Here is a 72,089-nt window from a genome sequence, read left to right as displayed (position 1 = left end):
CAGCTCCACATTTTTGGTACATGCGACATGCATTGCAACTTCATGTATCATATAATAGAAAACATGGTGGGTACGTTCAATTTCAATAACTATGGATGAATGTGTTCTAGATTAATTGCTTGGTATAGCACAAACTATGAGCTGAATGTGTTTGGACTTCATTGTCTAAGACTTGGGATAGGATGTATTTAGGTTGCGGAAAAGCATTGCTATAAAGTTGGGCATGTGGTGTTGTTCAACAGATATGAGAAGGGAGAGGAGAAGAATTGGAGATGAGGAAAGAGGGCATATTTAAAGAGCAGACAAAAACTGACTAACTATTTTGAGTTCCCAACCCTTGTGCCTTTTAGCACACTTTGTGTTAGTGCTATGCACAATACGATATGTGTTGTTGAGATGGGTTCTCCGCACCTTCCCTTAAGATCAACATCATGAAGTAGGACTTTCCTCAAGATGATGATTTGAAGAATGGAATAATAACTGAACATTACATTCCATCATACTCCTTTAATGGGAATGTCCTTCTTGCAAGTAAAATTGAGAGCTTGTTGGTGTTTCTTGGAAATCTCTTTCCCACGTGGTTGCAACATTCTATTACAATGTTCAATGTGATGTCATGAAGTAACACTCTTTCTCTGACGAAGTGCTCTGCGCTTTGTCCTAGGGTGATATACTGGATTTTTGGCCAATGCTTAAGCTGATTGATTATCAAAGTATGTTTTTGTTGACATTGTCTCATCAAAGTATTCTATTTCTACCAACATTCTTCTAAGACTAATTATCTACTAGATTCCATTGTGGAGGATGGCATATTTATGTGAAGATCTAATTAGGGAGGGACATGTATTCATTCTATATCATGTTGTATGCATATGATTTGACTCTCAAAACAAAACATGCATGCAATCTATATCGTATTTAAGTGGTCCATGCAACATACACAAGTCATGACCACCTATCTTTACCTTCACACAACCCATTCAAAATGTCAAGAGAAAATCCACATCATGATGATAGAGCTAAAAGAATAGGCAAGAGAACACTTACACAAGAGGAGGCTCAAGAAGAAGAGAAGCGTGTTGGTGAATCTATGCATGCTTTGATCACATGCAAAGGATTGACGCTACATGTCTTTGGCACTTGCAAGACATTATCCAATGAACCTCACAGTGGGTAGATCCTACAAGTGCTTATTAGAAGGATGTCAAAAGTTTGGTGTCATAGGATAACGTATTTTCCATCCAGCTAGTAGATGCAAATGAGAAACTTGAACTTGAGGGAATCCAAAGAAGGTGAAGACAGCGGGCATTCAATTCTCATCCCGTTAAGCATTCCAAGAGATGATCACTACTTATGAGCACCCAGGCCAAGCTCAAGCACATGACATATACATTGATGTATATGGAAAATGGCCCTACCATGGGCATGTGCCTTTGTACTTTGCAAATATGAAATATGTTATATATGCATGTTGTGAAAGGACACCTAGTAGACTCTCCTCATAGAGAGAGAAATATACAAAGCCTCAAACAGATGTTGCAATAACACAAGAGATGATCAAAGCTCATTTTGAGGAGATTCAGCACTTGAAAGGTAATGCAATACATGAAGTTGCACAAAAACATTGTCATAGCTCTACAATCATGGTTACAAAGCTTAATTGAATTGAACATGTGCTTAAGGAAAGAGTGCATGGAGCATAGATAGGGTCAGGCTCAAGATTGGATACCTCACCCATGGATCAAGCTCATCCATGGATCAAGATCACCACACACATAGGCTGGCCAACAAATTAGCAGGCGGTACCTTATCTACCACATGATCATTTTGCCATGTAACACAGTCCATGTCACCTACCACAATCAGTTTAGCCACGGTACAGGCACATAGTGCACTTTGCATGTGCACACATATCATCATTCTATTTCACAAGCACACATTGCATGTGCATGTGATCACCTATTTTACCCCTCTTCTTGATCAAGCCATAACCCTTTATCCAGAAATATTTAGAGGCAACTGATATAGATAGTATTTTCATAGGCACTTTGAGTGCATTTTTTGCATCATGTCTATTACTACTGACCTCAATCTAAAGGCATATCCTAAGACAACTCTAATCATTGTACGTAGAAGTATTGGACGAAGAAAATACTTGTTCTATAAGGTAAGTGGGAGTATGTAGATGGGTCTAGACCTATACTATTTGGCATCCTCGTAGCAGATTCTACCATTGCCCATAGGTAGAATGGGACGAGAAAGACCCAAGTACGTATGTCACACTCGATCAAGTAGAAAGATAAGTAGATATATCACTCGATCAAGAAGAATGTTTAAGATGTCATGCTTGGACAAGTCAACAAGGTCAATACATCAAACGTAGCATGGGATATGTTTTTAACTCTTTACAAGTCCAAGAGCACTTTTAGAATTTTGACACTAAAAAACCAATCAACCAAATTTTTGGCAATAGTAATGAATCATCTCATGCCTATACTTAGGATCAAAGACTATAACAATCAACTTGCAGTAGTAGGAGAGACTATGAAGCCCATAGAGATGGTTCAAGTCATCCTCAAAGGACTTGGCAAAGATATAAGAATCTAATCTAGAGAATTGCCATTCAAAGGCAGGCTCCATCACTTGAAGAGATACAACCATTATTACTTGGTGATGAAGGAACTCAGGACTCGTGCCATATAAGCAACAAAAGGTCAATCAATGATGAAGCAGTCATAGCCACAAATAGAGGCAGGGAAGAATATCCCACAAAAGTGAACATTAAGATCAAAATCAACATTAACAATAGCATCGATACCCAACTAAAATCATTCCAATAGAGGAAATTTTCAAGGAAGAGAAAATGCATCCACCAATATGTCAAACATACAATGCAACTACTATCACAAGTTTGGACATTACAAAAGAGATTATCACAAGAAGCAATATATACAAGGAGGTCCATCCAGTAGCAATACAAAATTTTTCCTCAAAGAGTAAATCATCATGATGGACATCAAAGTCACAATTATTAATGCCAATGGACCTAGCACAATGTATCTTATGGCTTGTGGTTGATCGTATGCAAAATACTGATTGTGGTTCTAAGGACAAATGCAGTTGTCAAGTTGACGATCCATGGTACATTAATAGTGGTGCATCATCTCACATGACAAGACATCAATAGTGGTTTACAAAGATGAAACCATAAAAGGCATAGTCCATATGAATAATGATATAAAAAGGATTTGTGAAAGATGTTCTTTATGTTCCAAAACTCAGTAAGAACCTTTTGTGATGGAACATAACTATAGATTCATCTTTTGATGGAGATGAATGTACAATCAAAGATAAAGTAGGAGGATGTCAGCTGGCTGGAAAATATTCAAAGAAGGGCACTTATTCAAGATGTTAGCTTCAGTACTAGACTTGCATGCCATGTCATCTCAATACCAACCAATGCCACTTTCCACAATATGGCACAAGAGATATGGTCATGACAACTACAAACTCGCATGCTCAGACAGTTTGGAAGGGAGTCATGGGGATCTTAGCGAGGGCTGCACCCGAGCTAGGACCGGTCACCTGGGGAGCCATTTGTGGTGCAGCACCGAGATGGGACATCACTTGGCTTATGAGTTCTCTAGGCAGGATCCAGTCTTCTTCATCACGCAGGCCACCTGGGCATACATGGACAGCTTCCCTTAGCATCTGATAGAGACAGATGTAGGAGCGATGACTCGGCACCCAGTTTGGGAGATCATAGGGACATTTGGAGCACGATCATTCACACGTTCAAGGGTCAGTGGAATCAGATTCAGGGGGAGTCCCGGGCAGGGAAGGAGAAGAGATGGCGCTTCCTTCGCAACTGGGACCACCGAGAGTTGTTCTTCTAGCACTCTGCTCAGAGTCTTCAGTGGCATTACTCCCCCCCACCGTGGCTGTTTGTCCACTCTCCGATGATTATGCCCTGAGAGGCTTGTAATTAGTATTTTGGCTCCTCGGCTGTATCCTTTTTGTGATTGCAGCCCGCTAGCCTTTAGGCCCTCTTGTACTCTTGTTTTCAAGTAATATAACTAGCACTACTTTTTGCGCAAAAAAAAAACCAAATGTTTCGTGCAATTGAGAAATCAAAACATGGCAATTGGAATTCCTAAACTTCAATTTCTTGGAAAAAATTGCAAAGCATGTTTTCGTAAACAATTAAGAGACAGCTATGGGAGAAGCATCTCTTGATAGGAGGTACTCTTGACTTAATACATACAAATGTATGGGGTTCTACACAAACCCACAACATTAATGGGGTACTATTCACTTGATACATATAGATGTATGGGGTTATGCACAAACCTACAGCATTAATGGTTTACTATACTACTTGACTTTCATCAATGACAGGAAATATTGTTGGGTCTATCTTCTAAAGGAAAATTTTGAATTCTTTTCTAGATTTCAAGAGCTCAAAGTCAAGGGAGAGAAGTAGGGAGGTAAAAAGATTGAAGTCCTCAATTCAAATAGAGGAGGTGAATACATGTCTTTAGTATTCATGAACTTTTGCAAAAGTAATGGCATTTGGAGACAAATCAAATGTGCAGATACTCCTTGATAGAATGTAGTGGATCAGAAAGGAAGAACATAACTTAAACAAAGATTGCTAGAACCATGCTAAGTGAGAAGCATCTTCCAAATCAATATTGAGCAGAAGCAATCCACATTGGTACTGAGTAGATTGATTCAAGGTATGACATCTTATGAGGCATTCACTAGATATAAGCATGCATTGGGCATCTTTGCATATTAGGATGCATAAAATATGCCCACATACATGATGATCATCATAGGACATTGGATCATGGTTGGATACAGTGAAGAGAGTTAAGCATACAAGTTATATAATCCCATCGACCTAAAGATTATAACCTCTAGAAATGTGATAGATGAAGAATTGGAATATAAAACATCAACTATGCAAGAAATAGTCACATTGACAGTAGTACTCAATCACATATAGAGAAGGTTAATGAAGAAGAGCAAGATTCGCAAAAAGATCCCACAGAAGAGAAACAACTCACATGGTCTACAAGAGAAAGTAGACCACGATCCAGGTTGACATATGCTGAAAAAGGTGAAGCAATTCAAGTCCAAAGCACCCATTATCTTCTTATGGCTACCATCATGGCTACCATGAATGAAGAAATGAATATTTTGTATGAAAACAACACTAGGGATTTATGTGATTTTCCACCAGGAAAGAAGGCAATCACAAAACCTAGGTTCACAATGTCAAATACAATCTAGATGGCAGCATTAAAAGATACAAAACCAAACTAGTTTCCAAAGATTTTGCATAGCAATATGCTCAAGATTGCACTCAGCCTCTTCACCTTAGCCACCCGTCACCCGCTCTACCTCCCCTCCGCTTAGCCTCTCCGCCTCAGCCCCCCCTCACCTGCTTAGCCTTTCCACCTCTCTCTCTCTCTCTCTCTCTCTCTCTCTCTCTCTCTCTCTCTCTTTCTCTCTCTCTCTCTCTCTCTCTCTCTCTCTCTCTCTTCTCTCTCTCTCTCTCTCTCTCTCTCTTTCTCTCTTTGCTATGAGCTGTTTTTTTCATTCGCAGACTGATGTTGTCTTCCACTATGGAATGATAAGAACTTCTTGAATGTGAGCCTATGGATGGTATGCTGGCCTTTGTTAGGAGCTTGCACGTTTTATGCTCTAGTAGTAGAGGTGGATTCCCTAATATTTTTTACATCACTAGCCACACTCAATAGATGGAATGTGTACTAGCTCGATGTCAAGTATGTTTTTCTTAACGAATACCTCCACAAGGAAGTCTACATGCAAAAACTATCAAGGTATGTTGAGAGCAAGGAAACGATAATCAAATATGCATCTCACCAACACTCTCTACACCTTAAAGAAAACATCCAAAAGTTGGTATGATAGACTTAACATGTTTTGGGTTACATCATGTCAAATGCAAATCATGTACTCTACTACAACATTCAAGGGGAAGTCATTACCATTGTACTTTTGTATGTAGATGATCTGAGTGTGATAGGAAGCAATGAAAGATTCATCAACAAGAGGAAGACATTACCATTGCAGTTTTCAATGTAAATGATCTAATTACGATAGGAAGCAATGAAAACTTCATCAACAAGCTGAAACATGACTTACCTTCACAGTTCAATATGAAATATCTTGGACATACGCATTATTGTATATTGAGAATACTAAGGCCACAGCTTCATGAGCTAGTAAAAATACATGGATGGTCTTCTAAAGAGGTTTTCACATGGCAGATTATGAGATTGCAGCCACTTCCATCGAGCAGAACCAAAGATCCCAAGAAACCTTAAATCAATGATACATACTATTTGTGACAACTCATCATATCTCTAATATATTTGACTATGATGAGGGCAGATATTTGTTATGCAGTAAGTTCATTCGCACAATTTAAATCCAAAATAGTCTTGCTGGAATGTAGCAAAGAGAGTAATAGGGTACATAATAGGCACAAGACAAATTAGAAAAGAATATAACTCATGCAATGTTGCATGGATAGCATGAGAGTTACTCTACAGTAGCAGATCATGAGACCAAGAGATCCACAGAAGGAAAAATGCATAGCCAATTATTTCTTTGTCTCTCCTTTGTCTCCAATTGAATCATAATCATAGTGCACTCACAAAAGGTGCATGTGAGGCTATATGGCTTATTAAGAAAGCAAATGCTCAGTAAGCATTAATGGCCTTTTATTATTCAAATATGACACCTTGTACCTCACTTGTATTCAAGGATTTTGGAATTTCTAGGAGAAAATGCCTTTTCTAGTAACACATCAACATATTTTGTAACACAATTAGCCCTTGGAAGGAAAGATGAATAGAATCATGTCTCTTGTTTGGTGATATAAGAACGGGAGTGGGGAGTTTGACGTTGTTTCCTATTGTGTAGAAACTACAGGTACTAATGCCATTTTGGGCAATAGAAAGAAAGTATAAAAAGGATCTTTGCCGTATGTTATTAGATATTGTAGTGTCAACATGCACTTAATTGTAATGGGGCAGCTAATCAGAGAACCACAAAACACCTGGGACACATGCCAAACTCTACTAGCCCATTTTGATGCTAGAAAGAAAAATGGATCTTTTTTAATTCTTGTCATCACTTCCAGCTTGTAGATGGTCACTTCTAAACTGATCCGTTGGCAACCTAATGAGGTAGGTTAAGTACTCCACTTTCATTGACATCCTTCTTCACATGTTGGTCTTCTTTACAATTTCCAAGGCTGCTTGTTTTCACAAGTTTCATTTTGCACTTTCACACGAGGGTAAAAAATTCAACCACATTATGTTTTCAACAATCCTTTTACAAAAAAAAGGATAAGTAACTTCATTCCTCAATACAAAGATCTTTTGTAAAGACAAAATGTTGCATTCAATGCCATATTTAAGGGTGACATCAATCAAAATGTTGCATTCAATGCCATATTTAAGGGTGACATCAATCAAAATTATATGTGTCCATCAAAATCTTTGTTTTATATATTCCAAGACAATCTAATCACTGAGTATGGATACAAGCAAAAAATTAATCTAAGGAGCTTAAAGCTAATGAGTTCCAAAACAATATATGTTAAGGCATGCTATAGTGGATAGTAGTCTAGCAAAAGGTAAGGCACCTCTAACATAGTACCTATAAATACCAAAATTTTACTAATTGATAAAAATCATTTTTCATCTCCAGAAGTCCACTTTAAAACCTTGCTCTCAGACTTTAGTACTCACAAGAGATGGATTAGTCGTGGTGAAGGACAAGGTGGGCCCATATTAAGTGGGACAAAAACATCCTCATGATCATAGTTGTAACTTTCATGGTTTCTCATTGGACACGATATCATTGTGTACTTGCAAAACTAAGCAAGGAGGAGTATATATTATCCTAAATGCCAATGCAAACTAGAAAGAAGTTTAAAAGACTTCCAAATAAAGAAAAATGTTGTTACTCTCACTCACACCTATCGCCCTGTCTACTAGGCATGTTTGGTATTAAAAAGCTGGCACAAGCAAGCAAATATTGGAAAGCACAATGTTGTAGTTGTGGATGAACAAAAAAAGCTACAAGAGTTTTGTAGAACACACCTACAAAGTGTTAAAAGTATGTAAGGCAAGGAGGAGACATACAATGCAACATTTGGTGCAAAAAATAGAGAAAAGGAGACATACACAAAAAAAACACCTCTTGAAGAAGGGTGCAACCCCAAGGGAGCAACCAAGTGAACCTCATGACCACATTATATGCATTACAATTTTCTACCTTGAAAAAAGGGTTGATCTAGGCAAGCACATCCTAGATGAACACCTTGACATGGATTTGGTGGTACTTGCATTGAGATATTTTGATTTTTACTAAGGGTATAAAGGGAAATTATAAGTGCTAATAGGTGCATATGAGTATGAGATTAAACAAGAAAGGAACTATAAGGGCCGAGAATTCAACAAGTCTCAACCAAGAAAACCTGAGGGCATTGAAGGTCAAATGGTTGCATTGAAAAAGCAAACAAAGCCACCATACCCCTAAACAAACCCCCCTCCCCCCCCCAAAAAAAAAGGAAATGATACATGCTAATAGGTGCATAAGAGTACACGATAAACAAGAAAGGGAACAAGATGTCTCCACCAAGAAAAACTATAGGGCATCTAGGATCCCCCCTCTTCTCGGACTATCCTCTCTCTCTCTCTCTCTCTCTCTCTCTCTCTCTCTCTCTCTCTCTCTCTCTTCACATAAAAAAGGCCTATGAGATCAAAAGTTGAGATAGGTGCATAAGAATAAAACAAGAAAGGGAACTATAAGAAAAAGTAAACAAGATTTCTCTGAGATGTCTCCACTAAGAGAAACCTTAGGGCATCTAAGGTCAAATGGCTGAATTGACAAATCAAATCAAATACCACACCCAAAAAAAAGAAATGATAAGTGCTAATAATGGGTGCATAAAAGTACGCAATTAAACAATAAAGGGAACAAGACATCTCCACCTCTCTCTCTCTCTCTCTCTCTCTCTCTCTCTCTCTCAACCTCTCCATGCTGATTTCCTTTCTAGACAGTGACTTCCTCCATAGAGTATGGGCCCTTACCTTGAAGATTATCGAGACTAGCATTAGAGTCATCCATATGGTTAGCAAAGTGGGGCGCTGATGTATGGTATGCACACATATCCACATGGTTTGCTAGTCATAGTATCCATATAGACCAGCTTCCCCCCTTCTAGTATAGCATGGATGCACCACTTGAGCCGATCCCCCAAGATGATATTAACCATATCATTCAGTTAAACCTCCTCCAATTACATACATCTCCCTGGGGGGGGGACCAGGAGCTCCTACCAAGGTCCAATTCGATAATGACCACTTCTTGAGAGTATAAGAGGAGGGACTCATCATCAGACCCCAGTAGCTTGAGGACCTCGCATGCTTTAGGATTGCCATTGGATACATGCAGGTCTCATCACATCACCTTGAGATTGAGGTAGGCAAGGATGCACGAGGGATGCAGGTATACCGCTAAAGCAACGGATCTGTAGGTTATTCACACTGGGGGAGGTTGAGATAGAGTAGCATTTCTTATGTGTCTACATAGCCTACTTCTAGATCCAAGGGCGATACCATTGTCTCTTTCAACAGGGATACGGCTTTCATCCACTCTCATGAGATTGATCCATTTCCAAGACCAGGCCTACATTAGGCTCTATCAGATTGAGATGCAATGACATAGAGATATGCTACTATGATAGATGAGACATTAGTAGATAGGTCCAACAGTACAAGCTGTGGAGGTAGACCAAGCATAATGACATGTCACAGACTTAGACTTACTTTGGAAGAACTTGGGTGGACAGTTTCCCCTAATGACATCCACAAGATTCAACTTTGTAATCTAGCCTTTTCTACCTTCTTCACTCCAATCAGCAAGGTTGCCACTATAGGGTTAGTCTGATTAAGATCTAGATCCTTCTTAACTTATACTTGCAATTAGCCCCAAATGGCCTTCCTTGACCGAAGAGATTGCGAGAAGCCACCAAACCTGCAGTTGGAGATAAAGGTGCACTCAGCACCCGGCGTGCATCAATCGAGACCCATACCTGCAGCTTTGGCGATGTGAAAATGACTGTGTAGGTGGACTCTAATGCCGATTGACCCCTCCCAGAGCTTCTTGCAAACTATGGGTCCCATGCTCAAGATCACTATTGTGGCACCGTAGTCGCTTCATCGGTGTCAAGGGATCAGGAGGTCCTCTCGAGCGTGTGCGCATGCATGTCTATTGGGAAGCCAACAACCACAAAATATGCTACCATGACCACCGGATGAGGCTCTTCAACTAGAATTTCCACACTCGCTCAATCGTAAGCAAGATGCTAGGGGTCAGAACGCATCTGATGGAGTTCATCTTGAAATCCTCGAATGTGTCTCCTCACCACAGCAATCTCCTCCCGAATGTCCTCCGGAGTAAGCACAATTACGTGCAAATCTCCATGGGAAGTGCAACCGCAAAGACGACAAGGAGAAGATGACATGAGCGCTCAATTGCCCAATCGTGAATTCCTTGCGTGATGGTAAGAATGCACATCATGATCGCCAATGTGTCACGTCATAAATGCACACAGACACTATGAAAAGTAATAGACAATCGATATGCGCAACATCCACGAGACAGAATAAAAATTTGCGAGAGATAGAACACTGAAGAACATTATATTCCAGAGCAATAGCTTGCACAACATCTGCGTACCCAATGATCTTAGAATGCTAGTAATAGCATGTGTACAGAACCATCTGATAGTTAGAGAAATAGCCATTGAAGACTACAACCACTTGGAGATCTGAACCGCCATCTACCCTTGCAGCTAACCTACCCTCGCACACCCCTCTAGGTCACTGTTGCTAACCCACATGATTATGCAATAACAAATGCCCTTGAGAAGAACATCTAGAGTGTCTAGACCACCTAAGAGATTTGTTCCAGGGGTAGATAATGTGATGCTTACTAATTGTAAGAGCATTCTTGCTACAGAGAGGCTATGATGCATGAGGATCAACACAAGTGGGGGTATGCTATGCAATCAGAGATGAGTTCACTCATAAAGAATAAGACTTGGGACTTGGTTTCTTTGCCACATGGAAAGAAATCATTGTTGTAAATGGGTCTACAAGATGAAGGTCACACGTGATGATGTGCCTAAGTACAAGGCCCATTTGGTTGCTAAAGGGTTTAAACAAGAGAAGAGTGTGGACTTTGATGAGATATTCTCTCCAGTTGTGAAGATGACCACACTTAGATGTGTACTTAGAGTTGTGGCAATAGAGGATGTGGAGCTTATGCAGATGGATGTCAAGACAGCTTTCTTGCATGGGGATTTGCATGAGGAAATTTACATGGTATAGTCGGAAGGCTTTGAAGAAAAGGGAAAAGAGCATTTGGTTTTCAAGCTTAAAAAGAGTCTCTATGGCCTTAAGAAAGCACCTAGAGAATGGTATCACAAGTTTGATGCCCGAATCTCCCACTCCTCGTATCGCCCCGCAACCGGTCAATGATACGGTCATTATTTAAACTACTCTTTTTGCCTTTCTTCATCATTTCTTTCTCTGCTATCGCTTTTCTCCATCAAGCTCAACATGCATGCCTCCTCCCCATCAATGGCTAGGGCCGGCGTAAACCGCAAATCTTAGTCGTCCGATCAAAAAATTTGTAGAATGGTAATATACCCCACGAGAGTTTACCGGCAAAATTACGAGCCATTCCAACCAAACCAAAATGAATTTTAAATAATGCCAATAAAGGCAAAACCTGTGAAGATTTATTCCATAAACTTTCATATACAAAAAAACCGAACGAACCGATAAAAACAACATTTCAAGACTACATTGCCGCAAACATATGCTGATAGGCTATACTGTCGCAAACATTACATTACCAAAAAATGTTCAAAATTTCCGAAGATATATGCCATTAGGCAATAGTACAAGGCACCAGACTAAACAAAATTTCCAACATTAGCAGAATCTCCCTGAACACAAAAGGCATCCCATCAAACCAGCACCTCAACTCTTGCCGATGAATTGCACGCATCATTTCTTAAAAAGGACACCCCGTAAAACCACCATGGGAGCATCCCCACCGCGATACTTCAACCCCAATGCACCAGAAGCAGCGGCTACACATGACTAAGCTCCTCAAGTATCTCTTCATCGTCATCCCCACCATACAAAGATCCATAATCAACGAGAGGGTCTTCAACACCAAAAGCAACACATTTTTGTGGCGATACACCACCATCAACTCCAGTGCCACTCATAGCACCACCATCACCAACCTTAATATCAACACCAGAAGAACCAATCATCCCATCACCACAACAAGCAACCGTAATGCCATGTGTATCACCGACATGTGCCACCAACCCTACCACCAATTGTTGCATATGACGATGTGTACCACATGCGTATCACCTCGTGTAAAGACTCCCTTAGTTTGCCACATGTACCGCCTTGCCTAGGCCGCTGACGACCAAGAATCAGGCCCGATACCCACTTCTCGATCAAAAAACCGAGATAATCGACTCCCACCAGCCTATGGCCGATCATCGTGTGTTCTAGTTTTCCTCCCATGAATTGGCTCTCGGCGTTGATTTCCTATGCCGTTGGAAGCCTAAGGGAGGTGGTACACGTGGTAGTCTAGGGGAGGCTTTACATGGTAATACGTGTGTGGTACATGTCAGTGTACGCATCACAATTGGGAGTAGCGGTTGGTGGCACACATCGGTGATACACGTGGCATTACGATTTGCTTGTTGTGGTGGTATTTATTGGTACACGTGTCTTTTTCTTGTAGGTTCATTTGGTTGTGTGTGGTTGTTATGCCATGTGTGACTGTGTTTTGATTGGTTGCATGGCTTTTGGGCGGATTTTTGTTTTGGAACATTGGATGTTGTGGATCGGACGGTGTGTGTGTGCTCTGTTTCAGTGTAGTTGAGTTTGCATGTCTTCTCTTTGGTCGATGTGCATGGGGACTGTTGCACTTGGGTTGTTTTAGCTCTGGTCTTTCTTCTACTGAGGTGTTTTGGTGCTAAGTAGGAGGATTCTGCGTCGATGCTCCTAGAGGAGGTGGTGGTTTTGAAATTTTTAGTTGGTGGAAATGGTGAGCTTTGTTTGGAATCATTTTTGTGTTCTGTATTTAAGGCGGTACTCTTGCACTGTTGTTTGGGTGGTTTTGATGGAGGATATTGATGGGCCTTCGTTTAGCTTGGATGTGTCTCAAGGTATTTGTGATGACGATTCAGTAGTATGCCTTGGTGTTTTTGGTTCGACTGTGATGTCATATGTTTCTATTTGGGGTTGTGGGTTAGAGAGTGGTGCGACTGTGTCGAGTTTTAGTACTCTGAGGATTTTTGGATCTGTGAGTGAAGTTTGTCCTGGCAGTGTTCCTTTTCTTCATTTGGATGTTGAGAAAGAGGGGGTGGTTAGGGGGTGTGGAAGTAACAGGAGCATCGATAAGGATGAATGGGTGTGGAGAAAGATACAAGGATATGGTTTGAAGGTCAAGATTGAGAATCTAGAGTACCGGTTGCTGAATGAGATGTTGTCGAAGTTCTTATTGCAGGTTGTAAACTTGATGGTTCGCAATATCCTTCAAAAAGTTTAATGGGCATGTTTCGTTGTTTTGGGAGGATTTTGCATCGGGAGCATGATATACGTATTGCCATGTCTAGTAGTGTTGAAGTGCCGATTGATATTGTGAAGAGTCTATTGTTCAAGGCAAGCCAATGTGCTTTGGTCACGATGATGAATCATTCTATGAAAAATGCTTCTGCTAATGATTGTGATAAGTAGTGTGTTATTGGTCTTGGGCAGGAAAGGAAGATTTTAGATGATATTGGCTTTATAATGTATCATCCTTAAGGGATCCAACTTTGCTTTGCGTAATACTACTTGAGCCATTTTTGCATCCGTGGTGGCAAGGAGTTACATAATGTGCTTCGTGGTTATTTGTTGCAAAGAGCTCAGTCAGTTTGTGAAGTATGTTGTTGTTTGCTTTGTTTTTTGGTTTTGTTTTTTGTTGTTTTTATTGATCTTGTTCTCACAAGTATAATGAGCGACTAAGCAAGAACTATAACATTTTACTGACCTGGTACTAGGAGACCAATTTTCATGCTCTTGTTCTGGTTCACGAGGTGGACATTGTTAGAACATATGAACAATTGGTTCGGCATATGCCTACCATTGATGATGGTTGTGCGAACTCGAAGTACCTATTTTTGCAATGCATAGAGAATTTTCATTTGTCATAGGTATTTTGGTTTTCTTTATATTTTTATTATTGTTGTTTCTGTGATTGTTTCTTAGACAGTACTTGTTTTTGTTGTGTAGGTGTGGTTCAACACCAATCCTATGAGTGAGAAGATGCTAAGTAAGCTTGTTAAGTCGATGCTTACTATTATTGGTGATTTGTCGCCTAGTGAGAGGACTAATTAGTCTGTTCAAGCATCCACAGTTACACACTTGAGCCTTTGTTAGGTTCCTGAGGAGGTTGGGCAGCTCATGAGTGGTCATCGTCGATCTTCATCATACAGGAAGTATGATAAGAGTAATAGAATAAGAGTGGCCACTGCACAATCTTTGCTGGCAAATCCTTATGATGAGCATGGAAACTTGAGGAATTACTCTAATGTGCTGACTGAGAGCATGAAGATATTCAGCGAAAAGGTTGATGGTGTTACTGCTTGTGGCAATGTTGGTAGTGGTCATGATGCTTTATCTTCGGGTAATTGTGTTATTGTGTTTTCTAAATTTCTTTGTCGTTTGGGCTTTTTTTGCATGTTTATGTTTTGTTTGTTTTTGTAGGATTGAGTGTTGGTTGTGGTGCAACCGGTGGTTCTGTTGTATCTACTGTTGCAGTTTCTTTTGGAGCAGGTTGTGGTTTGGTTGTGAATGATTATTGTGGTGTTGATAAGGTTGGAGGTTTTGTTCGTGATCATATCGACAATGTGCTAGGTTCTATTTATTTGATTTTAGAGTTGTTTTTTCATTGTTGTTGGTTTCTAATTTTTTGGTTGATTGGTGTGCAATTGTTGATCTTTCTAGTGGTTGTAGTGGTGGAGTTGAGGAATTTTTCAAAGGTTTTTGGTGGGGGAGTTGCTACTCTTGACATTTTTCTGCTAGTTCTTATGGGATGATTGGTTCTTCTAGTGTTGACATTAAGGTTGGTGATGGTGGTTCTATCAAATGCGAGGATGCAATGAAGGTTCAGAGTTGTGGTGCTAGAGTTGATGGTGGTGTATCGCCATAGAAATGTGTTGCTTCTGGTGTTGAAGACCTCTCATTGACTATGGATCTTTGTATGGTGGGGATGATGATGCATAGAGACTTGAGGAGCTGAGTCATGTGTTGCCCGTTGCTTGTGGTGTGTTGGGGTTGGAGTATCGTGGTGGGGATGCTCCTGCGATAGTTTTACGGGGTGCTATTTTTAAGAACTGCAGCGTGCAGTTCATCAGCAAGAGTTGATGTGAAGGTTTGACGGGATGCCTTCTATGTTCGGGGAGGTTCTGCCAATGTCAAAATTTTTGTTTAGCCTAGTGGCTTGTAATATTGCCAGTTGGCATATATCTCCGGCAATTTTGAAAAATTTTCGGCAATGTAATGTTTGTGGCAGTATAGCCTATCGGCATAGTCGGCATATGTTTGCGGCAATGTAAACTTGAAATGTTGTTTTTACCGGTTCGTCCGATTTTTTTGTATATGAAAGTTTATGGAATAAATCTTGACAGGTTTTGCCTTTGTTGGCATTATTTTGTAATTTTTATTTGTTGTGTGAATTTGATGTATCAAAGTCTTATTGGTTTGAAGGTTTATTTAAAATTCATTTTGGTTTGGTTGGAATGGTTCATAATTTTGTCAATAAACTCCTGTCGGGTATATTACCATTCTGTAAATTTTTTGATCAGACGGCTAGGATCTAGTTTTTGTCAACCCTAGCCGTTGATGGGCAGGAGGCATGCATGTTGAGCTTGATGGAGAAAAGTGATAGCAAAGAAGGTAATGATGAAGAAAGGCGAAGAGAGTGGAGGTTAAAAAATGACCAGGGAGATGATCGGTCGGGGGGCAATACGACATGTGAGTGGGAGTGGGAGAGTCGGGTAGGCTTGGGGGTCAGGTTTTTTGTAGGGGGTAGTTGATGTTGAGATATAGTGCCATGTGCACATAGATTAAAGGCTAAGGTATGGCATAGGAATGTATTAAAGTAGCCATCCTAGATGTTGCTGTGTGCCACGACCTTGTTCTGTGTCACAACCTCATGGGCTAAACACTGATGCTCATTGCAATGAGCCACACATGAACCTTTTGTGTGGCTGCTCCACTAACACACCTAGCTACCACAACCCTCCAATGCTCTCCACCATGTGCCACCGGCCAAATCGATCGCCACAACTGAAACTCCATCAGAAACGATGACCTTATCCTTTACTCTCTCTAAGGTTATAACTATTTGACACATGGGAAACTTGACCATGCTTAAGTATGTACTTTGGTTAAGCCACTCTCAAACTATGACCTTGGGTTAGGACTATCGTTAGACTAAGGGTTATCATGATTGAGTTTATTGCTTGGTTGGGTTACCAGACTGCCATGTGGCATAGTGCCACCTAAGCACACAATCCCTTTCTAAACACAGTCCTTCATGTTGCATATAAATTTCCGTGCCAAATCATCAAAGGCCACCTCTTCTTCACATAAAACTTCGACAAGCCATAACTTGCAATCCAAGAAGAATTCACACATGGTCTAAAAAGGAAAAGTGAGTTTTTAAGCTCTACGCACTGTCAAGTTAGAATCATTGTTAGTAATTAGACACTACCAAGTTTTAAAGTTTCTTCACATTGTAAGACCTTTGCAATGGCAAACACACCCTAAGTATTGAGTTCACTGGGGAAGGATTCCACATGTGGTCTACACAAATGAGGTATCTCTTGATGCATCAGAAGCTTTGGAGACTATAAAAGAAGACATACCCATTGCACAAAATAAAGTCTGGAAGGAAAAAGATGAAGCAACACTATCACTCATTGGCTTGCACTTGGGTCCAAACATAATTCGTCATATAGACTCTAAGGATCATGCCAAAGATGCATGGGATGAGTTGAACACAATGTTTGGTGCAAAAGCCAAAAACCAAGAAATTCATCTTAAGATTGTGAAGAAATGGAAGCACAAGATGCCAATAATTTCTTTAAAATATGCATTGGTGTGCTTCTAGCATATGTGTGTGATACAATGGTTATGATGCTTTTCATAGGCCTTAATTGGTGTGCTTTTGGAATATGTGTGTGTGCCTGATAGATATGATACATAGGACTTAACGAGAGCAATATCCTTGTTCTTGCAAAGATTGATGTGGATTGGACACTATTTTCCTGGTTGCGCATGCATATTTTTACATTTATTACCATGCATCGTACTAGCTTTAAAAATATGCATCGGTGTCTTCTTAGCATTTGTATGTGTGTCCAATTTGTATGACACCCTGCACAATCCTTAATGACAGTAAGATCCTTGTTCTCAAAAAGATCGATATGGATTAGGAATCATTTGCATGGCCAGACATGCCTATGCCCACAATTGTTACCATACATCAGGCATGAGAGTAAAAAATATGCATCGATGTTCTTCAAGAATATGTGGGTGTTCTATGGGTATGATACTTTTCATAGGCCTTAATGAGAGCAAGACTCTTGCTCTTGAAAAGTTGGATGTTAATCAAATATCATTTGCATCGTTGGGCATCTAGATTCGCACAATTCTCATTGTGCTTGAGTATTAAAGGTGTGAATTGGTGTGCTTCTAACATATGTGTGTGTGTCTGATGGGTATGATAATTTTCATAGCCTTAATGAAAGTAAGATCTTTGTGCTTGAAAATATGCATAGTTGGGCATGCGTATTTTCACAATTCTTACCATGCATCAATATGCTTCTAGCATATATGTGTACTCGATGAGTATGATACTTTATACAAGCCTTAAATACAGTAATACCCTTGCGCTTGCAAAATTTATGTGGACTTGGTTTTTATTTGCATGGTTAGGCATGCGTATTTCCACAAATGTTTATGATGCATCATGCATGAGTGCTAAAAAAAATACATCAGTGTGCTTCTAGCATAAGTATGGGTCCGATGGATATGATAATATTCATATGCATTAATAAAAGTAATATCCTTGTTCTTTCAAAGCTTAATGTGGATTAGATACTCCAGTATTCTTACCATGCATCATGCATGAGTTTTTAAAATATGCATGAATGTGCTTCTAGCATGTGTTGTGTGTCAATGGATATGCTATTTCACACATGCATCAATTAGAGTACGTCCCTTGTGATTTCAAAGTTTCATGTGGATTGGTATCATTTGCATTTCAAGCAAACATATTTCCATAATTCTTACCATGCATTGTGCATGAGTACTAAAAGTATGTATTAGAGTGCTCATATCATGTTCATCATATGTGTATGTCTGATGGGTATGAGAACTTTCATATGACTTAATGAGAGTACTATCATTGTGCATGCAAATTTTGACGTGGATTGGATATCATTTTCATGGTTGGGCATGCGTTTGTCTATAACTTGTAGCCACCAACGTCATGCATGAGTGTCAACAATATGCATCAGTGTGCTTTGTGTGTGGCCAAAAGGTCTGATAATTTATGTAGGACTTAAGATACTTGTGCTTGCAAAGTCTAATGTGGATCATATATCATTTGCATTGTTGGGCATGTGTACTTCAAATTTCTTACCATGCATCATGCATGAGTATTTAAAACATGCATCATCATGCTTCTAGCATATGTGTGTGTGTGTGTGTGTGTGTGTGTCTGTGTGTGTGTGTGTGTGTGTGTGTCTGTGTGTGTGTGTGTGTGTGTTTGTGTGTGTGTGTGTGATGGGTATAATACTTTGCACAAGGTGTAGCAAGAGTAAAATACTTGTTATTTCAAATTTTCATGAGAATTAGATGTCATTTGCATGGTTGGCCATGCATATTTTCACATTTCTTACCATTCACTATGCATGAGTGCTAAAAATATGCATTAGTTTGCTTCTAGCATATGTGTGTGTGTCTAATGCGTATAAGACTTTTCAAAGGCCTTAATGAGAGTAACCTCACTTTTCTTTCAAAATTTTATGTGAATTAGGTATCATTTGCATGGTCGGGCATTCACACTTCTACAATTCTTACCATGCATTGTGCATAAGTGTTAAAAATATGCATCCCTGTGCTTCTAGCATGTGTGTGTGTGTGTGCGCGCATGCGCATGTGTGTGATGGGTATGCTACTTTGTGTAAGACTTAATGATACTAAGATACATATGCTTACAAAGTTTTATGTCTACCACATATCAATTTCATGGTTGGGCATGCATATCCCACAATTCTTACCATGCATCATACATGAGTTGTAAAAACTTGCATCAATGTGCTTCTAATGTAGGTGTGTGTGTCCAATGGGTATGGTAAATTTTACAGCCCTCAATGAGAGTAATATCCTTGTAATTGCAAAGTTTGATGTGGATTGGGTATCATTTACATGGTCAGGCATGCAAATTTACACATTTTTTATTATGCCCGGTTCAGGTTTGTGTTGGACTCTACCTGATTGAGATGTGATGACACAGAGATATACTCATACAACAGACCCAGAGAGCATTAGGAGATGAGGCCATAGGTCACTAAGACTGACCAAGCACAGACACATGTCACATACTTCTATGCATTTGAGTCAACTCCTGGGGAGGCTGAGGGAGAGGAGCTTGATGAGACAAAAGCATCATGGATTCATAGTGAGAGTCACCACCACAATGCTGCAAGATGAGAGGTGCGCAATCCACACACGACAAGGAGAGTGACCAGAGCACGCATGATCGAGGTCTAGTCTATCTCAACGCTCCTCAGAGGAGACCACCAAAGACGAGGCGTCACCCTCGACGTGCCCCATCGGATATAGAGATCGAGGAGACCACACCCTTTGCCACCTCGAGAAATAGTAAACGGCCTTAATGAGCCCTTGGCTTTAGCCCATAGCGGCTTGTATGAGCTACTTTTGGTTTTGCACCTTTGTCTCATAGGCCCATAAGACCTCCTCCAGATGTTAATCTCTCTCTCTCTCTCTAAAACGTAAAAATGGGCCAAATGTTTTGAATGAACCAGAGAATGAAGAGGCAATAGAAACAAGGAACACACAAGGGAAAACAACCAAGGGCCATCATTCATTGCAGACTTCAGGATTAAAAAATCCATCCATGATTTTCCTTCATAATTAAGGTTTTCTTCCACATGCTTCTCCATGCAAACAAGAGCCTTGCAGAATCTTGGAGAAACATATTAGAAGAGGTTTGTGATACATCCAAAGTGACAACATTTTTTAGAAGTAGTCTGACACTTTTAATTATTGAGTGCATAGTATAGGTGTTTTTACATCATCATAATTAATGGGCAACTAAAACACCAAAAAAGGAGTTATTGCAGCTTAATGGCTACTAAAAATCCTCCCCCCCCCCCTCTCTCTCTCTCTTTTGGCCAAAGGATTTTTAAGCTCATGCTCCATTCACCATTATTCCCTCGTTTAATGCTTAATCACAACAAAATTGTCATTCCTTAAGTTAGACATGAAATAAAACCAAAAGGATAGCTCACAAAAAAGAACTTTAAAATCAAACACCTTTTGTTCATGCATGTGCATGGATATGACACCAGATGAGATTACATATTAGGCTCCAAAAACAATCACACTTTTAATACATTTGATGTTGCTCCTCAATCTCACCTTATGTTACTACTATTGCAGAGCTCATTAAGCTATATAGAAGAGATTCTCACATTGCAAATTTGCCCATAATGTTGTTTATTTAAGCTATGTATGTGTGTGTATATATATATATATATGTATGCATGTATGCATATATACATATATATGTGTGTGTGTGTGTGTGTGTGTGTGTGTGTGTGTGTGTGTGTGTATGTATGTATGTATGTATGTATGTATGTATGTATGTATGTATACATGCATACATGCATACATACATACATACATACATACATACATACATATATATATATATATATATATATATATATGTATGTATGTATGTATGTATGCATGCATGTATACATACATACATACATACATACATATAGTATGTGTATGTATATGTATATATATATGTATACCTACATATACATACATATATTTTTATATACACACACACACACACATCTATATACATATTCATATATATACCTACAACCATTATTGTATTTGCAATTTCCACATTGTATCTATGAAGTGGCATCAATACATGTCAGCAAAGGTGCTACATATTGGAATGTTGAGGTTGCTAAAATGTGAATTATAAAAAGCTAGACTACATATTACCATGGAAGTAAAGTTTAGATCCATGCATAATGCACGATTCTTGGAAAAGTGCTTTATCGATCCTTTGATCATGGGTGACATTGTTGAGATGAAAACATTCCCATCCACTCCCTATCATACCATCAATCTTTGTTTTTTGTAAGGAAGATGATTGTTGCTAGTTTTTTAGAGCTCTAGCAATTTCCTTGCTTGATCTCATTGAGGTGAGGATAAGAGTGATACATGGTTTAGACGACTCGTTAGATAAAGAAGTCAAAGTAGCATTAAATTAGTGATAAGCTCAAGCACGTTAAACTAAAGGTGTGCAAAAATGTGTGATTTTTTTATTGTAGCTACTTGGATCACCTTACTCATAAAACTGAATTTTAATATTGGGTGATTGTAAGATCTATATTCGTCAGACTCGAGGGAAATTTTTGGAGGTCATGAAAACTTCCAAAAGTTTTGCCATCCTAGTTTAGTTTTGCCCAAAAAAAGCTACAAATTTATCTCTTAAACCTCCAATTAAAATTTTTAATAAATTTAGGGAAATGTTATTTTGAATATTATTTACATACATATAATGTTCTAAACTACAAAATTAGTGTTCTATGAAAGGAGGGGGACAAGATACAAGGGCATAGACATACTTACTACATGAACAAGGTTAGGAATATATACAACTTCACTCCTTTTAGTTAGGGTTTGTCCCTATGACTTTTATAGTCCTCTCTAGAACAATGCAATTTACACTATTCCTAAACTCCCTCTTAAATTGCACTAGGTAAGTTACATAAATTTACACTATTGCTAAAACTCTCTCTTTAATTGCACTAGGTAAGTAGGACATAGTCCACGCTCTTCTTTAGCCTGACAAACTCAGACAAGAACCTACATGCCATCCTTAGGTTTTCTTTGAATGCTTTGTTGATGAGGTAGGCTTGTGAGGATGAAGAGTTACCATCATCGAAGTATACGTTCGCACCGTGAGGCCGCAACACACTTTCCAAGATTTGGGCGTGTCTTAAGCTTGACATCTTTCTTCAATAGTTGTGAGCTAAGGCAATGGACATGGATGTCATCAATTATGATACTATGGTTTTGTTCATTGTATGAGCCCAGAATCTCTTTAGCTAGTCATATGTTCTACACCTCTATCCATGGTAGTTTTGCAAAGCTCATGAAATTATTGCTCTATAGGATCCCTGTGAGGATGTCACTTTTGAAGTTTTTGATAGGGTGTGGAGGTGACCCTTCTCCTCGTTTGGCGATAAGAATGCTCTTTGCACTCTTGCATGATCATGAACACTGTGTAGCAACTAAGTGGGGATGAGGATGATGAAGAAGAAGACTGGAGAACATAGTAAGCAATTGGGCACAACGAAAGCAAAGAAGCTATTAAAGACGACAAAAAGCTTTTGTGGATGATGAAAATGTGAAACCAGTAGGAAGTTGAGAAAACAAATGGAGACAATGACTGAAGTACCTAACGCAATGTAGCCAAATGGAATCTAAGACTGGACATCTCGTTAGATGAATGGCTGCATGAGTGTACATTTCTTTAGTATAATGATTTTGCAAATGTGCCCACAACGTTTAACCTGCCATATTTTGACATGTCATGCATCTCTTCCACTATCACTAAACTGCTAATTGGCACTCTGGTCGGCATGAAATTCACCAAGGCCTTGTCAATCGAGTGATCTGTATCCAAGTCATGTCTGTCCAAGGAACCCGCTACTCGGTACGGCTTCACTTTTCTCGCATTATACAACTCAGAGAATACATTCCCTTACAAATCTTTAAGTCAAACCATCTCATTGGGAAAGACTTTAGTTAACTGGTAGGGACCATTCCATTCGAATTTGAAATTCGTTTTGAGAGGCCCCAACTTAGCATTGTAGAATAATACAAGCACACCCTTCTTCAAATGTTTAGGCACAATATGCCTATCATGCCATGCCTTTCTCCTGCACTATATCACTTGCTTTAACCAACTTTCCAGAGGCATAACTCATCTAGGTAGCTTGGCTGATGCAATCGCCCCTTGATTGCTTCTTACTCATCCAAGTGATGCTCGGTAGCACTTCAAAGCTTCGGAACAATAAACTCTAAGGAAACCACTGCTTCCAAACCAAAGGCGATACAAAAGGGAGTAAGATTTGTAGTGACCTTATAAAGCAGTCCTATATGCCCATAAAGTAGTTTCCTTGGAGATCTTAGAAGACTGAAAAGACCCAAGCCCCCGCATCACTCAAAGATGATCTTGAAAACTTATACATTTTTCCTTAGTATTCAATAAGTGAGTCATTGATTGGTTGGGAGTTCACCCTTTCAACTACCATTCTTTGAAGGATTAAAGTCTCCAATTCTATGAGCCTCCAAGCTTGGACTATTAATGTTAAAGGAAATTATTGCCATTGTGGTACGCTCATGCTCTACATTTTGATGGGCTCTCCTATCTTGAATTCCTTATATGCATAGAAATATAGAAAGGGTTTCTAATTCCCTATATTAATCTTGAGACCTAATCTTGAGACCAAATGATTATATATGTGCAAATGATTTCAATTTTCCCATGTACGTATACCCATGCCCAAAGTTTTTTTAGTTTCCCTCTCTACATAGAAACATAGAAATTCACTATATTAATCAACTACTGAGCTATTTGAAGCATCTTAATTGTATGGTCTTTGAAAGTGCAAAAGATAGAAACATATTTAGAAACATGAGTGCATAACATAGCATAGAAGCATGAGTGGACAACCAAAGGAAATACAAATTAGAATCTATACATATACATATTATAAAGGCAATACAAACATTAGAATCTATACATATTACTAAACCTAAGTAAAAAACATCAAAAGCATACATAAGCACATAGAATGGAATTTGGATGCAGCATAAGAAACATAACATGAGATGGCAAGCATGTTATAGGGAGTAATTAACTAGTAAGTTTGTCAAATCAGGTGGAGTAATAAAAAAAGTTTGGGAAAACTTGCACCCTTGAAGAGTGGTCGATTGAAAGGATGGAAGATCAAAATAACCTCAATGCACTGGAAATAACGGTCACAAACCATGAAGACATTGATTACTCTACCACTAGTGAGAAAAGCTATGACATCGAATTGAATCAAATGGTCAAAGCCAAGCTTGAAGATCTCACCATGCTACTAGTTATGCTACTGAGAGATCTTTCTTGGAACAAAATCTAGGAAGACCATCTAGTGTTGCTATATCTCCTTTTAGAATGTTGCATGTGGGATTTATTTATGTAATGAGGTGTATCAAAATGGGACTAATCTTTGAGCTTATGAGATCTTGGGCCTCGAAAATTATCAATTTAGGATGGTCTCTCATTAATGTATAGACTAAAACCTCTTTGAGAGATAGCATCACCGCATTACTTTGGCTTTGGGAAGATGAAGCTTTAATAATCTTACTCTAAGGGTACCAAGCCAAAGGCCTTCACGCACTAAACGTTGGAGGCTTGCGGAGAGCATGGATGGAAGGTTAAGGGCCAAAGATGCGAACGACTACGAGCTAATTGAGGAGGTCCTTGTGGTTGGCTTGGACCTCGATTGTCGTGGATGTTGGACTACTAATGTAGACGCTCCTTGCACAACCGCAAGAGGCTACAGCTGCTTCGGGCTCTACGACTCATGAGAGTGGGAGCTTGGTGACCTTGTTGTGGGGATCGTCTTGAGAAGATGGGCACGGCATGTGAGATCGAGACGTAGGAGGACGGCTCGTGTTGGGTTTTCGGCATGGATATGAGGCACATGCGAGCTAGCTCGGGATTCGGCTAAGGGGCCAAGGGGTGTCACCTTACACTTCATTGACAAGAAATACATTTTCTTGACACTCAATATTTGACTTTCCCCTTACAGTCTATTAACCATTTATGAATCGTTAAGGTGCTTGAATCTTTTTCTTTAGCTTGCTATGTCATTGGAAGCTTATGCTCAAGCAAGCATGTGAAGGACTTAATTTGCTTATACATTGCTCTTTCAAGATTGCAAATGTCTCCCTTATAGGGAGATGGTCCTTCAAAGTGCAATTCAAGTCAGTAGAATAGCCAATGAGATTCTAGCATGGAGTCCTCTAGATTTTCACGTGCTACGGGCTTCTTTACCAAATGAGTACAGCACATTTACACGAATGGTGGACTTGTAGTGATACTCAAATCCCCAGGGCTTCTCCCAAAGTTTGCTCCTCATGTAGATCAAATGATTGATTCATGGTTGACTTGGTTTATTGGAGCTGGCATTCGAATTAAAACATAGCATGGTTGAGGATTTGGATATAGTGGTATGGCAGGAAGACCCCAACTACAGAAGACAATGCCACCGTAGTCTTGTGGATGCTTTGATTAATCAGAACCTATTGAAGATACTCTCCCTCAGATTAATAGATATAATGGTGCTCATTATCCCTTCCAAGTTCCTTGAGTGGATAGATTGAATTAGAATACCTTTCTATGTGCAAGACAAAGACCAATTGTCCATAGCAATTGTCCAAAGAAATCGAGAGAGAAATTGTATTCAAAGGGTTATGGGAATGGCCATTGTTAATCTACCCTACTTGTCAATATGATGTTGGAACTAACAATTATTATTTGGTCGACTTAACAATATACCCTAGCTAAACTAGAGTCTTTAAGGCACTCGTAGACTCATTTTGAAACAAACTATATTACATTGGAGCGTTTCTTGAAGTTGCAAAATTTTGTTACCGAAACATGTACAGTGTAGTGGCAACACAATGGATAGTCGAGGTGCACACATCACACTTTCGCATAGAATTTGAGGTGAGATCAAGGCCCTTTGTAACAGACAGGCCTTTTGGAGGAGGGTTATGGTTGCGGTGGAGGCAATGAAACCCATTTGGCATGCCATCCGTAAATTAGACGTGAAAGGATCAAGCATGGAAAATGGCCACATGCAATGGTGGACTACCAAACATGATGTACTAAAGGAAGATGCATGTTGATGAGATCGGTAAAGCTACACTGAAATGCCTTTATAGCTGGATGAACAGTCACGTTTGCAAACACATCGAGAGGAAATACAATCCCAAGATGAACTCAAAACACCATGAACTGGGAAAACACTGAGAGATACCATACACTGATAGCCACCAATAACTGTAGAAAATACAAAAATGAAATGTATAGAGATCACAACCTCCAAGCAACCATGAACTCATAGATAGAACCCCCTATAGGATCAGATAGAACCTTGCTTGCCAATGATGAATTGGATGCCTTGGAAAACTTGGATGGAAATTTTAGACCTTGCTTTCAGCTCCTTTAGTAATCCTGTCAATGCTCTCTTGTTGATAGGCTTTACATGAAAATAGAAGATGGTAAAAGCCACGATGACAAGTAGATTTTCATGATCATATGTGAACCATAACAAAAATCCTCCGAAGCAGTCTGTCCTTCTAATCTTCGCACTGTGCTTATGTGAGGTCGCTCCTACTGATCATCTTTCTGCAGGCCTCCTCCTTCTTAATAAATTCTAGGCCTTGGTGAGTCTTGTGACATGAGCTGCTGCTATTACGTGCTCCTGGCTGCAATACGCAACTTCTTGCTCATTCACTAACACGTCCCATAACTCCTATGAGCTAGAGTGTGCTGTTTGCAGTTTGTCTACCCTTTATAATATAAATTAACAAACCATAGTCTGTATAAGAAACCCATGCTATTACACCATAAGCTCATCAAGAGCATCGATATCACCTGCAATCCCACGTGAGACTACGCCCTATTCAATCACCATCCCTTCAAACATTCATGAACTGCGCTATGCAATGGTTGCAACCTACTACATGATGTATAGAAGCAAAACCTCTTTGTGCCAAAGCTGGCCAATCCACCTGTGATACCTATATTCGTCGTTGGAAGGAAAACTCTCGGTTCTAAGGTCTTATAGGATCTTGTTGATCCTGTTCTGCTTGTTGTGAGCATCCACGATCCCTTAGATCACATGCAAGCTCTTGGAACGTCCAGCAGCCTATGATCTGAAATTCACCATGCGTAACCTTGTTCACGTACCAAGATTAGCTCCTACTTGAAACACCAATAGCCTCCTGTGAATCGTCCACGAGCTACATCAAACGACCCAGAACCTCTCTACTGGAACAACCAAAATGCCTCGAATCCTCATAACTTCTCTGATCACGATCAATAATAGCATTGTCAACTTCTTCTCTGTAGTAATCTACGAACCCATGAGCACTTGATAATGTTACTCGCGATCTCTAAACAGGAACCACCAGATGTGATCCCAAATCAACTAATCACTAGATCTAAACCAAACTAAACTGAGCCAAAGCTCTTCTACAATGAGCATAAGCTCATGAAAGCACCCACACAATGGATGGCACCCTGAACAAGAACTGAAAATGAGCCCAAAGCTCATAAAATCTGTGATCAGTTGCCCTCTTCACCTTGAGACGAGCAAGAAGATGGGTTGAACTGAGATGGCTGCCTCTACTTATGGATGATCAACTGGAAGCTGGTCTTCACTTCTTCCGCTTCTCGTCCCTTACTTTCCATGCACAAGTCTAGTTGTGGATTGGTGCTTTTTCCATCATCAATAGGGACCATTCCTTTTTTCCCTTTCCTTATGGCCCACTCTTTCCATCTATGGTTGGGCAAAGTGCTCCTTACCTGTAGTCTTTTTAGAAATGTACCAGTCCTCCTTCAGTGCCTTAGTGACCACTCAAACCATCATCCATTCCATGTGCTAGTGCAAAATCCAAGGTCCACATCCAAACTCCAGGGTCATCCAATCATCAATTTGGTCGCAAAGTTCTTGTCATCATTTCCTACAATCAGGGTTCTCCACACAAGCACGTAGTTATTTCCAAAAAATATAAATTCAATACAAAAATCTTCTCAAGAAATAGAGAAGGCCCTTGTTGTGGTATTCTCTACCCACTCTCTTCTATCCTATCCGTGTGAGCTACATGTGAGCCTATCAGTGCTAGTTTCTCCTATGCATGAGTGCTCTTATATGTGATTTACATAGCATATTTCATCTGATACAAAAAAATACCAGTCGCACAAAAAAAACCCATCAACGTGTAGGTGAGGGTCATTACTCGTTGAAAAAACACCTTTACCACAGATCTAGAGAGCAATAGCACCTTGTTCTTATGGATGGCATTGTTGCTTATCATGCGTAAACATGCATGCCTCCTAGTCTTATTTAAAGCTTATGGTTTGTTGTTTAGTTTAGCTTTACATAATATTTCACTAAAGAAACCTTTTTTTAAAATAATAATCACACATGGAAATTCACTAATATATCCCTTCCTCATGCTAATAAATTTAAAGGGTCACTATATTTAACCCAAAAGTTTCTAAACTTGCCCAATTGTTAGTGTATGACCTTAATTTCAGTCACAAGTTGCTCATATTTAACTAACACATTTAGTGAGTCTGGAGACATATCTTTCTTAAGAGCACAAGTGAGGTTTAACTCCCTTGTCATGCAAAAGTGTGAGCTCACCATGTGCACATATAGGCTCTTGTTAGAACAACTATGCTTATCTTAATGTTTGGTGTCTCAAAGGCTTGAACCCAAGCACTACATTAGAGATCCAATGCCCAAATCATTGCACAATACATGGTGTTGTGTAGCATTAAGTGAAAAGTGATGTGCGGATAAGGGAGATGGACTTTCATGCCAAGTACAATTCCCTATGTCTATTCTAAACCAATTCCCGATGTCTATGCCAAAGTACAATTCCGTATGTCTATTCTCAAATAATATCTTAAACAACAAAAGAGAGCACGATCCAATGGTCACTCCTCCTCACACCTTGCCTTACTGCTCAACTATGCTTAGTTTCCATCTTTCTCACCTATATTAATCATATCAGGCATCCTTCTAGCATCAACCATTCTAGCCTCTATTTGATTGTCGGTGACTATTTGAGAAGAAAGCATGCAAATGAACCATTAAAGGCAGCCAACACACACACTTTCCATTAAACATAGGGGTATAGGAGTATTTATGGTTGACTTGTTGTGCCTTGGGTTATTTTTGTCTACTAATGCCGTGGCTTGGGCTTTTGTAGGTCAACAAGAGGGTTACTCTTGCTTCGAAAAATTGTGCTGAGAAGGTTATGTCCCTTATCCCTCAAGGGGGGGGTCTATTATGTATGTCATACCTATGGCCGGGGTCTATTGTGTATGTCATACCTATGGCCCCTATTGTGCCTACGGTTTAAGTAAATTTGTGTAAGGCGGCTTGGTCATGCCCTCTCCCTCGAATAGGCTTCTATGTGCACGATGTATAGATGGGCATACGTAGCTCTACATGTTGGTGTGGGGGATATGGCAGAGAAAAATAAGGAGTGCAATCCTCTCTTCATTTTGCTCTTTAGCACCAAACTCTCTCTCTCTCTCTCTCTCTCTCTCTCTCTCTCTCTCTCATTGGACAAGGCTATTTTGTCCAAAACTTATTTGGTTCCTTCAAACATTCTTTCACCAACTTGTCCAAAATCTCTCTAGTTCCTTTAAACATTTGTTTTCCAATTCAATGGTGTCATCATCACCTACCCTATTCCATTTGTTTGTCTTTATCCATTGTTTGTTGACACATATCATCTCTCAAGTGTGTTGGGTGAGGGCATCCACCATTCATATTGTTACCTGGTTCCTTTTTTTGATATCACCAAGCAAATAAAAATAAAAAATCTTGTCTAAAGGAGCCAAATTACATTCTCTCTAATAATTTTGATCTCCTAATTGAACATCACTGCAATAATTTACATTTATCAAACTTAAAGATTCTATTTCGATATTACTATCAATACCCTTATCATCCATAATAAATGAGATCCTTTTTGAATTTATCCATATGAGATCTTAATTTCCAACCTAATGCTTTACTATGTCAAGGCATGACGAACATAATGAATTTCATGACTAATTACTTCCGAGGGTGGTCACTCTATACACATTGTGAGTTTGTTAATGAAAGGGGATTTTTAATTTGAAGGACGAAGCTGGTGAAATTTGTTGTCTACCATGACAAGGGGAGTACCCTGTGTGTGTGTGGAGAATATATACCATTTGGTAATTGTGTTAAGTGGTCAGAGAAAACCTGTATACAATGAACCTGCAACATTCTCATTTTCACTTGTAAAAAATGATTTCTCAATTTCGTAAATCCTTCAAAATTTTAAGTGATGTAGTTATAAAAAACTTGCAAATTCTCAAGAAAAACTTTCAAAAATTTGAAACCCCAAGTTTTGTATTTGTTGAGAAGAAGGTTTTTTGCGACGAACACTCGTTTTGGTTGTTTGGAACTAGGCTCATTGCCTGCAAAGTAAACCTATGATTCAGTCGTAACCTATGATTAATGTGGAGAATGTCGTTTATATTTGAACACTGAATTCAAAGCGATGGAATGGCAAAAACTCTAGAGTCCATGTCAATGCTCTCCTTATGCATAGGTGCACGGGTGTTCTTCCTTTCTCATTGCCTTCATTTACCGCTAACCCGAATTGAGGAGATTTAGATAGACGAGCGTTCAAAAGGAATATCTTGATTGTAAGTCTCTTCCGGAACTAGTTGTTTAATTTTTGGCTTTCCCTTCATCTCTCTCGCCCTTCTTTCTCTCAAAATTGAAGAAGCACCTTCCAAATCTGTGGCTTAGTTCCCTCGATCGGGCTTCCTCTGTTTCTGATCTTTGATTTGAGTTATTGTTGCATCACTACTACTTTCGTTGTTAAATGCAAGAATGAGGGAGTTCAGAGGAAACATTATGTGGGAAACTTGATACTAGAAAGTTCCTCTAGAGGAAAGTTGTTGTATAGGAAAAATGCCTATAGGAAAGTTATGAATAGGAAGCTTCTATATTGAAAACACCACTAACCACCCAACTAACCCTAGACCAACCCTAGGGATTCCACTAACTAGTCAAACTTGACCAATACCCAAGTTTTGTATTACAGAGTAAACTTACCCAATGGGCGATCATTGGCTATGGAGCCTGCTACCGTGAAAACGATAAGTACTGAGTAGCTACGCGACACTCGTGAAACTCTTAAGGAGCTGCAGACAAACGACAGTGTGGTAGGTTCAAATTCCCCCCCTCGCTGGCTCGCACTGAAGGTGCAGGAAGCATGGCGGGCAGGGGCGAGAAGGAGGGAAGAGAGGAAGAGCAGGTGGAGGTCGTGTAACGTTGGTTCGATTGGTTTAGTTTTAATCTAGTTTGCTCGCTAAAGCACAGCTCAATTAATTTGCAAGTGCACGAATGCCAACTTCGAAGGTTGTAGATAGTGAATTTTGCAGGCAGGAAATAAAAAATATTGGCGTTTGAATCACGGTCAAAGCATTTTTGTTCTCAGGCCCGAAAAAATAAAATTTTGTAGCACCGTTCAAATATGAAAGGTTTGACTATATGGTACAATAGCATCAGCACAAAATAGGGTGGCAAGCCAATTGATAGCAGTGATGATTCGCTATCAATTGGCAGGGGAATCGTAAGCAGGGTGGCAAGCCAATAGATTGTAGTGGGGTCATTCGATAATATCCAAAGGGAATGATAGGAGGGTGGCAAGCCAATAGACCGTAGTGGGGGAGAGAGCGGGAGGAAGAATCCACACCAACTTTATGGGGACTGGGCATTTTATAGATAAGGTAGCAGTTTTAAATCACTATCTGTGCTTGCTTTGTGTTGATCTTAAATTGTAGTCTGTGCTAGGAAAATCATCCCCTGTGTATTGTATGTTGTGAGATGTTTTTTTGCAAACGTGTAAATGTTTCCTTTGGATGCTTAGTTTGGGGATTGGAGGGGGCCAAAATAGCAAATCGTTATACATACTTTCAAATCTCTTCTTGACTTCCAGCCATAAATATTATTTGTTTAGGTCTTGTTATATCACTGCCACAGATCTATCCCGCCCTGTTCCTCTTTCTTGATGTAGCATACAATTCCACGTACACCTCTTCCTCCTATGTAATTGTTGTCATTCCAGACTTTTTTTGATTCTAGGCCTGCTTTGTTGCCCTCACATTCTCATATTTAAAATACATCAATGTGTGCAAGCATTTGTTTCTGAGCTGGCAAGCCTACATTCCTGAATTTATATTATGGAAAACAGTAGCCTGCCTACCAAGCTTTTACAACGCAAAGTGAGGGGCCGTAATGACTTCTTTCCTTGTGGTGCAGCATGACCAGCAGCCATGATTGCTGCAGTATGTTGGGTGCCTAAGGGTGCTGCAAAGCCTGTCCCAGAGTCAGTCGAACCTCCTTCGGCTGAAGAGTTGCAGTCCCTTGTCCGGCTTCATGATGTTGCTGCTGCTGAAGCAGCAGAGTCTTCAACATTGTAAGCTCTTTTACGAACAAAATTGTGGTTGTATATTTTCTTATCTTTGTTATGTTGCCAATTTTCTACGTAGAGTGCATTATTAAACACTTAAAGAAACTGTGCTGCATTATTGTTTGAAGTTTCTAATACGTGTCTGGCTCTTGATGTGATACTTTCAATCAGAATTCTTATAGACGTGCTCGAATTTCTAATGGCTGTTGATTTCAATGGGTTCTCAAAGCCTTGCATCCATAGACTTTCAAAGCTTAATTGAGGAAGAATTCTTGAGCTTGTCTAGCATATACAAGTGAGGAGGAGAGTCTTGACAATCCAGTTCTTGCCTCCAAACTTCATGTCAGATGCTTCATATTGAGGTGGCAACTGAAGGATTTTAACATGATCACTAGTATCGATGCTTTATTTGGACTCTAAGGATTGTAGGCTTTACTTGTTGTGCGTTTCCAAGTTAGTTCATACATGAGCTTATGGCACACTACAATTCTATGTCTTGAGGAAGCATGGAAATGGTTGAAAACAGTTTTTGCACTTACTGTAGGCTCATGAAATCTGGATGGTTCAGCTGTGGGAAGTCTTTTTTGGTCTTTATCGAGGACAGCTAGGCATTTATTGTGCATTGTGGGAAGTCTTTTTTGGTCTTTATCGTGCATTGTGGAAAGCTTTAAATAGCTAGGAACCATATCTTCTCTTTGAGATTGCATCTGATGGTGTAAGGAGTTGCAATGAAGGAGGCAGGGCTGAATTGGTGAAGGCTAGAGATGGCAGAAAAGGGGGAAGAGAAGAGGGGAGAGGCAGGAGGAGAGAGAGATAGGAGGGAAAGGGGTAGAGGGAGAGAAAGAGAGAGAAAAGGGGTGAAGGGAAGAGAGATTGAGAGAGATTGGGGGAGAGAGTGTAGGTAGCACGTAGGAGGAAGGGGGTGGGAGTAGATAGAATTAGATGTCACATCAAAAGTGTGTACAAATAGGGGTGGATGGGGACTTATATAGTCCCTCCACATTTCCCACCTAAGAGGCCTCTAAAGCTCCTCCCTTTCCCCCCTTCATTACAATATATAGTCCCTCCACATTTCCCACCTAAGAGGCCTCTAAAGGTCCTCTACACAGCCCCTTTTTCCCCTTCATTACAGCCATCCTTTACCATAGAATTTTGCCCTCAAAATTTCACGGCATGTCTGTCCGAGAAGTACAGCAAACAGCAACTACTAATCAGCCCAGTAGGAGATAGGGGTGGTCCTGGACAATGCTTTTTGGCTGCCATGAATTTTCATCCTCAGGGAATCCCCACCACTTGATAAGATACTCTATGTAGACCTTGTTGCGGAGAACATGGTCTCGGAAACCCATGATGTGCTCTGGAACATAGAGGATGTGGCCCTCCTCATCCATAGGCGGCAACTTAGGAAGAACATGGACATGCTGTCCCACATGTGGTTTCAGCAAAGACATATGGAAAACATTCATGGATCTTGGAGGTATTGGGTAGCTCCAACTGATACACTACCTCTCCAACCTTGCGGATGATCCTGTAAGGACCGTAATACCTATGAGCAAGCTTTGTGTTGGGATTTCCTTTCTGCGAGGCATAACGGTTCTTAGGGAGACGCAAATGCATATAATCTCCTGCTTGGCTTGGGCATCCTGCATATTCTTTTTTGCCAACTGCAAAAGGGCATCCATCCTCTCCAAGTCATTCCGTGCTTGTGTTGAAAACGAGGAGGGAATGAATCACTCAATCCTCCACCCAAGATCTCTCCAACTCTTACACACTCAACTTAGATAGATGATCACAGATGCGACAAAAACACACTCAGAAATAACAGTAAATATAGACGGAGAGAGAGCATATATTCATCCACGGGATGGTGGGCAGAAAATGGCTCCAAGGGAGCAATACAAATCACAGCAGGGTGCTGGAGAAATCTGATGAACTCTCTCTCACAAAACTGTCCCAGATCTGAGTGCTGAACACAGCCTTGAAGAAGGGCTTTCTGTATTGCACTGGATGCTGGGCTGAATGCAGAAGTGGGCCTTTTATAGGCTTTGCCCAGGCCCCTTCAAATGACCGACTAGCAGGGTCGGTTACCTTGTCTGGTGGCCGACCATAGGGCCCCCATAAATCGACCAGGGTTGGCCCTGGTCGGTGGCCCTGGTTGGGCTGACTTGCCCGCCACAGGCCCCTATATAAGGGTGCCCTGGGCGGCCAGTCTGTGCTGCTGCTGGTGCCTCCATGTGAGGCCTAGAGCCCCCTCATACCTGCTGTTGCAGGCTGCGACCAGCCCGTGTGCTGGTCACCTATATTTACCATGCGATCCTCCCTCTGATGTCGGCCTGGGTCTCTCCCCAGCTGTTACGCTCAAGTCGAGGTAACATGACCTCGGAAGGGTCAGTCGGCATTTTCCTTTAAAGGATCAATGTTTGTATTATATTTGTTTGGGCTTCATGTAAATGATCGAAAAAGGAATAAAGGTCAAGGTCCTTGGTGCGGGTGACATGGCACTAGACTAGGTGGATCTAAGGCTAAGGGACCTAAATGCATGAAATGTGCCTAGGGGCAAATGTTTGAAAGTTATCCCAAGAGAGGGGTAAATGATGCATTAAGGAGGGACCCTAAATCGAGGACATGTGGCATACTAGATCCATCTAGGGAGTTTTGGGTCTCGTTGGAATTAAGCAAGCAAAAAGCTTTCACGAAAATGTATTCTTCTGGATTCAGCAGAGAAGCTTGCTACCACCGAGGTTGGTTGGGAGGATAAACTAAGTGCTTGTGCCCGTGATTCAATGTAAAGCTAGAAAAAAATCAGTTTGGAATGTTTCATTTGGTATCAGAGCGCAGAGTATATTGCAAGCGGTCTGGGATTGGCTGGGCGTTTGACGCATCACGGGACCAGCTGTGCAATACTGTGGGAAACGCTGTCGCAGGAGTTGGAACTCTGGCTCTTGAGATTTAAGTTACGTATTAGGAGCAGCACACGACCAAAGGGACTGTGTGGTCACAGAATTAGTTGCCACAGGTGATGGCGCAATTGTGGGTCCTTGTTAATTAAGCGTCGTGACGGTGAACTGCTACGTGGGGTTGCTACGTGCACTTGGAGATATCCCGTCACCTGCATGGGTATACGTTAAAGCAGGAATTGGGTGTGCGTTGGATGTCAGGATGGTGCACGCGTTGGTCTTGGCTGATTGACGTCAAGGATCTTTGGTGTCTCGGGGAAGGGAGACGTGAAGCGACTTTGTATATGAAACGAGAGGTGACAACAGAAGGCGGACAGATCTTCCCTATCGGCTTATGAGTCAGTAATTAAAGAACAACGTAATTTGTAAAAGAGCATCGTTGATCGCGTTGAGTAGATTGTCGTCAGGTCACGGTACTAGTAACTGGTTGCGCTTGATTGTGAGCTCGTGTGAAGGAGTGTTTTGGGTCTCCAATGAGGGTGTAGTTGAGCTACAGCAGAAACAACTTGATCTCTTTATGCAGCAAGAATTATAACCAGGGAGCTCTCTATGCCTTCTAAGCTTTGTTGGAGCATATGTCTGGTTATTTACTTTCGTGTTTTAGTTTGGAATTCCGCTTGTTCTATTGGATTCCAGATGTTGAAGGCGTACTGGATTGATGCAAACAATTGGTTATATGCCTGTTATGCATGGGATATTTGCAGTTTAGGTGTGCAGGAGTTTCCCTAGTATAGGGAAAAGTGGTTTTGGTTATAAGTGTGATATATACTTGGTTAGTTGTAAAATTGGAAGTTGGACTTTCGATTTGTAATTACAGTTACAAGCGGTGTTTTATTTAATTTAAAAACACACACACACACACACACTCACACCCACCCACCCACCCACCCATTGACCTAAATGGAAGTAGAAGAAGAAGCTTCCAGGATGGATCCCGTAGAGTCGGGAGTCCGGCCGACCACACACACCCATTGACCTAAATGGAAATAGAAGAAGAAGCTTCCAGGATGGATCCCGTAGAGTTGGGAGTCCGGCCGACCCCGCAGGTGTCGCGCTCAGTAGGTCATACATTATCTGGCAGAATTGCAATGTTAGAGGATGCTCTGCAACAGATTTTAGCACAACAGTTACAGACAAATGTAGGGCAGTCTGAGCTCATGAAAATGGTGCATAGTATGTCTACCAGACCATCTCGTGAGGAGAAAGGTAAATCTCCGATGGAATTGGAGTCCAGTGCTCGTACGGTCGAGCCTAGGAGGGCTAAGGTGCCTAATATTGTCAATTATAGGCCAAAAAAGCATTCTGGTCGGATGTCTAACCGTAGTTCTGATATCATTGAGACCTGGCTACACAAATGGGACGAGGCCTTCGCCATTTGTGAAATCAGGAATGATATGAAGAAAATCCGCGAGGGCACCCATATGTTTAATGAGGCAGCGGATAGGTGGTGGATAAAATAGCAGAAAGATGGTGTAGCATCCACTACATGGGAGGGGTTTAAAAAGGAATTTAGAAAACACTTCCTACCTCCTGACGAAGCATCCCGAGCTTGGGATCAGTTACCGAAACCTTCGTCAGAGAAATTTATCAGTGGCAGAATACACTGATAAATTCAGAGAAAGTGTAATGAAGGTTGATGAACCCCTACCTCAGTCAATCCAAGTTAGATTTTATCTTTGGATTGAATGATCGGATAAAGATGGAAGTTCGGGCAAAGTATGCGAACACGCTAGATGAAGCAATTGCCATAGCCCTGAACTATGAGGATGCAAAAGGGAACAAACCAAGTGGGTTTGTGCAGGTTGGGACTCAGTATGGGTACTCGAAGAAAACTGGGTTTAAGAAGAAGTGGATTAGCAAAGGGGGTGTCTCACAGCTTAGTGGTCAAGCCAAGGAGGCGAAACCAGTTGAGACTCCTAAATCAAGTACCACCATTGGAATGAAAAGAAAAGTAACACCAATGGCAGCCTGGGCTTGGTCGAAGTCTTCTTTGAACCCAGAGCAAAGGGAAAAAGCGAGGAGAGAAGGCTTGTGTTTTGGATGCCTTCAGCCTCATTAGTGGAAAGATTGTCCATGAAACAAAGATCGTTGGATGGCTGAGATGGTGGTCTCAGAATGCAACGTGGAAATGGAGGGAAGTCCCAGAGCAGAACAGATGCAGATTCAGCTAGCGGGATCTTCTCAAAGGTCAGTACCTTTTTTGTTATGTGTGTCTGTTGCTAAGTTAGTAACTAGTGCACCTGATAATATCCTGTCAAAGCCCGCAGCAACGGGGTATACGGCCTTTAATGATACGGAGTTAATTAAGATGAAAGGGCAAGTAGCTAATCATGAGGTCATTGTGTTGTTTGACTCAGCGTCAACGCACAATGTAATTAACTCCAAGCTCATAAAGAGGCTGAAACTAAAGACTAGCCCATCTGACTATGCATATATAGTCAGGATGGCAGATGGAAGTTCAACTGAAGTATGGGACCAAAGGGTTACCCAGTTGGAGCTTCGAATTCAGGACTATGCTGAGAAGCTTGATTTTGAAATGACTAAGCTTGCTCATGCAGACATAGCCCTGGGTAAGGCCTGGCATTCTAGGAAGAATCTAGCCATAGATTGGAAAAAGCACATTTATCAATTCGAGATGAATGATGTGTTGTATCTTACGAGGTGAAAGGGATATACCTCAAGGACCGTTGGTTTCCGTGATGGAAATTCGAAAAGCTCAAGAAGAGTTTTTGTTTCTTTGTACAGCATCGGTAGAGCCGATTGATGATTCTTCGGCTAGCACTGATGTTGCTCAAAATGGAGAGATGGCCAAGCTGGCTGATCAAATAGCAGAGGAGTTCTCTGATCGTTTTAGGGATGAGCTACCTTATGGGTTACCTCCAGAGCGGAATGTTCAGCATAAGATTGAACTAATTCCGGGGGCAGAACCTGTAAATAGACCTCCCTATAGGTTGAGTTTTACCGAAAAAGCGGAGGTGCGAAGACAACTGGAAGAATACCTCAAGTTGGGGCAGATTCAACCAAGTTTCTCACCTTTTGCTTCACCAGTGATATTAAAAAAAGAAGAAAGATGATACTTTTCGCCTCTGTATAGATTACAGAGCATTGAATAATATCACTATTAAGCACAGGTATCCGATGGCTCGGATCGATGATTTGCTAGATGCATTACATGGGGCTGTAATTTTCAGTAAGATAGATCTTAAATGTGGCTACCATCAGATCCGTATTAGAGTCAAGGATGTGCATAAAACCGCTTTTAGAAGCAGGTTTGGACATTATGAGTTTTTGGTAATGCCCTTTGGACTTACGAATGCTCCAACTACATTCGTCATGCTTATGAACGATTTTCTACGTCCGTATATCGGAAAGTTTGTAGTACACTTTATTGACGATATTATGGTATTCAGTAAAAGTATTACTGAGCATCATGAACACTTAAGAATAGTGTTCAGTACTTTGAGGAAAGCCAGTCTTTATGTAAATAAAAAGAAAACTGTACTGTGTATGGTAAGACTTGAATATTTAGGATTCATAATTACTCCTGAGGGGGTAGAAATGGATCCAAAGAAAGTGGCTGCAATACTGACTTGGCCAATCCCTCAGATTTTGACCGCTTTGCAATCATTCTTGGGATTTGTCCAATTTTATCGAAGGCATATCAAAGGATATTCCGAAATAGTATCGCCATTGACTGATCTGACCTCAGATAAAGTACCTTTTATATGGGGACAGAATCAACAGGAAAGTTTTAACACCATAAAACAAGCGGTGGTCTCAGGACCGGTGTTAAAAATAGTTGATCCCCAGAAACCATTTTTCCTTGAAACCGATGCAAGTGGCATTGCGGTAGGAGCAGTTCTCCTCCAAGAGGGAAGGCCAGTAGCCTTTGAAAGCAAGAAGCTTTCTCCCTCTCAACGAAATTGGCCAACTCATGAATTAGAGCTGTATGCTGTTGTCCATGCTTTGAAAACATAGAGACATTATTTGTATGGATCCGAGTTTTATGTGGATGGTGATCATGATACTCTGAAACATTTTTGTAAACAACCTGACTTGAGAGGCCGCCAAGCTAGGTGGGCAGAACTCATGCAGGAGTTTAACTTGACGATTCGGTACCGGGAGAGTGTTCCTAGACTTTATCATCGAGGACGCTGATGTCTGGAAGAGGGAAGGAATGTTACGCTCAAGTCGAGGTAACATGACCTCGGAAGGGTCAGTCGGCTTTTCCTTTAAAGGATCAATGTTTGTATTATATTTGTTTGGGCTTCATGTAAATGATCAAAAAAGGAATAAAGGTCAAGGTCCTTCGTGCGGGTGACATGGCACTAGACTAGGTGGATCTAAGGCTAAGGGACCTAAATGCATGAAATGTGCCTAGGGGCAAATGTTTCAAAGTTATCCCAAGAGAGAGATAAATGATGCATTAAGGAGGGACCCTGAATTGAGGACATGTGGCATACTAGATCCATCTAGGGAGTTTTGGGGCTCGTTGGAATTAAGCAAGCAAAAAACTTTCACGAAAATGTATTCTTCTGGATTCAGCAGAGAAGCATGCTACCACCGAGGTTGGCTGGGAGGCTAAACTAAGTGCTTGTGCCCGTGATTCAATGTAAAGCTAGAAAAAAATCAGTTCGGAATGTTTCACTAGCCCTCCTACCTCTTTGCCCCTTGTCCCCTCAAATCGGGGGCTCAACGGTGGGCACAGTGAGATTCTAACACCCCCCGTCAATGTCACAACTGTGGGCCAATCCCCATACGTCTGATGAGGTGCTCCATCTGTTCTCGAGGGAGTGCCTTCGTGAAGAGGTCGGACAAGTTGTTTGCGGTCGGGCAGTACATGAGCTCGATCACATTGTCCATGATGAGCTCTCGAACAAAGTGGTGATGAACTTCGATGTGCTTGGTCCGCGCATGGAACACTGGATTCTTGGCAATGGCTATGCAACTCTGATTGTCGCACATTAGCACTGTTGCGTCCTCGTGACTCACGTCCATGTCCTCGAGAATCCACCTCAACCACAGTGTCTCACAAGCTGCTGTACATGCGGCTCTGTACTCTGCCTTGGTAGATGAAAGGGCCACTGTGGGTTGCTTCTTACTCAGCCAAGAGATGGCACCAGATGCAAGTAAGAAGCAATACCTTGTTGTTGAGTGCTTTGATGAAGAAGAATTGAGAGCCTAGTGCTCTGATACCATGTTGAAAACGAGGAGGGAATGAATCACTCAATCCTCCACCCAAGATCTCTCCAACTCTTACACATTCAACTTAGATAGATGATCACAGATGCGACAAAAACACACTAAAAAACAACAGTAAATATAGACGGAGAGAGAGAGTATATTCATCCACCGGATAGTGGGCAGAAAATGGCTCCAAGGGAGCAATACAAATCACAGCAGCGTGCTGGAGAAATCTGATGAACTCTCTCTCACAAAACTGTCCCAGATCTGAGTGCTGAACACAGCCTTGAAGAAGGGCTTTCTGTGTTGCACTGGATGCTGCTCTGATACCATGTTGAAAACGAGGAGGGAATGAATCACTCAATCCTCCACCCAAGATCTCTCCAACTCTTACACATTCAACTTAGATAGATGATCACAGATGCGACAAAAACACACTCAGAAATAACAGTAAATATAGACGGAGAGAGAGAGTATATTCATCCACCGGATGGTGGGCAGAAAATGGCTCCAAGGGAGCAATACAAATCACAGCAGCGTGCTGGAGAAATCTGATGAACTCTCTCTCACAAAACGGTCCCAGATCTGAGTGCTGAATACAGCCTTGAAGAAGGGCTTTCTGTATTGCACTGGATGCTGGGCTGAATGCAGAAGTGGGCCTTTTATAGGCTCTGCCCAGGCCCCTTCAAATGACCGACCAGCAGGGTCGGTTACCGTGTCTGGTGGCCGACCATAGGGCCCCCGTAAACCGACCAGGGTTGGTCGGTGGCCCTGGTTGGGCCGACTTGGCCAGCCACAGGCCCCTATATAAGGGTGCCCTGGGCGGCCAGTCTGTGCTGCTGCTGGTGCCTCCATGTGAGGCCTAGAGCCCCCTTATACCTGCTGTTGCAGGCTGCGACCAGCCCGTGTGCTGGTCACCTATATTTACCATGCGATCCTCCCTCCGATGTCGGCCTGGGGCTCTCCCCAGCCCTCCTACCTCTCACTGCCCCTTGTCCCCTCAAATCAGGGGCTCATAGGTGGGCATAGTGAGATTCTAACAGCTTGCTGATTTTTTACAGCCATGTCAGCAATTGAAGAAGGCATCCCTACCTTGCACCCGTACATTGCCTCAAATGGGCTCATGCCAATGGAGAGATGCTTGGTACTGTTGTAGCAAAATTCAATAAGTGCCAACCATATGTCCCAAGACTTTTGAGTATCATGACAAAAGTGCCTCAAATATTCCTCCACCCATTTGTCCATCAGACTCAGGATGGTAAGCAATGCTAGGTGTGAGTAACTTACCCACGGATGTAAGTAACTCCTGCCAAAAGTGACCCATAAATTTGCATCTCTGTCACTGAAGGGAAACCATGATGCTTAAAGACATGCATGCTCAAGGAATTGCCAAGCAACCTGTAATGCTGAATACTAGGTCTTAGTGGGTATGAAATGGGCTTGTTTTGTCATCCTATCCACTACAACAAAGATGTTGTCCTATCCCCTCTTTGTAGAAGGCAATCCTGTGATGAAATCCATTGCTATGTGTGTCCATTGGACCTCTGGCACCTGTAGAAGGAAGCAAGACCTAAAAATCCTCTCAACTGGGTGGGATTTTGTGGCTGTGGCCAATCTTTGATGCATTTCACCTTTGCAGGATCCACCCAAATGCCACGTCTACTCACAATATGCCCCAGGTACTCAACCTCCTTTGCCATAAAAGTGCATTTGTGGGCTTTTGCATAAAGCTGATGCATCCTCAAAATTTCCAGCACTTGCTTCACATGCTCAATGTGCTCCTATCTATCCTTGCTGTAAATGAGGATATTATCAAAGAAAACCAGCACGCATTTAAAAAGAAGTGGCTGCAATATCTTGTTCGTCAGCCCCTGGAAGGTGGCCGGTGCATTAATCAATCCAAAAGGCATCACCTTGAATTCATACAAGCCCCCTTTCTGTGCGGAAGGCCGTCTTGTGCTCATCTCCTTTCACCATGATTTGATGATAACTAGACCTCAAATCTATCTTTGTGAAAAGCTGAGCACCCTTGAGTTCATCCAACAGGTCATCTATCTTGGGGATTGGAAACGTGTTCTTGATAGTGGCCTTATTTAGATCCCTGTAATCAATGCACATGCGGTACGATCCATCTTTCTTCTTCACCAGAAGCACCGGGAGGCAAAAGGAGAAGTGCTATGAGGGATGAAGTCCTTCTCAAGCAATTCCTGCACCTGTACTGCCAATTCCTCCCGCTTCTTAGAGAGATGGTATGTGGTTTTGTTTATGGGCTTACTGCCAGGCTCTAGAACAATGGCATGATCCACATCCCTCTTGGGAGGCAATTGGGATGGCATATTAGTAAATACATCAGCGAATTCCGAGAGCAACTGCTGCATATCACAATCCTCCACACGGGGAATGCTACCCCCCCTGAGATATCGACACATTCAATGGATAGAGTGCATGCTCCTTTCTGAGCTCTCTGGCCAACTGCCTTGCTGAAATGACCTGCAATTTAGGAGTGGCAATGCCATGCATTGCTACAGTTCTACCCTTGTGGATAAAGCTGATTGATAGGGCATTTAAATCCATGCTGATTTTACCTAAAGATTTTAGCCAATCGCAGCCCAGGATAGCATCGATTGGGCCCATGTCTAGTGCCAAGAGATCCCTAGCAATTCATAATCCTCTGAGAGCTTGATCCTTGCATCTTGGCAACCAAATTTATTGATCAAATGCTGTCCATTTGCCACCTCTACTCTCAGCCCATGATCAATCTCAACCCGTCCCACCTTCTGTAAGATCTTAGAATTGATGAAACTATGAGTGCTACCGCTGTCCACAAGCATGTGAACAATCTTGCCATTAATTTGCCCTTTCAATCTAATAGTTCGGCACTTTTGGCGCCCATCAAGGCATGAAAAGAGATAGCATAAATTATTTGCTGCGCATCCCAATAGATCTCCTCATCCACTGGAGCATTTACACTTGCATCCTCTAGCGAGTGAAAAGGCATAGCAACCTGATGCTCCGCATGAAAGGCTATAGGCCAACAGCCTCGCATGCCACAGGTGGGTTGAGTGTCATTGGATTGTATACCATGCATATTATGTTCAATAGCACTACCGGATCTAAGGGGAAATCAGCCCCCTTCGTGGCTCCAGTATATGGAGCTTCTTCCACGTCCTATGCACCCTCTGAATCATCATGAGTGGCATCCAAAGTCTCAGAAGGATCCATTAAATCCTCATCATCCGATTCTCAATAAACTTGCTGAGTTTTGCAGTACCACTGTTACGCATTTTGCAAACTTCCCGATGCTCAGGAGTCCACTTCCCACCACAATTAAACCATAAGTTTGTCCGCTTTCTGCTGTCCATAATAGTTCTAATGTGTTGTTTAAATTCTGATTTTTCATTTCCAACACTTGGCTTAGCTCCTAGCTTAGCATCAAATGACCTGTATGGCTTAGGCATCTTGCTGCCTGTAACAGTGGGAAACCTCGGAAATGGTGCTGCTGCTGATTTTCTATCATGCCAATCAGGCACCTTAGGCTTCTTCTCAGCCTTATTTGCATTCCCATATCCGCTGCCCGCTGTCATCTTATACTTGCTAGCATATTTGGGCTCAAACACCTCTACCAATTGGGCTGCACACTCAATTGTTTGAGGGTTATGTGCCTTCACATCTGCAACGAGAGAAGGACTCAGTCCTTGGATAAACACAGCAACTTCCCTCTCTTAGATACGTCCTGTACAAACAACTAAAGTCTCTTGGACGGTACCAGTCTGCGACAATGCATAGAATTTAGCCAGATATTGCTCCAGTATGAGCAGGGATACAAAGTGGTGATCATCAACTCCTTGAACTCTTTCCATGTGGCTGGCCTTTGAGGCGAGTCCCTTATATAACACCACCAAGTATGTGCATAATCCTGCATGTGCATACCCACAAAGATTATGCGGTCCTCATCGTGCTTTGGGTAGAAGTGGAAATAATCTTCCAGCTTCATAAACCACTCCCGAGTGTCCCCTTCAAACTTATGCACTGTGAGTTAATACCTGTGTGTGTAACTTGCGGAAGTGCAGGCTTTAGCACGTAATCGGAGAAGGACATCTCAAGTTTGATGGCCTCAAGTAGGGCCTTATATGGATGCAAGGAATCTGCTAGCATCTCATCAAAAGTGGCCTGCTGCCCACCACTAACCCCCTGCTGCGTAGTAGCTGCTGCCATTTGATGCACTGGCTGTGTTTGGATGTGCTCACTGGCGGAGCAATAGGTGCATGAACCCCTGGCTGGGTCTCTTTGCCAAATGCATCTCTCCGGAATGATGGCATGCCAAAGGGCTAAGAAGAGGACTGACCTCTCTCCCAGGGGTGTGGGCAGCCATATAAACCAAAACCAGCTCGAGGCATACTCGTTGGTGCGGTGAAAGGAGCACTGAGTGGATGCATACCAACGGGTCGGCCCAAAGGAGATGGATCGGCCTGCATAGATGCAGAAAACTGTGAGCCAAAAGATGGCCCGACATCTTGCAAGAAGGTGCTCCGCGGCATAGAGAATGCATCATCCAAATCTAAATAATCCCCATGCTGGGGTACATGCAACGGTCCAGAAGACTAATGCTCATAGGCACGGTGGGCATTTGCCATGAAACCCTTGCGTGGAGCAGACAACATCCTGACTATCTGAGTGGTTCCCTTGCTGGGGTGTGGGCTGCTTGCGCTTGTCCTGTATATCTTGACCAATCTGCCGCTTGAGCTGCTGCCCCATCTAGGCAAGAGCTGTATCATGCACAGCCATGGCCGTGGTAAGCTGTTGGCTGAACTCCTGTCCCGTCTGGTGGAAAGCACCCTGGAGCATAGCAACAAGGGTATCCAAAAATTGTCTGCGCTGCCTGCGCTTCTCAAGACGCAGAAGAGAGAGGCTGAGTTGTAGGGATCACTGTACCACCAGTGGATGCACCCACTATGGAAGGCAATAGCTCATGCTGAGTAGCCTCATCACTATCATGCCCTGTATCCAGAGGGGCACGCTTGTGTAGCGGGAGATAGACTATCCTCACTCTCTCTTCTGCTCAATACTAAGTGCAACTGCAAGATGATGCACTCAATACACAAAGTGGTGTTGTGGATGTGAGTGAGAGAATCGGAGGGATAGAATATAGTGGACCTCGGAACAGGAAATAGATACAACTGAATAATGAATGCCCAAAGGGCTGAATACAACTAATTGTATGAAGGGGCTGAAGCCCTTACTGCAAAACTGGAAGACTAGACTACCTAGAGGAGGTGAATACTCACTAGATCCCTGAAGAGGCTGAGGCTACCTTGCTGGTCTGCTGCCTGCTGCGGGGAGGCTTGGGCTCTGCTGCTCTGAAGGCTTAAAGGCATGAGGAGTGGATGAAGAATGAGGGCCAAAGGCTACCCTTTTATAGGCTGATAGGTCAGCCTGGCCGACTTGGTTAACGCCGACCATTGACCTTGGTCGGCTGGTCAACGCCGACTGTTGACAAGGGCAGTCAAAAAGTCAACACCCATCAAAAAGTCAATGTGTGGACCAAAAAGTCAACTCTGCATTTTTTGACCTGCAATGACGTGGTGTTGACTGTCTGTTGACTGTTTGCTGATTGCTGATTGCGCAAGGCTGCCTGCATGGCTGTACGGATGCTTGCGTGGTTGTTAACTTGGCTGCCTGCGCTGGCACCAGCTAGCATGGCCACGGGCTTGTGGATGCCCGTGACATCCCCTTCTGCTGAAACTCAAACTAGGGTATGAAAGGGGCTTCCCATCGTGCTGATAGAGCTGACTGTCTACAGTATACCTGGATGATAAATCCTGATCTGAATGCCTGGTTCATGAATCCGGAAGTGATCTCTTCGTTCATGAAGCCTGATCTGTAGGAACTGCATTCCCGGGTCTTTTGCTAACTTCTGGTAAGGATATTTGATGTGGGTTAATATTCCAGGATGAGGCTTTTCCTCGGTCCATATAAGTGATAGGGACGATCAAAGGTCTATCAATTGTAAGCCTTTGAAGTGTGGATTAAAAATTGGTGATGACTATTTTTGTATAATTTTCATGAGCTCATTCCATATTCCATTCAAATAATGTCGTCTGTGGAATTTTGACAATGTTTGATTTTTGTGAGTTTTATGGGTTCACACATTGTTATTTTTTCTTCAAATTATGGATTATCAAATGTACTATAACTAATGTTCTTTTTAATTTGTGGCTTGGTGAAGCCTTTTAATTTCTTCTCTATATATAGGTTGACACATCTATTGTTACTGTAATATGATATGTATGTTATTGTAATATGATATGATAGGATGGTAGTGTCATTTACATTCACCACCGAGAAAGGCATCCCGGTCTTGGTGTAACCCTGTTGCCTGCTGTAATACTATATCCTGCTATAATACTGTATACTGCTGTAATATATTGTCTTGCTGTAATACCGTGTCTTGTTGGTGCTAGTCTTGAACCCCTTGAATGATCGATATCAAAGGTCGAGGTGGAACACCCTTACTCCAATAGATGACTTGGACCCATGGCCTGGGGTTTTGACATCCAAGCCTTGGTGCTGATCTGGTCGGACTTCGAACTGGTGCCACCATCGTGCTCCCAAGATGATGTCCGCTGCCTGAGTAGGTGCGACCCTGAGTGGCCGACTGTGTACCCACCCTGAGATCTTCAGAGTGGCCTGCCTGCATGTTGCTCTCTATTTGCTGCCCTGGAAATGCACCATTCAAGGTCATTGGTTCTGTTGGCATAAGAGGCAACTAAGCCGTCTGAGCTGCTTTGGTGGAGATAATGTCCTCGGAACTGCCGGAGTCTGCGAGGATAAGGACTTGCTGACCACCAACCTGTCCATAAAACTGAAACATATTGGGAAACTGACGAGGCTTCCCCTTCTGCTGAGCTTCAAGCTCTTGGATGACTATTGAGGTTGTCCATGTAGTCTGCTGTTCATCAAGCTCCTGAATGACCACTGAGGTTGTTGAAGCTGTTGCTGAACCACTTGACACGGCTCCTCCTGTTAGAAGGTTCTGGTAATGCGGGCAATCCTTCTTATTGTGGCCCGACTCTTCTGCTGCCCATTCCCACCATCACCTGGTGTGGAATCTTGGGACTTCTTACTGTCGACCTGCTTGGACTCTTGACCCTTGTGCATGAGCTCAAAATTTTGAGCGAGCTCGTATGCACACTATAATCCAGTGGCGTGAAACTTGTGACATACCATTGGATGTCTGTACGTAGCCCATGGAGAAATTTGCTCATCTTCTGACTATCTTCCAACTGCAACTGTATAAACACCTGATTGAACTTATTGGCATAATGATTCACCCTCTCGGTGTCTCCCTGGCGTAGCTTGTAGAACTGACTTTGGAGCCTGTCCAGGAATTGCGGTGGCAGGAATCGTGATCTGAGGTCTTTCACGAACTCTGTCCATCTGTAAAGAGGTGTCTCCTCGTTTGTACCATAGTGGTCTCTCTGCCACTTGAGCCACCAGGTGACCGCCTCACCTGTGAGGTGCATGGATGCTAGGATGCACTGCTCGTCGTCCTTCGTAGGCATCATTGAAAAATAACTTTCGAACTGATTGAGCCACAAAGTCAACACTAAGGGTTCTTGCTTACCATCGTACTGTGTGAAGTTGAGCTTCCCCGGGAAGGAAGGCTTGGTTGGAGGTGGAAGTTTCTCCATTTCTCCCCTCGCTGATCGGACTAGAGAAATGAGAAGCTGCCGGTCCCGTTCTTCCTTCTCTTCTCGAGCGATACGTTCTCGGAGCTCCTGGGCCTCACGGTCTTGGAGTTCCTTTGCTTCCCGAGCCTCTCGATCGCGTTCGTCTTTTGCTTCCCGAGCTGCCCTCTCGACTTCTCGAGCTCCCCAATCACGTTCTTCTTTTGATTCCCGAGCCTTGCGATCACCTAAAGCTGGGTCATGCTGGTGAAGAGAGCCTCGGATTGTTGTTGCTACATCTGCAGACTGCATCATAGCCTGCAACATGGCTATCATGGCAGACATGGAAGTGTCAGCAAGGTTCTGTGGTGGGGGTGTTGGTGGTGGTTGAGGCACTGAACCCTCCCCCCCTGTGTTGGACTGCTCACTCGTGCTCATGGTGTCCTTACCGGATCTTGTGTGGACCATAAAACAATAGAGCTGCCCCTAGACTGACTCTCCCTATCTCAGGAAAGAAAACTGAAGCTCTGATACCAATGGAGCGGGAGATAGCCTATCCTCACTCTCTCTCGTGCTCATGGTGTCCTTACCGGATCTTGTGTGGACCATAAAACAATAGAGCTGCCCCTAGACTGACTCTCCCTATCTCAGGAAAGAAAACTGAAGCTTTGATACCAATGGAGCGGGAGATAGCCTATCCTCACTCTCTCTCCTGCTCAATACTAACTGCAACTGCAAGATGATGCACTCAATACACAAAGTGATGCTGTGGATGTGAGTGAGAGAATTAGAGGGAGAGAATATAGTGGACCTCTGAAGAGGAAATAGATACAACTGAATAATGAATGCCCAAAGGTCTGAATACAACTGTACGAAGGGGCTGAAACCCTCACTGCAAAACTGGAAGACTAGACTACCTAGAGGAGGTGAATCCTCACTAAATTCCCGAAGAGGGTCAAGCTACCCTGCTGGTCTGCTACAGGGAGGCCTGGGCTCTGCTGCTCTGAAGGCTTGCTCCTGTCTCGAAGGCATAGAAGTCTGTAACCTGTCTCTGAGCCGGCTCTGTATCCTGTAGTTGTCTGTCCGGTGCTGATAGTGCTCTGGCCTGTCTCAGTAGTGCCTCACGGTGTCGGTGCATCTCCATCAAGTACAACCCTACATAGACCTGGTCCTAGAAGTGTATCAACCAAGAGCGGTCCGAAGCCGGTCCCCTCCTGATAAAGGCAATGCTATCGCCCTCGTATCTCATAGTAAACGTGGCAGCTACATAGGAAGTGCTCCTCAGTCTCAACGGTATCCATGTTGCATATAGTGTGCAGATCCTGTGTTCACTGGGTAGACTTGCAGCTCGGCCCGCCTTAATCCTAAGTTGATGGGAGGAAACTCGCATCTAGCCAATGTCAATCTGGAGTGCATGTGAGACTCCTCTGTCCTCTAGATAAGGAGGTCGGATAATGAAACCGTCATCAGAGACTCTGAGGAAGTGATCACAATAGAACTGCATCTTGGTGGGGAGCGGTTGGTCCCTCAACCAAGTCTGGGATGTGGTGAGCTGGAGGAGGTCTAACCATATGATACGGTTAGTCTCATTGCGCGGAAGTCGCTCAGGAGGGGCATCCATGCTATACTGAAATGGGGGTAGTCTGTCCATTTGAATGCCATGGCTAGTCAGCCATGTGTCTGTGCGTGCATACCGGGTGGCTGCTTCCTCACGTGCTAGGCGTCGGGATGATTCCAAAGCTACCCTCGGTAGTCTCCAATGAGGCAGAGCCCATACCCTGTGAATGAAAGTCATTGTCTAGAAGATAGCATCGACATATAGTGGCGTCTTGGCAAACTCTGCCTGTATGATCTTATGTGGAACTGAGGGCTTACTCCGTATCATCCTGGATCCCATTGAGACCTGTAGCCCCTCAAACTTCCTCCAATCTACCACTGGAATGTCACTCGCCCAGAAGGGCACTGCATACATGGCGGTCGGCCGTACTAGAGTGTCGAAGAGCCAGCTCTTCGTCAAAGGATCCTGGAAGCATGCCTGGAAGCACTGTCTCTCTAGTCGGGCCAGAGCGCTCCGGCCTCGTGTGAGTCGTGCCCTGGCAGCCTGGGTCATCGAGAAAATGGGTCGTGCGAAGACCTTGCCCAAATATGTATAGGACTGTACTATCTCCACTGGCTCCCCTCTGTATGTGAAGTTGTGTCGAAGAAGTGTTGGACGTGAGGTATTAAAGATCATGACCTTGGTCTTGCCAAGGTTGACAGTCAGGTCCCTCTCTTTGCAGAACACCTCAAGGGCGTCCAGATGCTTCTGTAATCCCTCGGCCAATGAAGATAAAAGAACTATGTTGTCGGCATATAGTAATATCTGAATTAGGAGGTCAGCCAATGGTGAGCCCTCTCCGCCCAGTCGGTCTAGGAAGGATTTGATCTCATTGATGTAGAGTCCAAAGAGGGTCGACGAGAGAGGGCAACCCTGCTTCACCCCAATCGTGCTCTCAGCCCAATCTGATATACCTCCTGGGGCTCGGACTCTTCCTCTGACCAACTCATATAGGCTCATAACCCCCCAAAACAACGTCTCTAGGATCAATAGCTCGCGTAATCTCGTGATGAGACAGGTTCGTGGGACAGTGTCGAATGCCTTCTGAAAGTCTACAAAACAAGCGTAGACTTTCCGGTGTCGGGCTTTGGCTTCCTCGATGATGGTCCACAAAGTAAAGATATGATCCAAAGTGGAGTGCTGTCTCCGAAAACCTGCCTGCCCTAGTGCTCGTTGCCCATGGAGCTTTGTGTGGTTGCTAAGTACCCTCTCTAGTACTGACCCATAGATCTTGGCCAATGTGTGGCCAATCATGAGAGTGCGATAGTTCCCCGTGTCCATAGGATCCCCTGCTTTGTGTATCGGGACTATGATGGTGGTGCACCAAGTATGTGGGAAGTTGTGGCATACTGCGTGATTAAACATCCGTGCTAGGATCGGGGCTATAAAACCTCATGGCCATGTGCAAAGTGTTCCGTCCGTAGTCCCTCATGATCTTGTGCCTTCCAATTATTCAGCCGTCACAGTGCATCCTGTATATTCCGTGTAGTGAATAGATAACAATGCGTGGGCCTCGGCATAGATGACATATCGGGTTGAGCTTGATCGGGGACATCATATAGGGAGCATGCATAAGTGTGCCGCGTAGATGGGTCCGTGATAGGGATAGGCAGCTTCCTCTTTATCAGGAACCCCCATCCAATGTTGGGGTCCCCCCCTCGAAATGAGCTGATGATATCCTCCATTTTGTGTGAAAGGAAAGCTCGCCTCTTACGGCGTGTCAGTCGTCGGAAGATCTTCTGTGCCTCATGTGTAGGCATGTGACCTAATACCTGTTCCCGTGTGAGGTGTGCTCTGGCTGCCTTGCACTCATCATCAAACCATGTGTTCTGTGGCATCTTCCCCTCACGTGCCTGTCTAGGTCGGGTCGTGGGGAAGGATCTAAAGCAACATCTCGTATAACGGTAACAAGTGTGTCTGAGGCCTGAGTCAGATCCAAGTCTCTGCCATCTCCGAGTAAGTGAGAGAGCTCTCTAGCCAAATGACTGGTGTAGACCGGATTGAGGGCTCGATCAAAATGAACCTGGGTGCATGGCGGTCTCTGGGGGCGCCGATCCATGTGAGATATAACGGCTGATATACTGAATACCAAATATGTGTGATCGGCTCCAAGTGGGGGTGGAGGCACCGTGAAGTCAAATATCCTCGATGTGAAGGCTAGTGAGCCGAGGAGATAGTCTACTGTACTTGTCCCCCCTCCGTGTGGAAAGAATGTGAGTCCTCCTGATGATGGCCATCGCTAGAGACCGTTGTATATGATCAAATCATGTATCGCGCTTAGATCAAGTAACTGTCTCCTGTATTCGGTCACATTCGGGGCATCTGCGGAATGTCTCAGTATCCCCATTTCGGTGGCATCTAGCTTTGGAATCATGTGAGGGTCCCTCTCATGTGTGAAATGTAGTAGCCCCACCTGTAGATCCCTTGTACGTGCATTGAAGTCCCCTAGAAGGAGAATGTTCCCAATTCTAGAGAATTCAATGATGTCGTCATGGATCGTCTCAAATGGGTTATGTCTGTCTGTCGTGACCTCAGCTGCATAAGGGGAACCATCTGGGGGAAAGTAACATACTGCTATGTAAAGTGCACGGGCCCCCGGTGGCTGTAATCGTATCCACATGTATCGTGCATGCTCCTCTTTCTGTACTACGGATATGCATTTTGTCTCGGATGTGCTCTGAATAGGACAGCTACCCCTCCTGATCCATGGACTCCGTTCCCTTTCCAGGTTTCTTTCCTATGGGTCGAATCCCATGTGTAGCCCACCACATCGGGCAGTCCTTTCTCTGGGCTCTCATGTGTCTCTGTGTAAAAAATAACATCTCAGGAAACCCCCTGGATCGGACCAAAGCGTGCCATTGCAGTTCCATACAGCCATGTGTAGCTGTTCTAAGTCTCTTCCTCCATCAGATAGACACCGTCATTTATTGTCTTTCATTATCTCCTTGCCTTTCTTGTCACGGCTGGCATTGCTCACTTCTCCACTTGTCCCCTCTTTGCTGTCATTTTTGCTCACTTCTCCACTTGGAGAGAGAGAGAGAGAGAGAGAGAGGTATTAACGTCTTTGGGAGACCTCGCAGGTCTATGAGACAAAGTACAAAATATATGTAACCCATACAAGCCACCGTGGGCTGAAAGCAAAGGGCACACTAAGGCCCTTGCTGAGTACTAAGTGCTAAGAATGCAAAAAGCTAGTACAAAATAGTAGGAAAAAGAGCAATCAAGTACTGCTCAGAGCCAGAGCTCCAAGTACATGTGCAGGGTCCATATAACCCGGCTCCCTGTGGCTCTCTGATGTGATGCAAAGAGCTCACGTATCTGTGTTTGTCGGGCTGTCTCCCGTGGTGACGGGGGGCGTGCTCCCCTGGATCTTTGTATCCGATGGGCTACATCGAGAGTAATGCCTTGTCTCTGGTGGTCCCCTTTGAGGAGGGCTGAGATAGGTTGGGTCGAACCTCAATCGTGCGTGCTCTGGTCGCCCCACGTGTCGTGTGTGGTCTCCGCGTCTCTCATCCAGCTTTATTCTGGTGACGGATATAGTGCTCTCGTCTCCTCGAGCTCCTCCCCCTCAATCTCATTTGGCGTTGGCTTGGATGCGTAAAAATCAGTGACGTGTATCTGTGCTCGGTCTAGCTCGGAATCTTTAGGCATCAACTGTAGTTGATCTCTGGCCTGCCGCACAAGGGAATCCCTATGTCTCCGCATCTCAATCAAGTAGAGCCCAATGCAAACCTGGTCGGGGAAATGTATCAGTTGTGTGAGTGGTTTGAAGCCGAGCCCCTCTTGAAAGAGACAATGGTATCGTCCTCGAATCTCATGATAGTCCGGACAGACACATAGAAAATGCTCCTCTATTTGGACCTCCCTCATCGTGCATAGTCTACAGACCCGCTGCTTTCTAGGTATGCCAACGCTCTCTCGGCCTCAATCCATAACAATTGGTGGACGAGACTTATATCTGTTCGATAGCAATCCGCAAAGGCGTGTGAGACTCTCCTATCCTCGAGGTACTGGGGCCTGATGATGAAGCCATGCTCCGATATCCTCAGAAAGTGGTCATGATAGGGAATTATTCTTGTCTTGTGTCCTACATGAGTGAGTTGAGCTAGGCTCGATTAAGTTCCACTAGTACCTTTGGAGCATGTATGCAACTTTGGAAAGAGGGAAATATTTTTGCTAAACCAACACCATTAGTTAGGTTCACTGGCTTTAACACTTTTTGTTGGACTTTGGATCATTGGTCTAGGGGTCTACAATTTGTGGATCTTGCGTGACCTATATTTCATGTGTGAGGCTAGGGGTCTAGGATCATGATCTATCACAAACTACACCCTAATTCAGCACCTATAATAAGGCTAACCATACAAACATAATAAAATGGGCTTTATTTATGAATGAAAATATTGAGAAGATGGCTTAGGCGTGAGCCAAAAGTTAAAAAGATTCAATTATCTAATGCACGCACAATGTAGCAAATGCCCTTGGGACAAGTTGGGTGGAAAGGAACATTTAGTCAAGTAATGACTAGTATAGAGGGAATGTGCATATAGTCAGCCAAGAGGAATATGTTGGTTCACATGGAATTATGAATAAAAGGTGCCTTTTATTGTGGTTTGGAGGTAGAAGATTGTCAAAAATAGTCAAAAAGGAAATAGTCAAAAAATGACTTGCAAAGATTCCAGATATATGCAAACATTGAATCAGAATAATTGAATCAAAGAAAAGCCAAGTAGCTAAAGTCAAGTGGAATTTATTAGGTAAGACTGATTATGGTGTTGCTTTTTAAAATGAAGCTAAGTGCACATTTTATTGTTGTTCGTTTGCCAAAGAGTAGTAGCTTTTGGGAAGAGATTTTCTTATAAAAGGCATTCTTTGCTTTGCAATAGCAAAATCTCTAATATCTAATGCTAGGGAATCCTTTCCTTTTAGTTGTAAGGACCATGTAACATTTAACATGTAGGGCCTTCTATCAAGCTATATCATTATATGGCCTATAGATCTAAATGGCCTAGTAAAAAGTGACTTAAGCAAGGATTTTTGATGAACGAAATATCAAAGTACAGTAATTGAATCAAAGAAAATTGTTGAAGTGCTTAGGATCATGAAAGGAATTTTGCCAGAGGACAATGCATCTATTAGGGGAGAAGTTCTGCACTTTATGTGCATAAACTAAGGACAGGGCCTTTGGATATATATTGTCCTCCTTTTCCGGGTTGCTACCTGTATTCTTTATCACTTTAATGTTGTCGATAGAGTATTCCATTTGTATGCTCATACTTCTTTCTCCCTTCTCTTCCCTCAGCTTTGGGATTCCTCATAAAAACATAATGGATTGTGTGTGGAAGTACTTCAATATCATGTTGAACCTTGGTTTGTGAATATGCTGTTGTTACCCACAGTTCAGAGGATGGCACAGACGATGAGTTGGTGGCCCTAGAAGAGCCCATGAATGCTGAGAGTAAGATGCCAAATGATCCAATAGCAACAGCTTTGGCTGCAGCCCGTATGCTGGGTTGTGATGGGAAAGCTACACGTGCAGATCACCCAGATGATGTTGCTGATGAGCTTGCAGAGCTTGATATGGATAATTATGAAGATGAAGATGAAGGTACATAGTGAACTTGTTGCATTGCTTAATTTTGTTTATGATTTTAGCTCTTTTTAACTGGCATTGTAATTTTCACAGGGTTACAACTATTTGGTAATGGGGGGCTTGGTGCTGCCTACTATGCAAGCAATGAGATGGATCCATATATGACAAACAAAGATGTACTACACTTGGACAGTATTTTCTAGTCGTTGATTGAAGAAGTGCCTTTTGTGATTGCTTGCATTTTGCTCAAAGAGAAGTGACCTTTTGTATGTAATAAAGCTTGCAGTTGATGTTCAAAATCATAGATAGAGTAACTTGAGGATAGGGACTAAGGGATACCATGGTTCTCATAAATACAGCTGAGCTATGAATTGCAACATTTTCAAGACCAAACCAATAGCATAATCTGAACCAATTCAAGAGAGATATATGTATTGTTATTCAAAATAGAGCAGATTTTTCATTCTAATGTCAGCCATATAAGATTGAAATTGTGTGTTGTAGTAGCCAGATCATGGGGATGTTGTGGTTCCGTTGTCCTAAAAGTCAGAACATCATGTCTTGAGCCCAATGCCCACGTATGTGCAAAAATCTGTTGCGAGAAGTGACATGGATCCTGTCTGCCACCTGGCAGCCATCTGGAGGGTCAAATTTTCAAGTTGCTTTTTTGGATCAGTGGAGACCTCTTGGCTTCCTGTTTCTCCCGATGTGCTGGAATCTCAAAAATATTGAGATTTGACCCAACATTGGAGGCATGGATCTGACACTGCTGTATAATCTGGTTTGAGCTATGATAGTAGCTGTCTCACTCTGGGACGGCTATGAACGTAAATGCTTCTTATTGCAAAATTTCTTTTACAAAAAAAAAGAGAGTGTGTGTGATCATCTATGTCTATGTTTGTGATGGTGTTTGCCTCTGCATGCAAATGCAATCTAGTCAAGAGGTTGCAACTGCCAACACTGGTTATTGGTTGTAACAGAACTTCTACTACTAGTTGCTAATAACTAGTAGTAACATGCTACCACCAGTTGCTAGTAGTAACCAGCCATAACAGAAATAGGAAAGAAAGTCGGGGAAATTTTCTCTCTTACAAGGAAAAAGACATGAGATCCAGGCAGCTCCCATGATGCTGGCTAGCCAAAGCTAGATTCACTCCTTCAATTTGCAGCCATTCAAGGCTTATGCTTGAAAGTACCAAACAGTTATCGATTCAAAAGTGTACAGAACTTGAATGATCCTGCAAGTCCCCTTTTATAGGCCTATGGAAGTGGGCCAGCACCTAACTGTATGTGGGATTATTGAACAGGGCTGCTATGTGGCATGCCCTTATAAAACCCACTAACTACTGTATGCACAAAAATACTCAAGAGACTATAGATATTGTGACCTTTTATAACCTAATGGGGCTCATTATTTAACTGACCACTAAACTAAAACTTAATACTGTTACAGTCCCCTACTACATATAGGAAATGTCTCTCCATTCTCCCAAAGCTCCCTAGTAAATGCGATGTCTCTGGAGGAAAGTAGCAAACTGCAATAAGCATATCTGGAGATGAGGTGCTCTTGATTCGTGATTGGCATGTGGGTTACGTCTCTCCACGGTAATCATCCCTGTGAAAGATGATCTGTCCAAAGCTCCTACTCCACTTGATTCCCCCATCCTCCCTGGTCTCATCCAAATAGGCAGACTCCCATCTGTATCCATAGACTAGTGGTAGTGAGCGCTCTGGGCTTTGATGAGTCTTTGTATAGAAAACAATTATCTTGTCCTGGTATGATTCAGAGAAATACCCTGGCTCAGACCATAAGGTAACCATTACAGCTCCAAATGGTACATGCCAAGGTCTCGGTCCTATGGACCTCATAGCCCCACAGCCCTATACAAGTGTGGCAATGGGTCCCTGCCCAAGTTTGGTCAAGAGCCGACCCTCACGTATTGTAGCGAGGCTGGCTATTTTGGCGTCAATTTTCAGATGACGACTTTTCTTCAACCTCCTAGATCAGAGATGCTTGGCAGGCTTCATTCATGAGGTAGTCAGGCACCGCGAGAGGATACTTCAATCACGGAGACAGGAGCAGACTTCTTTCTTGTCAGATCCCTTTGAGAGCTGTATCACGGAATTCTTCCTGCTAGATCACATGGACCCCCACGAGACGAGGCCTCGACATGATCGTGATCCAGAGCCAGAGACTCGATAGCTTAGACAGAGGGTTCACCCACATATTACACTTGGGGATATCCCTGTTAGAATTATAGATATAATTCAGCAGTGACCAATGTAATATAATAAGCTAGTTAGGGGCACTTTTCCCTCTCTAAGAGGTTTTTCCCCCTAACTGCAGTTAGTTCACTAACTATGGTTAGTGACTACTAAGGTTTTGTCACTAGGACAAAACCTTATCTTTCTCACTTTGTGTTGTACACTCTTTACACTCTATTCTATTGCAACTACGTCTTCAGCTTCCAAGCTTCCTGCACTCTCAATCTCTCTTGCTCTCACTCATTCTCTTTCCTTCATTTGGTATCAGAGCAGGTTCAAGAGCTCCGTGCTCCCTGCTCCATTCAGCTCCAATCTCCCCGTCCAGCTTCAGCTACGGCCTGCATCATCAGGTCCGTACAGTTCGTACAACTGTACGGGATCCTGCCGTACAGTTGCGCCACAGTTGCGCCGTATAGACCTGATCGCCATACATCGACGGCCGTACATCGTCGCCGTACAGTTCCGTACAAGCTCCGTACGTGTCGCCGTCTGCCTTCGTACAGCGTTCTGCTCCCGTACCTGCTCGCCGTACAATATCCGTACCTGCTTTTCGTACAGCTCCCATATCTGCTCGTCGTACCTGCGCAGGAAGCTGTACAAGGTTACCGTACAGCTCCGTACTTCAGAGCCGTACATCGTCGCCAGACTGTACGGTTAACCGTACAGTCCCGTACAGCTCCTGCTTCCCGTACTGTACGGTCTGTTCCACACTTACCGTACAGTGCGTACAGTCTGTACTTGCAGATCTACACCGGTTGCTGTCAGCCTCGGGTGTTCTTTGACAGGCTAATCTTGCAGAAAACTACAGTTTGGTGTAGTTGTTTTGGAGTACATTTGGGGCATTTTGCATATTGCAGCCATTGCAATCATTGTGCAATTTTGGAGCTACATCTGGAGCAAAATTGGAGATCTAGTCTGAAATTTGGGGCTTTTGTTCAAAAATTGCAGATTTGGGGTTTTTAGTAATTTTGCCCCTTTCTGGCTGCAATTTCTAGCCACAAATTGGGGCTTTTGTGTTGAGAGAGCATTTTTTGGAGTATTCAATACATACTGCCTTTCTTGGAGTGTTTGGAACACTTTTGGCAGATTTTGGAGAGTGTTTGATGCTTGGACAGATTTCTGACAGCTCAAGTACAGAAATCTAAGTTGCATATACAGCCCGTGCTTGGCTGTGTTTTTGGGAGTTGTGCGTTTTATTCCCAGCAAGGGAATTCAGCTTTGTATCTGCTTCAATCTCTTTCTCAGATATGGCCCATCAAAATCAGAATGAGTTCCAGTTCGGTGGTCTTTCACAGGAAGACAAGTTGGATGGTACCAACTACTCCCTCTGGAGTTTCATGGTACGTAATATTCTGATTTCTCGCAATTTATGGGATTATGTCAATGGGGATGAAATCCGACCAGCAGATATTGCACCTGCTACCCCTCCTCAGCAAGGAGGTGGAAGAGGTCGTGCACAGGGTGCAGCTGCAGGACAAGTTGTTGGTGCAGCTACAGTCAATACTCCAGAGCAAAAGAGATGGGATTCACGGGATGCCTTAGCCTTGTCATGCATCTCTCTTTCAGTGAAAAGATCAATCATTCCGCATATCCGGTCGTGTAAGACCTCCAGGGCAGCGTGGGATATTTTGGAAAGCATGTATGCAGCACGGAATGATGCCAGGGTATCTTTCTTAAAAAGAGAGTTGAGCAATACACATATGGAGGAGGGTGACTCCATGTCAGTCCACCTCACAAAGCTACAGGATCTCAGAGAGCAGTTGTTAAACATAGATGAAATTATTCCCGATTCAGAGATGATTACAACCACTCTGAATTCTCTTCCTGAGTCTTATCTCAGCTTTCACACTTCGCTGAATTTATCATTGAGGGGGGGTGCAAATCCTCTCACTTTTCATTACTTCCGCATAAAGATCCCTTTCTTCCCAGGGCTGCAAACTGAAGCATGAGCTCCCTTACTTCTTGCGGTAAAGATTTGTTCCTGTGGGTTTGAACCGATCCTTCCTTGAATGTCGGTGCATAGGGCTGGGTGTTGACAAGGCTGAATGGCAGAGTACGAGTGTTTGCTTATTACGGTCGTGGAAAACATCTTCATCTTAGGAAACTTCATAGAGGTTTGTGCAAATCTGAGAACCTTTCAGCTGAAGCTAACCACTGAGCTGAGCCAGGGGTTCAGCCCAGCCTGGGTGGAACCGAAACTGTTGGAGCTGCCCCGACCTGCTGGTTGTTCTGCCCGCAACAAAGGCTGGAGCTGCTTCTGCACCCCTGAACCTAGGATTGCGGCCGTGAAATGAACCTGCTACAGTGCACTGCACACAGTGCTGTTGTGCCTCTGTGTGCAGAAAGCAGCTGCTGCTACTGCAGCAGCCGGAGCTGAAGAGGCGGGGGAGAGAGAGAGAGAGAGAGAGAGAGAGAGAGATTACAGGTAAGTTTTTGTTTGACAATTAGGTTTGGGTTTTTATCTCACTTGTGGAGTTATGATTTGTTCAGAGTGAAGATGAAGAGGAAATCGAAGACATGACAATAAAGCCTTCTGATCTCCTAATATTGACTGCCCGAAATGAAGATGATGTTAGTCATCTAGAGGTGAGTAAGCGAAGCCAGTCTTACTGGCCTGGATGTTAGCCTCGTTTGTGCAAACTGAAGCCATATTGTGTTTCACATTCATTGTTTTTTGATGGTTGATAGGGGAATTTTTATTTGCTCTGTCCTTAGATGTGGGTCTATGAACATGAAATGGAGGGTGGTGTCCATAACATGTATGTGCATCATGATATCATGCTACCAGCCTTTCCACTCAGCCTAGCTTGGCTTGATTGTGATGTCAAAGGTGGTGAAAAGGGTAAGGCGTAGTGGCTTAAATGCATATCATGATGGTTGATATTTGAATTCTGCTGATTTTATCATATCTTCTTCTAGGAAATTATGTTGCTGTTGGCACCATGCAGCCGGATATTGAGATATGGGACCTTGATCTAGTACGTACGGCACTTGAGATTCGTTGTAGATCAAGTGTGAATATGCACTTTTTTCCCCACAGAATTGCAAATAACAATTCCAAAGCTTACCAAATCTGTCTCTTTTTTTGCAGCTAGATGCTGTAGAGCCAGCTATTGTATTGGGCGGATATGTACAAGATTCTTCAGTAGAACAGAGCGACCAAAAAAAGAAAAAGAAGAAAAAGGTAATCAGACTAGTGCGCACTTCAAGATAACATTGAATGTAGTTTTGGCTTGTTCACTGTGCTCCTTGTTTTCTTTGTATCTGTAATCTTATCACAGGTTCCAAAACTGAAGTCTGGGAGTCACTCGGATGCTGTTCTTAGTGTGGCTTGGAATAGGGAATACAGGTGCATTCCAGTCCTTGTACATAGACAAGATTCCACGTCCCTAGTAGTGCAGATTTTAAAATCTTTGTTTCTTGCCTTATCTTCTATCAAAGCATTATAGCCATTAATTTTGTATGGCAATTTTGCAGAAATGTCCTGGCAAGTGCAAGTGCAGACTCCTCCATTAAAATATGGGATATTGTGACTCAGAAGTGTGAGCATACAATCTGCTCTCACTCTGATAAGGTGCTAATCATGTAGCTCATCACTGTGTAGCTAGATATTTCTTTTAACTTTATTTCCACCATTTCCACCATCTCATGAGAAGGCAGTGTATCATATTTCCACCATTTCATGTGGAGCTTCTTTGATGATTTCTTGGGCGTATAAAATACCCTCCTGCTGAAGCTTCCTTGATTTTTTTTTTGGGGGGTATGATTGCTTTGCATTCATCATGGACAACCAAATCATGTTAGATGACATTATGCATTTGACTAGCTTTTAGATGGGTCAACTGGGAATACTTTTGAAGGATGCTATGCAGAAATACGTGGGACACATCTCACTCCAATCCTGTCTTCGTGAAAGGTGCCTTAGAAATTTTCTCTTGAAACGGCAACTTACTTTATTGGGGGCAACTGGATTTTTTTTTGAAGGATGCTATGGAAAAATACGTGAACCTCTTCTTACTCCAGTCCTGTTACTTGAGAAGGATGTCTTTGATTTTTTTTTTGGTTTGTTTATCAGCATCATGGTGGGCACTAAATTAGGGTAAATAATAATATTTATGTCTATAAGATTGACATGAAACTGGATTGTTTTTTTGTCTGGAATAAGAGGTAGAAGCAAGGCAAATGTGGATTGGAGGACACTCGTAAGAGCATCATAAACAGTAGTGGAGCTCAGCGTTGGTCCAAAAATGAGTTATGACTTTAGAAAAGGCCCCCATTGAAACCTTATACATAGTGATTAAAACACAATTAGTGGCACTAAAGACCTTGGTTGATTTTAATATCCAACGACGAGACTTATTTGGAAGGTTAAATGATTAGTGTTGTCATCAATAATATCACCAGCAATACGACTACAGCCTCTGACCAAAAACATTTTATGTTTAAAAATAAAATAATAACTACAGCCTCTAACCAAAAACACTTTATGTTAATAAAATAAATATAAATGAGTTTGGGCATGTTCTTGGATTCATCTAGAGATATTTTCTTGTCATATTAGTGGACATGCAAATTTCACCTTGTGAAGTTTTTGTCCATGTTGTGGCTTGCTGATATTGCGATAAATTCTTTCTATCTTAAGTGGTGTGTAGACCTATCAACTAGATTTTCTAAGCGTTTTTTCGCTTAGATGCTCGTTTGGGAGAGACTAAAATGAAATCGTATAGTCTTCACAAGCAGTTTTAGCTTGAATGAAGAGAATGTGGACTACTTTTTGATTAGCCTTCTCCTTTAGTGCTAGCCTTTGTCATGCTTGAGTCTGCTTGTCACCAATTGGTGCTTCTCCCAATAAATAAAGAGGAATCGTTATTAGATTGACTTCAGTCACAGAAAGTTGACTTAGGTTAACTAGAATAAGTTTTATTTACTTTGCTTTGCATTGGTAAAAGAGAATTGTGGGTATGCCCACAAGGGACTAGGATTAGTCCAAGAACTAGAATGCATGCATTTTTTGCTAACCTGTAATGGTTTAAAGTGTTGGATATTGTTTGTGCAAGGTGCATGAATTTGGAGAGTGCTTAATTCCCCCACTTTTTAAGGGGAAAAGCACAAGACAAGTGGCACCTCATGGAATGAAGGGCTCACTTGAGTTGAAGCAGTAAAAGCGCCTCCCCTTTATGGATAAAACACTTGCTTTAGAGAAAGCCTAGCTTTCCAGAGAAAATCGCCTATTCTAGGCAAGAAAAGCAGGCCCAGCTTTTAGAAAGCACATGCTTTTTAGTTGGCTGGCCTAGTCTATAAATTAAGCGTCTCTAGGCTCCCAGTTGTATTAAGAATTGTACTCAGGATATTGAAGTGCGATTTGCTCCTTAGTGCCATGGTTGCTGCGATTTGGTTTTCAGCCACCTATTCTTGAGGATTTGAGGTGCGAATTAACTAGAGGGCTGTAGTTTGCTCATTGGAAGCTGTGTTCGAGGTTCAGTTAAGGTTTCAGTGGTATCGGAGCTCAAGATTGTCAATTTCCTTGGTGACAGCGGTCCAAAGACCAAGAAGATTGATGACGACAACAATAATTTGGAATAGAGAGTTACCGCGCAAAATACCAGCCGAGAAGCTTTCAAATTGATTGCAAATCTTTTTAGATTTCTGCAGAGGTGTAGAATAACTTTTGGAGGAGGCTTTGATTATCCCTTAGGAATAGAAAGATCACTCTCTTCTTTTGGCTTTCTATTCATGGAGGGATTGCTGTGAACCTGTGGTGGAGATCTAGCCGACCCTATTTGTCCTCGATGCCACACAGCAGTTGAGTCAGTTCAGCATTGCCTCTAGAAGTGCAGACGGGCGAGGACGATTTGGAAGGGTGTTGCCAGGATGTTCAGTCGCATGGTTACCTCTTACTGGCCCTTAGGTGTTTTTCGAGGGACATGACTTAGACCCAGCCTTCATTATACGACGACACTCTGTGGAGTCATGTTCTCTCTAGGATGTTCCCTTCACTCCTTTTGGAGCTGCTCATGCCTCGGTAGACACATCATGGGAGATTTTGGCTAGCATTGTAGCTTGGCATATTTGGAGAGCCAGATGTACGGAGGCGATGGAGGGTTCACAGGTTTACCCTTCCTAGTCTATGGCCAGGACTGATACTATACACACACTGATGGCCATTTGGGCGAGCATGCATGGATCCTCCAGAGCAGCTACAACCAAGAGGTATACATTTTTTCAGAGTTTGGAGAGGATCTCCTTTCTTCTCTAAGTCTTCTTCAAGGTTGAGGTGGCATTTTCAGCCTCTACCTTGGGTTTTTGTTAGCTCTTTTTGAGCTGGGTTCTTTTCTCATGCATGGCATGATGTACTCCCACATTAGAGCTTGCTCTTGCGGTTTTCATTCATACTTAATGAAGTAATCTTTTTGGAAAAAAAAATTGCTCGCAAATTAGGTTAGTCAGCTCCAGCCAACCACTTCGCTATAAATTTGTGAACAACACAATTTGCGATTTGATCTACAGACTGTTTGAGAACTTTGGCGAAATCCTCTATGGAAGATTAGAAAATAAAGCAATTTGCGATTTGGTCCTTGAACTTTGGCGAAATCCTTTGTGGAAGATTCGAGCTTTGTTAGCCGCCATCTGTTATATTTATCATTATTGGAAGGTGCCATCTATCATATTCATCATTATTGGTCCCGTACCCCGGGCTATTGGTTGCATAATACAACCAAAATCCACTACCACCCTTACTTCATCATGCATTAGGACGGCTCTCGTCTTCACCCATACGCTTTTACCTCCTTGAGAGGAGTGGAGTTTTGCGATTGGCTGTTTTTGGCTTAGCCAAGCTTTGAATCAATTTGGAATTGATTCTTCATCCAGCAGATCATGATTTTGGAACATGGCAGTTTAGCTACTAGACGGTCCAGTCAGGGGGGTCCTATGGTACCTGACAATGACCTTGATGAAGATTTTGTGAAGAACAAAATTCAAGAATTCAAAGTTTTGAAGAAGATCCCACGATTTCGGCATCTTTTCGAGGGCCCACACTTGTCTAAACCAATGACTTGATTAAGGAAGTAAGCCAATGCCAGTCCCCTAATCCACTATCTTTTCGGTATCAACACAGTTCAAGATAAAGGAGGAGGAGCTCAAAGCCCTATAGAAGACGAAGTAAGAAGCATGGGCGAAGATCCCCAAGTTCTAGCCCGCCCTCGTCTCTTCTTCTTTTTCCTCCTCCAAAGAATATTCTGGTCATGGACGAAAAAGAAGGCGATCCAGAACTAGAAGCGAAGACTTTAAAGAAGGTGGTAAGTCCATCAAGTTCACCACTTTTGATGGAAAGCATGGAGCTAGTGAAAAAGCTTTGCAATTTATCGGCCAGTTCGATATAGAATGCTACAGGGAGAAGTCAAAGTTGAAAATTGTAAGTCTACATCTTACAAACAGTGCCAGTACATGGTAGGTATCTTTTTTGGTCATATATGAAGCACCAAAGAAGTGGAAAGATTTCAAGAATGGTTCTATGAGCAATTCTTGCCGTAAAAATTTCTTTGATGATGTCCACACAGCTTAGAAAAGCGTGAGAATGACAGCTTCAGATAGTGTCTTATATCTTCAGATCACTCTCTTCAAAAACATCTCAGAAAATACTAAGCTTTGAAAGTATAGGGCTAGCTTACATCCTAGTATCCGTGCCCAAGTAAGTATTGAAACCAAGACGAAGCTTCGAGACTTGATGCATTCAGCCTCACAGGGTGAGTTGATGGAAGAAGATTAATCAGAAGTTTTGGATGGCTTAACGTCAGATCACTCTTTCTTGAAAGACTCTCAGAAAATACTAAGCTTTGAAAGTATAGGGCTGGCTTACATCCTAGTATCCATGCCCAAGTAAGTATTGAAACCCACACAAGACTTCGAGAATTGATGCATTCTGCCTCACTGGTTGAGCTGATGGAAGAAGATTTGCTATTGACAGTACAATCGTCAAAGGCAAGGATGGGGACTCCACGGAAGGAATATGGTACTAGCACAAAGTGAAAAGGCAAGGATGGGGACTCCATCAGAAGGAAAATGATACCAGCACATAGTTAAAAGAAGTTCCAGCCTCAGAAGTCGAGGGGTTCAACAAAGCCCTTCAAAGAAAATCAAAGTTCACTCCAGAACAGCTCGAGACCTTCCGGAAGGAAGGAAAGTGCTTCCATTGCGGAAAAGAAGGGCCTATGGCTGCCCTCTTCCCTGAAAAGCCTCTGGGGTTGATGGAGCCAAAATTGCCTAAAGAACAGCGAACGACCTTGGTGGGAGAGTTCTTGATGTTTTGGAAAGAGTGGTCGATCCCGAGGCAAGAGAGCTTTGCCTTTCATGGGGTAAAGTAAGAGACCAGAACGTGCCAATTTTGTTGGATCAAGGTGCAACATACAATTTCATCTCACTTGATCTCTTACGGCTAGGGATCAAGACACAAGATTTTGGACAAGCTCTTGATGCCCGATAGATCTTTCAAAGAGAATCAATACCAGTAACTCCACTCATTTGTAGGCTTAGAATCCATGTGCAGTTTTACGTGGATCAAGAAGATTTCTTTGTTTCACCTTTGGGACCTATTCGATGTTGTTTTGGGAATAGCTGAATTGGGTTCTTAGGGTAGAGATAAATTTCAGTTTCTAGATACTTTCAAAGATTATTTTTCAGATTCTTTACTAGGGGAGCTACCTCTAGAATGACCTGAAGGTCACACCATTAAGCTCATTCTTGGAAATGAGCCCTCAAACCGTCCACCCTATCGGGTGAGTGCAGCCTACACCGAAGAGACCATGGCATAGGTACAGGACTTGCTGTCCAAAGGACTCATTCGACCCAATTCTTCTCTTTTTTGCTCCCCATTGTTACCAGTCTAGAAAAAGGATGGGTCGTATCAAATGTGTGTAGATTATAGAGCTCTCAACAAGAACAGGATCCCGATCCCCCGCATAGACGACATTTTGGATAGGTTGAAAGGGGCCACAATTTTCTTTGTTGATATTCTAGTATTTTCCAGCTTTCAAGAAGAACGTAAGAGGCATGACAAATGAATCACTTGAACAATCAAGGATCAAAATGCAAATATGCATACGTGTCATGAGGGAGAGAGGTACAATTGGACATGATAGTCCCAAGCTTCTCCATGAAGTCACAGAAGAGGCCTTCTATCAAAGGGCCAAAGCACCAAGTAGAGGGGTTTCTTATTGCCTTAATACTGGCAGCAAAGACATTACCTAAGACAATGGGTTCAATGTTCTCTTCCTTCATGGATTTGTAGTCCATTGAATCAAGCCACTTCGTGCTGGTCATGACACCTCTAAGCCTTCTTTGCAAGTCACCAATCTGAAAACCACATCTTCGAGATTTCAATGCACTTGGCAAGTTGCAACCTTTAACTTTGAAATTTAAATAAGTATAGTGCATATTCACAAAGGACAGGCAACATGTATCCACAACGGGGCTTGGTTGGCTTTACAAGATCATATTGGAACTGTTGCTGAAAGCTGCCAATGCATGTGGCCTTCGAGTGAAAACACGTATGATCTTATAGAGACATCAATAATCTTAGCCACCCAATCAAGCTAGCTAATGTCATCCATAATCAAGTCCAAGGAGTGGGAATCCACACAATAGTTTTGTATTCTCTTAATACATCTCCCATGCCTTGCAAATTGAGCTATTATCAACAATCACTTGTGTAACATTCTCACGCATATCACTTGCAAAAAGGTGGTCTCAACTTAACCGCACGCCTTTTGTGGGCAAGGGACAAGATCTAGACACCCAAGTGAATCACAAAATTTCATGTAGTCCAAGGTGCGTGTAATATTAATAGGCGAATTGCAAGAATTAAAATCGTTTCCTTTCATGTCTACCTGCTTAGCTAAAGCAGGAGCTGAAGGGGAGACAAATTTGGTTTGCATAAAACTTATACATGCCCTCTTGCTAGGGGGTAGTTAAGGTGCTAGAGCTCCCATCCTGACAGGAACTCCCACTGAAGCTAGGATGATCTTGCTAAGTGTAGGTCTTTTACAGAAAAGCAACACTCATGTTATAAGTTTGTATATCCATCATAATACATGCAAACCTTGTCTCAGAGGTGGGCATGTTGGGTGCTGCATTGCATGTCTCTCTCAACATGTTCTCAATGCATAGCAAGTCTATAATAATTTCTTTCTCTAGATGTAAAAGGTCACTATTTGCTAATAGTGATCAATATGTTTCCCCTGACTATGCTTAGAGACCTGCACATGCCTCCATGGTTACATTTTGGGAGATCTTAGCAAGCATTTCAGCATGTCATATATGGAGATCCAGATGCACAAAGACACTTGATGGCTCGCAGGTCCACCCATCTCACACTGTGGCCAATACTTTGACAAACACTGTACACACTCTGATGGCTATTTGGCTGAGCATGCAGGAGTCTTCCCGGGCGGCCTCTGCTACGAGGACTATCTTCCTCAGGGAGTGGAGAGGCTTCCTTTTTTCTCAGAGTCCACTGTAGGTTTGAGGTGGCATTTTTAGCCTCAACCTTGGAGCTTATGGCTCTTGTTGATGAGCAGGTTTTCGATTCACTCCAGGTATTTTGTTTTTCATGCTATGCATGATGTACTCTTACCATGACCATTTGCTCTTGAGGCTTATTGCCTACTTAATAGAAGTATTTTCATTGGAAAAAAAGAAGAAAAGAAAACTCTCTCATGAAGTATTGGTAGGGGTACATGGTTGATTCTGAAAATTACTAGTAGCCGTGCTGTTGACCATGTCAATGCCCACCCTCAAGAGGAAAACTAGCATTGCACTAACGAGAAGGAATCTCTAGGATCTGCATCTTGTTTTCTGGAGCTGCTCTGTGGATGATCAAACTGAGCAGGGTATGAGATGCTTTCGCAGTCATGAATGATCTGCTTTGGAAGGCCAGTTCCAGAATGAAACCAGTCTCGTACTGAGGTGGCCACAAGGTACTCCACTGTCCTATTCTGGCTCCACTGGCTGTACACCACACTTAATATGGGGGATTTCCCTTGCAAGTTTGCCAAGAGATTTCCTCTTTAGATTGGTGCTGACGGCATTAAGACAGTCGTCTTCTTATCCAAATTAAGGAGAAGAGATCTGATCGAGCATGAGTGAGCAAGGACCTCAAAGTTGAGCAGAAAAACGAATGAGAGTTGGCAGAAAATTTAATGAGGGAAGACCCATGGATTGTCAGGTACCTAGAGTAAACTGCGGTCCATAGCTTGTAGAACATTTTCTTTGTTGATGCTTTGATGATATTTGAATACCCTGAAAAAATTGAACTGTTCTTTCATTTTTACATGTTGATACAATGTCACTTTTAGTCGGTTTCAGTTGTCCCTGGACTTGGGAATATTGGTCAAAGGTGTGGAAGGCCCACAACATGTAGGGAAGGAGATAGTTGTGGATATTGCTTCATGTGTGCTTGCTTGGTTGTCAGGTTCAAGCTATTGCATGGAATTGTCATGAGGCAACGGTTCTACTTAGTGGATCCTTCGACCATACAGTCTCAATGGTATCCCCTATACATGTTTCTGAAGTTTGGAATTTATTTTTGTACTTGTAGTTCAGGGCATTGTCTCCTTTTTTTCTCATAGGTGCAATATATAGCTTCTGGAATCAAATTGACATATTAATTAATTGAGTTTGTGATGGACTTTGCTTTTGATACAGATGGATATGAGGGCACCAACACATGTAGGAATCAAATGGCAAGTTTCTGCAGACGTGGAAAGCCTTGCTTGGGATCCCCATACAGCTCATTCCTTCGTGGTAATTTTCTTGAGACCCATTTGCCAACTTTATTGAGGTACATCTAGGAAAACATGGCCTATTTCTGGACACGTGTCAAACTCAAATGTCTTACCAGTGGGGCTGGTTGCATTGCAGGTTAGCTTGGAAGATGGAATGGTACACGGTCATGATATTCGTGTGGTATCCTCTGCATCTGCTTCAAGTGGTGCAAGCAAGGGTAGAAAAGCTTTGTTCACTATACATGCACATGACAAAGCTGTGTGTACTGTTTCTTACAATACGGCTGCACCAAATGTAAATCTCCTGGACTTACACAAGGGATGAGCTGGAGTGTTTCCTGAGATTTGTCGTATTGTGTTTGTTCTAAGCTTTATTTTCTGGAACTTGTCTGCAGCTCTTAGCCACAGGATCCACAGATAAAATGGTTAGTGGATCTGCTTCTGTGCATTTGTTCTCTTGCTGTTCATGGTGTTAAATTTCATGATCAGGTACATTTGAACTGTTAGATCTAAGGATTATTATATTAGAAGACTTTCAATCCCCTTCCCCTCTTTGGCTGTTTTTTCTCCTGGTTTAAATAGTTTCCTTGTGTTTCCAATTGCATAGGTCAAATTATGGGATATGAAGGATAACCATCCCACATGTATCTGCTCCAAGAACCTGAGAGTGGTATATATCAAAAAGTTCATTTCCAGTCTATTGGCTTTCAAAAGTTGCTTAATCTTATGCTTCAATGATTTGGCATCCATCTTTGTAACTTGACCATCATCATCACTAACCTTGCTTATTGTAACTGCTAGGGAGCTGTCTTTGCGACTGCCTTCTGTAAAGATTCTCCATTTTTACTTGCCCTTGGTGGATCCAAAGGGAACTTGGAGGTAAGTCTTCAAGTTGGTGAGGAGGATCTCGATTGTGTTGTGATATTGATGGTCTCACAATTACTAAAATGCTTCAGATTCCATAGAAAACGTCCTGTGAGCATTAATTGTCAAATCTGTCGGTATTTTCTTGAACCATATGCTTCCTGCTGCAGGTGTGGGATACATTAACAGAAGCTGAAGTGATGCGGCGATTTGGGAAGTTTGGAGCTCACAGGGCTGCCCCAAAACCCAACGAATAACACGGGATGCACAATGCATCTATAAGGCTTACGAGGTCTAAAAAGACCTAAATGTGTATCTAAAGAGTTTTTTCTATCTTCCATCATCTTGGAGTATGGTTAGCAGACACAGGTATGTAGTTAATAGATCAACTGATAAGTTGCAAATAGACCCTCTTTAGTGTCCATTTTGAGAGATCTGAGCATCAAATTCCATGCTTCTACTCCTGTTCAATTAGCAAATAATTATGATGGCTGGAGAAAGCAATCCTGGGTCTTCTGCAGGCAGCTGATGCGCAGCTGTTGTAAGAAATGGATTTGTGGATTTGGTGACCCCTGCTGTCTGCCATTCCTCTTTGTTACGTGGATCAAACCTTCGCAATAAGGTCCTTTTTCTTAAATAGACTCGTTGCGATTGGTATTTCTGCTATTGTGTTTAACTGCAAACAGAATAGGAATGTGAGCACAGAATGAAAGTTGAATCAAGAGAGCTCCAAAAAAGTACCAAGAGGATCAGGAGACAAAATTAACATAGTTTCTAACACGATTAGCCCTTGGAATGAAAGATGAATAGAATCATGTCTCTTGTTTGGTGATGTGAGAATGGGAGTGGGGAGTTTGAAGGTGTTTCCAGCTGTGTAGAAACTGCAGGTAGTAATGCCATTTTGGGCAATAGAAAGAAACTAAAAAAAAGGATCTTTGCCCTATTGTTATCAGCTGTTGTAGTGTCAACAGGCACTTTAAGTACAATGGGGCAGCTAATCAGAGAATCACAAAGCATCTGGGACACAGGCCAATCTCTAGCACAGCCCATTTTGATGCTAGGAAGAAAAAATGATCTTTTTAATTCTTGTCATCACTTCCAGCTTGTAGATGGTCACTTCTATAGTGAGCTCTTGGCAACCTAATGAGCCAGGTTGTAAAGTACTCCAATTTCATTGACATCCTTCTTCACATGTTGATCTCCTTTACAACTTTCATGGCTGCTTGTTCACACAGGCTTCATTTTGCACTTCCACACGAGGGTAAGTTGTTCAACCACGTTATGATTTCTATTAATCCTTTCACAAAAAAAAGATAACTTCATTACTCAATACAAAGTTCTTTTGTAAAGTCGAAATGTTGTATTGAATGCA

The 72,089-nt window shown here is 42.4% G+C and overlaps 1 protein-coding gene across 1 annotated transcript; it reads left to right on the top strand.

The window, feature by feature from the left end:
• Positions 1–31,451: 31,451 nt before the first annotated feature.
• Positions 31,452–71,724, top strand: LOC147900765 (uncharacterized). The gene is made up of 17 exons (XM_087376104.1): positions 31,452–31,560; positions 32,660–32,816; positions 55,615–55,823; positions 55,902–55,984; positions 60,564–60,659; positions 60,789–60,915; positions 60,993–61,051; positions 61,165–61,257; positions 61,355–61,422; positions 61,551–61,647; positions 69,541–69,615; positions 69,774–69,872; positions 69,990–70,148; positions 70,249–70,278; positions 70,461–70,523; positions 70,655–70,732; positions 70,888–71,724. The coding sequence occupies exons 2-17, from the start codon at positions 32,674–32,676 to the stop codon at positions 70,972–70,974; spliced, it is 1,566 nt and encodes a 521-aa protein (XP_087232230.1). The 5' UTR covers positions 31,452–31,560; positions 32,660–32,673; the 3' UTR covers positions 70,975–71,724.
• The last annotated feature ends 365 nt before the right edge of the window (positions 71,725–72,089 follow it).

This window comes from Dipteris shenzhenensis, chromosome 6 (assembly GCF_047967505.1).
Source record: "Dipteris shenzhenensis isolate YYH24624 ecotype China chromosome 6, Dip_SZ_1.0, whole genome shotgun sequence".
Taxonomy (NCBI): Eukaryota; Viridiplantae; Streptophyta; class Polypodiopsida; order Gleicheniales; family Dipteridaceae; genus Dipteris; species Dipteris shenzhenensis.
Note: the sequence above shows the minus strand (reverse complement) of the source record. Positions and strands in the feature narration are given on the sequence as shown.

Coding starts and splice junctions, on each gene's coding strand:
- LOC147900765 (XM_087376104.1), top strand. CDS start 32,674: ATGATTGCTGCAGTATGTTGGGTGCCTAAGGGTGCTGCAAAGCCTGTC. Junction 55,985..60,563: donor CATATATGACAAACAAAGAT/GTACTACACTTG, acceptor TGATTTGTTCAG/AGTGAAGATGAAGAGGAAAT. Junction 61,052..61,164: donor AGATATGGGACCTTGATCTA/GTACGTACGGCA, acceptor CTTTTTTTGCAG/CTAGATGCTGTAGAGCCAGC.